Genomic DNA, 72089 nt, shown 5'->3' with positions numbered 1-72089 from the left:
CGCGTAAGGACATGGGGAACCTTTTGCGCTGCTGTGCCTGTGAATAAAGTGCCTGCAAATCCAGTATTGGGCCTCTGTGTGGTGGTTTATGGATTATGTGACGGGCTGCTCCGTGCCCGTTGTGAGAGGCCGCTCTGTAGGGTCGGAGGCTCCATGCTCGGAGGCTGTTTGTTGAATTCTATTTGGAGCATGACCCACTCGCCATTCCAAGCCTAAGCAGGAGCGCTACTATAGTGAAAAGGAGTTGGCTGAGGAGGAGATTCAGAGTGGGATGACCTTTCACTCTGATCGTGCTGGAGCTGGGGCTTTTTCCACGAGGCAGCTATGAAATCTGAGCACAGGCCATCAATCAGCATAACAACATGACGGCGTGAGTAAACTTTAGCCACTTGAATTTTGGGTGCTTGAACTGAACGAGGAAAACGAATTTATCGTAAAAGAACTCGGATTCACTTAGACTCTGGGAAATACATTCTCATTACCAGTGAATTGCACCCTGGGAACTGTATTTTAATGTCAAGTCATGTGATTTCTTAAAGCTTAAAAGGCGCGCACAAACGCACTTGCAATTAATGACCCCCACCTGTGAACAAGGCAGAACGACGCCGAAACGCGTAAGGACATGGGGAACCTTTTGCGCTGCTGTGCCTGTGAATAAAGTGCCTGCAAATCCAGTATTGGGCCTCTGTGTGGTGGTTTATGGATTATGTGACGGGCTGCTCCGTGCCCGTTGTGAGAGGCCGCTCTGTAGGGTCGGAGGCTCCATGCTCGGAGGCTGTTTGTTGAATATATATATATATATATATATATATATATATATATATATATATATATATATATATATATATATATATATATATATATATATATATATATATATATATATAGTAAATACATCATACATATATATTGTTTCCCTGGAACTATCGCAGTACTTTATAGGAATTATTGAGGTTCTCTGTAAATGTTTTTTTTTTAAAAATAGCAAAATATAACACACTTTATCATCTAGTCCCACTTTAATAAAGTGGTAAGAGGTAGGGAACAACATTCAACAATACTACGTACCTATACCTAAGGCCCTAACTAGGAATGCAGCCAAAGTGTGCTGAAAACGACATGGCCGCCTTTTACGTTTTACAAACACAGCCATAAGCCAATCATATACTGCCTTCTGATCTTCATGTATCGTGTATACCGATACACACTTATAACTTTAAAACTGCTTAAACTATTTACAGCTACTGTCAAAAATTACCATTGACATCTTATGATCTATATTTCTGCCACATTTATTCCACATCCATTCACCCACTCTCATGCTACATTTTAAATGTAAACTACCACACTCCACTCTGCGTCATTTCACTCTATGCCACTTCACGCTCAACCACTCAACTGTATGCTATTCCATTCTATGTTATTCCACTCTACATCACTCTACTATATGTCAATGCACTGTACACTACTCCACAGTATGCCATGCCACTCTAGGCCACTTCACTGTATGCCACTCAACTCTTCTACTGCACTCTCTTCCACTCTGTGCTACATCACTCCATGCCACTCCACTGTACACTATTCCATTGTATGGCACTCCACTCTATGCCACTCCAGTCTACGCTAATCCACTTTATGTCACTCCACTCTACGCCACTCTTCTCTATGCCACTCCACTCTACGCCACTCCAGTCTCCACTGATCCACTTTACACCACTCCACTCTACTCCAATCCACTCTATGCTATTCCACTTGATGCCATGCCACTCTATGCCATTCGACTGTAAGCAAGTCTACTCTACCCCACAACACTCTATGGTACTATGTTATTCCACTCTATGCCACTCCAGTCTATGCCATTCCACTGTACGCTATTCCACTATACACCACTTCACTCTACATCACTCCACTGTATGCAGCTCCACTCTATAGCACTCCACACTATGCTATTACACTCTATGCCACTCCACTCTACATCACTCCAGTCTATGACACTCCACTGTATACTATCTCACTGTACGCCACAATGAGTTCCACTGCACTATCTATGCAATTCCACTATATGCCATTCCACTCTATGCCATTCCACCTTATGCTATTCCTCTGTATGCCACTCCACTCTATGCCATTCCACTCTACACCACTCCACTCCAAGCTATGCCGCTCTACATCACTCCACTCTACTCCACTCCAGTCTATGCCACTCTACTCTACATTATCACACTGTACATCACTCCACTCTACCACACTCCACTCTACAACACTCTACTCTATGCTACTCCACTCTGCCCTAATTTACTGTACACCACTCCACTCCACTCTAGTCGATTCCACTCTATGTCACACCACACCACGCCACTCCGCTCTACACCACTACACTCAATGATATTCTGATCTACACCACTCCACTCTATGCTTCTCCATTGTATGGCACTCCAATCTACAGCACTCCACACTACGCCACTAGGCTCTATGCTATTCCACGTCATTGAACTCCACTCTACTTTACACCACTTCACTGTGCTATTCAACTATACGCCATTGCACTATAAGCCACTTCAGTCTTTGTTACTCCAGTCTATGCCATCCCACTGTGCACCACTCCACTCCATGCCACTCCATTCTAAGCTGCTTCACTGTACACACCTCTACTGTATGTCACTCCACACTATTCTATTCCACTCTATCCTGCTCCTGTCTACACCACTCCACTGTTAGTTATTCCACTATACGCAACTTCACTATATGCCACTCCACTCTACGCCACTCCACTGCACACAACTACACTCTGCGACTGGCCACTGTGTCCTCTTCCACTGTACGCAACTCCAGTCTCCCCCACTCCACGTAATGCTATTCCACTGTATGCCACTCCACTGTATACTATTCCATTGTACACCATTCCACTGTATGGCACAGCACTCTACGCTACTCCACTGCTAACCACTACACTGTACCTCACTCCACTCTATGCCACAGTACTCTACGCAATTCCACTCTTGTTCAATCCCCAATCTTTTTTCTGTAATAACTCCAAACTGAACAGATTTAGACCAAATTACAAAAAACACTCTTTCTTGGACCAACATCTAGCTAAATTTGGTTTAATTCTGTTCATCGGTTCAGGCTGTAGTAATTTTCAAAATCCCTATTGGAGATTACAGGGGAAAAACACTTTTTAGGGTCCCCCCTTTTCTTGGTACCCGCTTGATAAATCCTCCCAAAACTTCTGGACAGCAGCTGAAGTGAGTTACAAACTAACTTTAAAAATGTTGTGAAGATTCGTCAAATGGAGTTAAAGTTATTAGAAAAACAATAAACGCTTTTCCTATGGAAACCAGGTCCTAACTATAACTACCTACTCTCTCACACTCTCTCGGTATATCGTCATGAACACAGAGGTGCAGCCTGCCGGTGGAGGTACCCTGCCTCCAAAGAACCTCGCCTTGGTGAGAACTCCCTGCAATATCCACCACATGCCACAAAATTCCCACAAAAAAATGAATAACAAATAAATGCAGTCCACTTTGTAGCAGACAGAGACACCAAGATGTTAATTTCACTTGAGAATGGACTGCCCACACTGCCTGCCACACGTATGTTGTCAAGAAGGAGGTCTATGTCCTCTTCTGAAAGGGAGACATCTGAACATCCATGCACAAAAAAGCTTCATAAAAAGTTGCTTACCCCACTCACTGTACTGATTACAATAAAGTGTAATATTGATATTGATGAAGCAGGTAAACTGCTGAATCCCTTAGTTGACACATACAACTGATTTCAACACCCTTCAGAGAAAAATGACGATGTGCATAATATTGTACTTATTATACGTTGGAGACTCTTGAGAAATAGATCATTAAAAAACGTAGTTACTGCTTTGTAAAAGTGTGCAGAAGAGTGTAGACTAGGCAAAAATGCTCATTTGAATAACATAGGTTCATGTTTCAATATATGTTGATGTTGATAGAGTTTATTAAGACTAGGAGTGGCAAATGCATGAAGATGTCTTGACACTGACATCTAAGCAGGTAGAAGCAATGTGTAATGAAATGCAGTGGGTCTTCGTCGACTATGAAAGAAAACTACTAGGGCTAGCAAGTTTTCGTTTGCTTCCCTGAAAGACACAAAATAGCCACCAGCATTAGATCTTGTCTGAAACTGAAATACCTAGAGAAGGAAGGTACACGGGACAGACACCTAGTCAAAGACCTTAACAGTCTATTTTCTGGAGCAGAGAGTGACCTTTCAAGATAAAGTTGTGTCATAAAGGTTTAAGATGCAGAAAACATGTTACCCTAATAGCTGTATTCAGCCACACAAGGAATCTACAGGTGAATCTGTGGTTCCAACTATGGCACTAAGATTTGATGCACAGTCTGCGGAATCATGCAATGTGAACCGAGTTGCGGGCGCAGAGCAAGAAGAACATTATCTATTTATTCGATAGTTTTAGTTTAAAATCTCCTCTTGTGTCCAAAATTATTTGTTCAATCATCCTCAGACCAACTGTATACTATGCTCAGTAAAGAAAAATGAAACGAATTTGAAGTATCAAAGTTCCATGATACCAATGAATTTCTCTGTCTGCTAAAAATTCAATAATTTGTAACCAAAATGACTACATTTTGGATTAAAAAGCTAAATGTGGTAAAGAATAGCAATGGCACACAGATGAAGCTATTATAACAAGAAAACATCTGCTTTAGTGTTTCTAATTAATCAATGACTGGTTGTAAATGAGTCATCTTGAACTCTTTCATTCATTTACAGCGAAACTTGCAAAAACCAGAAGGGATCCTTAAAAGAAATGCTAATAATATTGAGAAATCTACATGTGGCTCCCAGCAATCGTGAGGAAATCCAGATGTTTTCAGATTTCATTTGAGAAAGAAAGAAGACCAATGATCATTAGACTTTCTGACAAAGCCAAAATAAGAACAACATGTCCAATTGTGAAAGAGATGTTAGAAGGACATAATCCCTCTACTGTGCCACTTCTTCCTCTGAAAACGACTTCTGGTAACAATGGATTTTGCTATGGCTAGTAATATAAAGAAATGGATTATATACAATCTGTAGTATTGCTATAGTGGACCCTGCATGACTGTGCATGGCCTTTTAGAAGTCTGTCCAGAAAGAAAAAAACTTGGCAATGCTCCACGTGACACTGAAGCCACTAAGGACATCTTGATGAGCCTGAATGGCTGAAACCACACAAGCCCTTTGTCCTAGGGCACTGCAAGCGGTGTCTGGCCCTAAAAACACAACAACCCAGGGATTGAACACTGGCTCACTGGAAATAATGCACCAACCAATTCCAGCTTTCATTTTCTAGCTAAATCACTTATTTATCATTGTCAGAGTCTGATTAGATTCCTAATGTGCGCTAGTAAGGTAGCATTATATGCGTGCTAAACAACAAAAGATTCAATTGCTATATTATTGATCTCTACTAAAATGTATTAGCCTCAGTTGATACTGAGCATGGGAATATTTGTGTTTTGTCACTCATTGCAGCCCATAATTAAATGTATGTTTAAAATGTCAGAATAATATGAATATGTGTAAACCGCAAAACTAGTCGATCTGCACACTTTTTCATTATATTAAAGTGCTGGGCATGCACGCTACTGTATTAACAAGATTGGCTGCCAAAATCATATATAAACAGTAGAGGGTGGCGAGATCGTTTTTGATAAGTTAAACATTGAATGACGAAAACTTTGGTGGCTCTGAGAAAATGTTTTCTTATATTACAGTTTGACACAGAATAAACAGAGAAATCAACATTGTGGCATCTTCTCAATAAGAAAACAGGAATTAAATACCTAGATCTGTGCACCGTCAATGGAGCAGTTCAGCTGGAGCTTCACAAAGGCCTGATTGTTTCAGTGAGCCAGAAACATTGAACGTTCAGAGTTTATCTGCTGCCCCTGTCCTATTACCACCAAATTATTAGGGTCACATCAATTGGATTTTTTTTAAGTTCCAAAAGGATTCTTTGACCTTTTTGGAGAAAAGGAAAACCGTCAGATGTATCTCACTCGTCTCTTACTGAGTTATACACTAGTAGGTGAAAGTGGTTGGAATTAAACCAACCTGCCAGATAATCTCCCATCTGCAGGTGACATATACCGAGCCCCTCACCATACCTTAAAGTCAATACAGGCACACTATGGCAGGCATTATACACTGTATGATTATTTATTATACACTATTCACATACATTTCACATGCATTAGGATGATTGTGAACAATATAAATAATTTAGTACTTATTATACACATTAGGGAAATGGTTAGATTAGCCTCAACCACATTTCATCAAATTTCCCTGCAAGTCTAAACTTCTAGATTATGACCAGCTGTGTAACAGCACGTTTGTATTAGCTTGTTAAAATATGCCAAGTCATGTAGAATATTCCCTACACCCTTAGGACTGAATCTGGAGCTTTGTATTTCAGCAACGGACCCATGTGCCTCACCCTGACTTGACACCTACATCATGTTTTATGGAACAAGGGGTACTTATCCTATGCGTTGTTCCTGTTTCATTACACTGGCATTGAACAATGCATCACAATCAAATACACATTCATTCGCTGCACCATTTACGCAGGTTAGCCTGCTTTCTAGGCCCAACACTTTCACTAGGGACTCGAGTATTATAAGTGCACACGTTCACTTAGAGTTACCTGGTTACTAAGTCAATGGACACCACTCTCTTTTTTCTTCCTGGGCAACGGTGGTAAGATCGCCAGTCTTGTTCCTCCCATTGTTATGAACGGCATAAGTTTTGTTTGACCAGACCAAATTCTTCTTCCACTCACAATTGTTTTTGCCACAAACTCTCTGACCATGGCTAGCCAGCCAATAATAGTAGACATTGACTGGACTGTAGCTGCTTGTGTTTCTCTCAAAAGTAATTGATTAAGCTGCAAATCCTGTAACATCTCAAGGTGTGAGTGACATTGAGGACTCTCTCCTCTCAGAAAATCCAACACATACATTTTGATTCTGAACAATATCCAGTATGGTTCAACAAAACATGCTTAGTCATACTAGCCAAAGCTGTCTTTACGTTCTATAAGCCCTTAGCAGTCAAGGCCGTGTAAGCATACTACTGTGTCTCCATATCACCCTGTTTGAACTAGTGCTAAAGGGAGGCTTTCCTTTCCCAGAGCTGCTATGCTCTTATCATCTACCCTCATGTGTTTTTGTACCTATTGAATGGCCAATGTTTTAACTCTACATTGTACCCCTGCACCCAAAAGGAGGCATCAGAAACAGTCAGTATTGAGACTGAAGCATTTGCTTTTTGCAATACTAAAATTCAACTATTTGTGGAGTTGAATCATTATGGTCTTCACACCACTGAAGTATTATTATTTTGTGCCTTCTGCAGATTGTGCCAATCACTTCTTATTAAAGCCACTCTGATCATCATGTAATGGTCTCACTGATGAGGTGTGTGCAATTGCTTGTTGATATCGAAGGAATGTCCAAACTTTTCTGGTTCACAGCCTATTTCACCCAATGCACTTGTAGTGTTTTAGTACTTTGTATGCTTGCTTTGAAACAGGTAAAACTATAATCATTGTATTGCCTTCTGCTCTGGGTCTCCCTTTGATGATTGATGGTGTCAGAACTTTTTCTATTAGAATGAAATACTCATCTGCTGCAGAGTATAAATGTGATTTGTATGCAATCCATGTTGGCTGGCCTTCATTCGGTATTATGTATGAGAACCCAGCCTGACTAGGAAATATTTGTATTACTAAGTTGTATTTGCTGTCTCGTGTTTCTAAATGTGCAGTTGCAATCCAGTGTTTCTTTATGTCCTTCAGGATTTGAGCGTGTTCTTCCTTCCAGTCCTGCGTCCTAAATATAGCAGTGATCAACCAGTGCAATGGTTTTACCTTCTGTGCATAATGTGGAATATATGTTAAATACAACTCAACAATCCCAAAACTATTCTAATTTCTCCGGGATCTCTGGAGTGATTCCTTTCCCCTTACCACACAATTATTTTCTGGAAAAAAACACAAATAAATAGCACATGTTTGATTTTCTGAAATTCAGGCTGTAACTATCTTCCACAATTATTGCAAGTTTTCTATGTGCTGAATTCATCACATATAATGTATATATAATCTACATAAGAGACTATGTTGAAATATTCTTGTAATAACCCAATATTTGGATAGAAAAGACCCACAGGAGATCTTGGGAATGTGTACTGTGTTATCTTTAATGTGAACAACATTATGTAATATGATTTGGGAGCTATGTTTTGTGTAATGGACCCATTCACTATATCAATTGTGACTTTATATTTTTCATCTGTGAGTTGTGTCATTACATCAGTACTATGTGCAGTCTGAATGGCATAACGTCTACAGTGCTGATTCACATTTTAGTTGCCCATTACCAGTCTAAAAAATACAAATACAAGGGATCATAATGGAAGGATATTTCAATTCATGCATAAGTGGTTTAGATCTTGCTTTGTTTCTGGTTTCATTAGCTACAGCTACAGTTTCAGAACCGGAGATGCATCTTGCAAGGAAGTTACAAGTGGATTTACTTATCTGAACCCGCTTATTTCATTTACAGATCTAGAGCCATTTACAATGCCCACCTCATAAATAGTGGCCCCTTCAGTGGCTGAGGAACTAGCAAAGAGAAGTCTTCATTATAACGTCCTTTCTGATTTGAGCATATTTTAGAAGCTGGGTCGGTGACGGGTCAGTCTCCCTCACCAAGTATAATGTTAGGGGAATCAGTCAATTGCTTCCAGGAAACCATTAAGATCCTCCTTTCAAAGTTTTCTTCAATTTGAATTCAGGTTTTTCAGACTAAATCTAGTTTGTCTAAATTTCCAGCTAGTAGTTCTACCAGGAAATACTCATTAGTCTCCTCTGTGATGAGGTGGGTTATGGTGATTTTTGCTGCGCTGTTCAGAATGGACACAGACCATTCCCCGATTCTCCTTTTCCAGTGCCTTTTTTTTCCACATACCTTCTTCTTTTGAAAGTGATGCTTTTGTCCTGATCTGTTAGACCTGGCACCTTGGCGTGAGTCTCCCTTCCTCTTTTTGCCGCTGTGCCTTATGTGTTTTATGGTGTTGGCCGCTCAGCGCGCTGTGCCACTGCCAACCAGTGTCGCAGTGCGAGTGCTCCCTATGTAAATTGTATATGTTGGTTGGATTCCATGATTGGATTGTTTGATTTACTATCAGACCCCAGTAAAGTGCGCCAGGAGCGCCAGGGCATGTAAATGCAAACACCGCTGGTGGGCTTGCAGCACGGGTTGTGCCACCCACAGAAGCGGCCGGTAAAATACGTCTAGGTCTGCCATCGCAGAACCTGCGTGCAGTCTGGTACTGACATGCTGACTGGCAAGTGCCCACACTTGCCGGTCCCTAAGAACCTTCCCTTAGCTGCATGTTAGTCACCCCTCTGGTAGGCCCACGGGCAGGGTGCATTGTAAGCCTAAGGTAGGACAAGCCTGGATGCGTGGCATGTCCTAGTAGTGAATGACCGCCATCTTGTTGTTCACTACTGCAAGGCTACCCTGTTCTCATAGGCCAGTATGGGCGGCTTGGATTGTTACACCCTATGATCCTAACCGACCCAGGGAACATGGTAGAAGATTGAGTTTAGTATGCCTGAACTCGGAATAATAAGGTACATCCTTTCGCAAGGGTTATTTTAATATTCCGGGTTTGCAAATGCCGCTTTTAGAAAGCTGGCCTTTGCTTGCCTAAACATTTCAGCCGCCTCTGCGTGATGTGTATCTGATGTCTGGCTGGTGTGAGTGACAGGGCTGGGGGAACCCAGATGGGCAGGGCTAGGTAGCCTGGTGGTGAATAGGACGATCAACAGGTAGATGGGTGGGAGGAGTGCTCCTAGGCTCTGAATAGGACAGTGCTCTGCCACCTCAATATCGGCTCCGCCCCCTGTGGAGCGTCTGAGGACTCTGCCCTGCACTCTGAAAGAAGAAGCCTGCATCGCGTAAACAAAGTGCTCAGAAACCGGACTGAACTAGGCAAGGGCCCCCCTGGCCTGGGAGAACAAAAGATTTGCTGTATAAATGGAGGAGCCCTGCTCCTAAGAAACTAGATCCGCTTTTGACCAAGAAGAATCTCTGCCTGAGGAGGAGGCACCGGGAAAGCTGTAGGAGGAAGACTGTCCCTATCCTGGGGGATTGGCCTGCAGTGGTGACCTTGCTGCCAAAGGGGAGAAGAGAAACTGTTGCTGAAGACTTTGCTTTATTTTTACTTTCAAGACTTGTGCTTTTCCAAAACGATCTCCAAGGGCTTGGAACTGAGCTTGCCCCCTGAACTGAGCCCCAGGACCATTGGGCTCTACCTGATCTTCACTCGCCTGCCGCTGGACTGTGGTGTCCTTTCCCTCGCCGGAGCTGTGACCCTCGTGCCCCAGTCCCTCCTTGAGCCGTGACCAGGTCTGCTTAGCCGCCCCCGCCTTGGGAAGAGCCTCGCTCGATCGGAGCCGCTCCCCCTACGCTGTGCTGGGCTGCCCCTGTCACCACGCTCGCTGGAGGCTCGCTGTGCACCTTCACCCTCCCGCCGGAATCGGCGTTTGTGAGCATCTCCAAGCCTCGGACGGCCCGGACGTAATCTGCGTGCCCGGCTGCCCCGCTTTGTTCACCCGCCACCTGCAAACACCCACTCTTGTCGTGAGCCTGAAGATCAGACCCCCATCGTGAAGTGTGGGAGCCTCGGACACCGCCTCGCCCTTCTGTCGAAGAGCCGCTGAAATCCCGCACCCACCTTCGCGTCAAGAAACAAGGTACTGTACTTACGAACTCGACCGCGAGCTCGCATCGGATCCAGGGTCCGCAACGTTCTGATTTCCCTGTCATCTGCCGCGTGCTTCCCGGGCGCAGCCTCAGCACGAAGTGCGCTGAGGCCTACAGTTACCTTGTGCCCGCCTAAAGAACTTTCCGTAACAAAGAGAACTTTACCGTATTCCTAAGAATTGTGGCCCCATCAGTTCAACGTCACTGGGCCTTGTATTTGAATCTGCTGAATCTACATAAAAGCTTATTATTATATACTTCCTGATTGGTGTCTGTTTGTGGTGCATGCAAGGAGTTTACTGTATGTGTAATTGCATTTGCTTAACCGTGTACGCCTGAGACTTAGCCTAGACTGCTCGCGCCACGCACCTAGAGGGTGAGCAGGGGTTATTCTGGGGAGTCATCCTTCGCCCTGACAAGAAGTAAAGGGTCCCTGCTTGCTGTGGGTTCACACCTGCGTCAACCAGAGCCCCCTCATTTCTAACATTGGTGGCAGCGGTGAGTGAATCACTGATCACCACGTAGTGAGAGCAGACCAATAACACAGCCACAAGACTAGCAGTTGTTTTTGTTTTGCCAAGAATCTCCGTTGTTAGAGCCATGCCTGGTTCACTTCCCGCCGGAAGGGCAGCTTCTATAATCTCTGGATTTGAGGACATAGATTGGGAAGAAGGCGCACTTGAGGGCTATACAAATGAAGAATTGAAAGGTTTTTGCTCCAAGTTCAGAATTGCCCAAACTGGATTGAAAAACAAGACCCAACGAGTGAAGGCGCTGAGGGCCTGGTATGAGTCAAAGGCACCAGAGAATCAGGTGGAAATGGTTCCACCAGAAAGTGTCCATGAGTTTGGCAGAGGCCTGTCGCCAGAAGAGTTGGCAGACAGGGCAGCAACCCGGGCACACGAAGTGGAGATGGCAAAACTTCATGGGCAAATGGATATGGCAAAACAAAGATTAGCCATGGAAGAAAAGAGACTACAATTAGAGCATGACATGAAGCTGAGGGAGCTGGAGCTGAAAGCAAAAAGTTTGGAGCTTAATCCCTCTGGTGGCAGCACACCGCCAGTACCGGCGGAACCAAGAGTTTATATTCCCAAGGATGTAGTGAAGGAGTTCTTCAAGAATGACGACATCGGGCAGTGGTTCAGAGCCTACGAGGTAGCCATGTCTTCCCACCGGGTCCCTGAGAAAGATTGGGGAGCGGGGTTGTGGGGACGGTGCCTGAGTGAAGGGCGGGACACACTGTTAGATTTACCTGCTGATGTTCATAATTCTTACGCCCATATGAAGGAAGCATTGATGACTAGGTATGGGTTGACCCCTGAGTTCTATAGACAGAGGTTCAGGGGTTGCACTAAGATTCCCAATAGTACGTATGTGGAGTATGTGACTTTCTTTTGCAGAGCGCTGGATGGTTGGGTAAAGGGTAGTAAGGTAAATGATTATCAAGGGCTTCTTGATTTAATGGCATGGGAGCACTTGTCCAGTAATTGTTTTCCTGAGCTACGCCAGCACCTGATAGATAGTAGGCTGACTAACCCGAGGAAGCTTGCTGAGGAGGCGGACCGCTGGGTCAGTACCAGGGTCCACAAGGGTATCGTGGGAGATTCCGCCAAAGGTGGGCAGGGTCCCCAGCAGAAGAGTGGGGGGGACAGGGGTAAACAGAAGCAGTTCCAAAAAGGGCCCCAAAATAGTCCCCAAGGGAACCAAGGGAAGGGTTCTCAGCCTCCCCCACCCCAGAAACCGACCGGGGCCCCGACAGGTCCTCCTGTTCAGAAGGGGCCCGTCAGATGTTACAGGTGTAACAATTTGGGGCATTTTGCCTCTGATGTGAAGTGTCCATTGTTTGGTAAACCAGCACCCACTGGTGCTCCACCCCGGCAGGTGACTAGTGTAGCCTTGGGGGAGGAGAGGGATGTCCAAGGTGGGTGGGGTCCCGCAGAGATGTCCCTTGTCTCGCTAGGAGACCGTGAAGTGGTCCTTCCAACCCAGCTGCCTGAGAACACTAAGAAGTACAGGCAGTGGGTGACCATAAATGGCCATAGAGTGGAAGCTCTTAGAGATACAGGAGCCAGTGTGACAGCAGGTGTCACCTTGTGTCTCAAGAGCAGGTGGTCCCCAATGCATTCTACCTCGTTGTTGCCGCTGACAACACAGAGAGACACTGCAAGGTGGCTCAGGTTCCCTTTGAGTGGGGGGGGTCTCTGGTACTCTTCAGGTAGCTGTGAGGCCCGCCATGCCTGTAGACTGTTTGTTAGGGAACGATTTGGAGAGCTCACCGTGGGCTAAGGTGGTGCGGAGTGCTCACCTGGAGATGTTGGGTATGCCGGATTGGGCGTGTGTCACCACACGGTCCATGGCAGCCAGTAGAGGGACTCAAGAGGTCCTGGAGCCTGAGAGGGAGGCCCAGGAACCGGCCTCAGAGAGAAGGAGCAAGGGGTGCGGGAAGCCGGCCCCTGAAGTTCCCACGGTCCAGGAGGAAGCAGACCTTGAGGGGGATGACCTGGAGCCTACAGGGGAGCAGATCGCTGAACTGGGAGACCTGCCGGAGCTGACCCATTGGCAGCAGGAAGGGGGTCCCACCAGGGAGGACTTTTGCAAGGCACAGAAGGAGTGCCCTTCTCTCGTGGGTATGCGGCAGCAGGCTGCAGACCAGGCCGCAGGTGATCAGTCAGGATCACATTTCGTTTACTGGGAGAACGACCTCCTATATACAGAGCCTAAGGTTGCTGAGCCTGGGTCAGCCCGTGCGCTGGTGGTACCCCAGGACTTCAGAGCCTTCCTACTGGGGCTGGCTCACGATGTGCCATTGGCAGGGCATTTGGGGCAGGACAAGACCTTTGAAAGGCTTGTCACCCACTTTTATTGGCCTCAAATGCGCAGGAGTTCAGATACTCACTGCAGGACATGCCAGACTTGCCAGGCAAGTGGAAAGAGTGGAAGGAAGCAGAAGGCTCCACTCCAGCCATTCCCTGTGGTCGGTACCCCATTCAAGCGACTGGGGATTGACATTGTAGGGCCACTGGACCCCAGGACAGCGATGGGCAATAGGTTCATCTTGGTCCTGGTGGACCATGCCACCCGGTACCCGGAAGCCATTCCTCTGAGGACAGTGACGGCCCCCGTGGTGGGACGTGCACTGATGGGAATTTTCTCCCGAGTGGGATTCCCTCTAGAGGTGGTGTCTGACCGAGGTACCAATTTCATGTCCAAGTACATGAAATCTCTTTGGCAAGAGTGTGGTGTAACCTACAAGTTCACCACACCTTACCACCCCCAAGGAAACGGGTTGGTTGAGAGATTCAACCGAACCCTAAAAGGCATGATAATGGGCCTAGAAGGACCCATGAGGCGTAAGTGGGACGTCCTCTTACCATGCCTTCTCTTCGCTTACCGTGAGGTGCCGCAGAAGTCTCTGGGGTTCAGTCCCTTTGAGCTTCTGTATGGTCACCCAGTCAGAGGACCTCTAAGTCTGGTCAAGGAAGGCTGGGAGCAATCTCCCAGGAAACTTCCCCAGAATGTATATAGTTACATGCTGGCCTTCAGGAATCAGACTAGGCGATTCAGGCAACTTGCTGAGGCAAATCTGGAAGCCAGCCAGGAGGAGATTAAGCGGTGGTACGACCAGAATGCCACTCTGGTAGAGCTTCAGCCTGGACAAAAAGTATGGGTCTTGGCCCCCGTGGAGCCGTGTGCGCCCCAGGATAAGTGGACCGGTCCCTTTGAGGTGGTGGAGCGCAAGAGTCCTGTTACCTACGTGGTGGACCTGAAGTCTCCTAGGAACCCCTTAAGGGTCCTACATGTCAACCGCCTCTAGCCCCACTTGGAGAGGTCCCAAGTGGGCATGCTCTTGGCAACAGATGCTGGGATGGAAGAGGAGACAGAACCTCTTCCTGACCTCCTGTCTGCCAAGGAGCAAGATGGGTCAGTGGATGGTGTCATCCTCTCTTCCGCCCTGACCCCTGAGCAACAGAATGATTGTCGCCAGTTGCTGGGACAATTTTCTGATCTGTTTTCCCTGGTCCCCGGTGTCACTGATTGGTGCGTCCATGATGTGGACACTGGGGATAGTCCACCTGTGCGGCACAAGGCCTACAGGGTGACTGACAGGGTGAGGACATGCATCAAGGAGGAGGTCTCCAAGATGTTTGCACTCGGGGTAATTGAGTCTTCTAGCAGTCCTTGGGCCAGCCCCGTGGTCTTGGTCCCAAAGGCTGCAGCGCCGGGAGCCACACCCGAACTCCGGTTCTGTGTGGACTACAGAGGACTCAATTCAGTCACTAGGACTGATGCACACCCCATCCCCAGAGCAGATGAGCTCATCGATCGGCTAGGGACTGCCAACTACCTCAGCACGTTTGATTTAACGTTTGGGTATTGGCAGATCGCCTTGACCGAGGGGGCCAAAGAGAGGTCAGCATTTTCCACCCCAGATGTGCACTAACAGTTCCGGGTTATGCCATTTGGGATGAAGAATGCCCCTGCCACCTTCCAGAGATTGGTCAACCAGGTGTTGGCTGGGCTGGATTCGTTCAGTGAGCCTACCTGGATGACATCGCGGTGTTCAGCTCCACTTGGGAAGAACACCTGCGACACCTCTGGGAAGTGTTGATGGCGCTGCGCAAGGCAGGCCTCACGATCAAGGCGAGTAAGTGCCAGATCGGGCAGGGTTGCGTGGTGTACTTGGGACACCAAGTTGGGAGTGGCCAGGTGGCACCCCTTCAGCCCAAGATAGAAACCATCCTGAATTGGGAGGCGCCCAAAACCCAGACGGAGGTGAGAGCCTTCCTAGGTCTCACTGGGTACTACAGGAGGTTTGTCAAGGGGTATGGCAACATGGTTGCCCCCTTGACAGCGCTGACTTCGAAGAAGCAGCCCAGGAAAGTGATTTGGACTGACACCTGTCAGAAAGCTTTTGAGGCCTTGAAAACTGCTATGTGCACGGCGCCCGTGCTCTTGGCTCCCAACTTCTCCAAAGAGTTTATCGTTCAGACAGACGCTTCAGAGCATGGTGTGGGGGCTGTTCTTTCACAGATTAATGAGGAGGGCCTAGATCAACCCGTAGCCTTTCTTAGCAGGAGGTTACTTCCACGGGAACAGAGGTGGAGTGCTATTGAGCGTGAGGCATTTGCTGTGGTCTGGGCGCTGAAGAAGCTAAGACCCTACCTGTTTGGGTTTCACTTCCCGGTTCAGACGGACCACAGGCCCCTCAGATGGTTGATGCATATGAGGGGTGAGAATCCAAAGCTGTTGAGGTGGTCCATTTCCCTACAGGGTATGGATTTCACGGTGGAACATCGCCCTGGTATAGATCACGCCAATGCTGACGGTCTGTCCAGATTTTTCCGCCTTAGTGAGGAGGAACTCCCTGGGGTAGGGTAGTTCTCCCCACTTTTCAGCTGGAGGGGACACGTGTTAGACCTGGCACCTTGGCGTGAGTCTCCCTTCCTCTTTTTGTCGCTGTGCCTCATGTGTTTTATGGTGTTGGCCGCTCAGCGCGCTGTGCCACTGCCAACCAGTGTCGCAGTGCGAGTGCTCCCTATGTAAATTGTATATGTTGGTTGGATTCCATGATTGGATTGTTTGATTTACTATCAGACCCCAGTAAAGTGCGCCAGGAGCGCCAGGGCATGTAAATGCAAACACCGCTGGTGGACTTGCAGCACGGGTTGTGCCACCCACAGAAGCGGCCGGTAAAATACGTCTAGGTCTGCCATCGCAGAACCTGCGTGCAGTCTGGTACTGACATGCTGACTGGCAAGTGCCCACACTTGCCGGTCCCTAAGAACCTTCCCTTAGCTGCATGTTAGTCACCCCTCTGGTAGGCCTACGGGCAGGGTGCGTTGTAAGCCTAAGGTAGGACAAGCCTGGATGCGTGGCATGTCCTAGTAGTGAATGACCGCCATCTTGTTGTTCACTACTGCAAGGCTACCCTGTTCTCATAGGCCAGTATGGGCGGCTTGGATTGTTACACCCTATGATCCTAACTGACCCAGGGAACATGGTAGAAGATCGAGTTTAGTATGCCTGAACTCGGAATAATAAGGTGCATCCTTTCGCAAGGGTTATTTTAATATTCCGGGTTTGCAAATGCCGCTTTTAGAAAGCTGGCCTTTGCTTGCCTAAACATTTCAGCCGCCTCTGCGTGATGTGTATCTGATGTCTGGCTGGTGTGAGTGACAGGGCTGGGGGAACCCAGATGGGCAGGGCTAGGTAGCCTGGTGGTGAATAGGACGATCGACAGGTAGATGGGTGGGAGGAGTGCTCCTAGGCTCTGAATAGGACAGTGCTCTGCCACCTCAATGCCGGCTCTGCCCCCTGTGGAGCGTCTGAGGACTCTGCCCTGCACTCTGAAAGAAGAAGCCTGCATCGCGTAAACAAAGTGCTCAGAAACCGGACAGAACTAGGCAAGGGCCACCCTGGCCTGGGAGAACAAAAGATTTGCTGTATAAATGGAGGAGCCCTGCTCCTAAGAAACTAGATCCGCTTTTGACCAAGAAGAATCTCTGCCTGAGGAGGAGGCACCGGGAAAGCTGAAGGAGGAAGACTGTCCCTATCCTGGGGGATTGGCCTGCAGTGGTGACCTTGCTGCCAAAGGGGAGAAGAGAAACTGTTGCTGAAGACTTTGCTTTATTTTTACTTTCAAGACTTGTGCTTTTCCAAAACGATCTCCAAGGGCTTGGAACTGAGCTTGCCCCCTGTACTGAGCCCCAGGACCATTGGGCTCTACCTGATCTTCACTCGCCTGCCGCTGGACTGTGGTGTCCTTTCCCTCGCCGGAGCTGTGACCCTCGTGCCCCAGTCCCTCCTTGAGCCGTGACCAGGTCTGCTTAGCCGCCCCCGCCTTGGGAAGAGCCTCGCTCGATCAGAGCCGCTCCCCCTATGCTGTGCTGGGCTGCCCCTGTCACCTCGCTCGCTGGAGGCTCGCTGTGCACCTTCACCCTCCCGCCGGAATCGGCGTTTGTGAGCATCTCCAAGCCTCGGACGGCCCGGACGTAATCTGCGTGCCCGGCTGCCCCGCTTTGTTCACCCGCCACCTGCAAACACCCACTCTTGTCGTGAGCCTGAAGATCAGACCCCCATCGTGAAGTGTGGGAGCCTCGGACACCGCCTCGCCTTCTGTCGAAGAGCCGCTGAAATCCCGCACCCACCTTCGCGTCAAGAAACAAGGTACTGTACTTACGAACTCGACCGCGAGCTCGCATCGGATCCAGGGTCCGCAACGTTCTGATTTCCCTGTCATCTGCCGCGTGCTTCCCGGGCGCAGCCTCAGCACGAAGTGCGCCGAGGCCTACTGTTACCTTGTGCCCGCCTAAAGAACTTTCCGTAACAAAGAGAACTTTACCGTATTCCTAAGAATTGTGGCCCCATCAGTTCAACGTTACTGGGCCTTGTATTTGAATCTGCTGAATCTACATAAAAGCTTATTTTTATATACTTCCTGATTGGTGTCCGTTTGTGGTGCATGCAAGGGGTTTACTGTATGTGTAATTGCATTTGCTTAACCGTGTACGCCTGAGACTTAGCCTAGACTGCTTGCGCCACGCACCTAGAGGGTGAGCAGGGGTTATTCTGGGGAGTCATCCTTCGCCCTGACAAGAAGTAAAGGGTCCCTGCTTGCTGTGGGTTCACACCTGCGTCAACCAGAGCCCCCTCATTTCTAACATGATCCCTTGCTGTCCTCTCTCCCCTGCTGATAGGATTGTAACTCGTCAGGTTCTTGTGAAGAATGGGCATCCCTGTGTGGATCTGATCTCTTATCTCCACGATCCTGTGGAGGGTAAAAAAACGCTCATCTGGAGATTTAAATCACCGTGGAGTCCTTATTTCTGTTCTATTCCACCCTTGCTCTTCATTTTTACAATTAGTATTAGAATAACTTTAACTTTTTCCTCAATTAGCCTTGGTTATTTGAACATATTATCTGTTATTTGTCCAGATGAGTTTAATGAGAATGAAATGCTTACAGCTGATCGATCTTTCTAGCTACTAAGGACAGAATTTAATTTTGTTCAGTAGACTAATGTCCCATAATTGCATTTGTAGCGAATGAGTTAATGGCAGTGACTTGTGCATGTAAAGATGTGTCCGCAGTGCCAAGGTGATGCAATACAAACTGTCTCCACTGTTTGTATTTTGCTCCCATCTTCATCAACATTTCCCTAGTTTCTCTTATGCATAGGCAACTTTCCCTTATGGATGTCGGAGAGTTTCCATTTTTGGTTTCTTTCTTATTGTTTCATTGTACCAATAGTGAATATTATTCTATAAGTTACTATTGGTATTAAAAAAGGCTGATCCTGGCTATGAGCGAGGGGTTAGCAGCAGCAACCTCAGGAAATGCGTCTGTATGATGGAGGCACCTGTGCCAGACATGAGACAGGTCCTCCAGAACTGATGAAGACCCAGCCCAGGTCTCATGGGTCTGACATGCCTAGATGCCATCTCTTTGGTGACATGCTATTGTGTCATCCATACAGATAACTCTGGGCACTTTGAGTTTATATCCAGCAGTATCTGAGGCTATCAATCACCCTATCATCTCACCCTCTTCCGTCTTTTCACAGGATACGATGGGGTCAGGAGCCTCACTGACTCCACTCTTCACAAATGTTGGGAGAGGGTGGAGTAGGAAATCAAGGTTCTGCAAGCCAGAGCAGTGCAGGTTTCAGCTTTCAGTTTCATGCTTCAGTGCCTGAGACAGGAGGAAGAAGTGTGATTATACATGGGCCCATGCACCAGCATGGGCCCTTGGAGCTGAATCGGTAGAGCAGTGCAGACAGCTGAAGTGAAAATAATCTGTTAAATTATGCCTTCATGTGTGTAGGTGAGAGAGAGAGAGTATATGTGTGAGTCTATGTAGAAGTGAGTGTGAGCGAAAGTTAGCAAGAGTGAGAAAAGGGAGAATCAGTGATAATGAGTGAGACTGAGTGAGAACGAGTGTGTGAGTGACATAGAGGGAGTGAGAGTAGGAGTGAGTGTGAGTGAGTGAGTGAGTTGGTGAGAGAGTGAGGGAGTGCAGAAAGGCAGGCACTAGGCAGTGTCCTGGGTGTGACTTTTACAGAATGTGGAATCTTTGAATCGTGTTGTAGACTCCCCAATTAGGGTATCCTAAAATCCTGTAGTAGATCCTCGAATCCTTCTGTAGCCTGCCACTCAGATGAGTCATATGGTCATATCTTTTTGAGTGCCCACACAGGGACAGAATTGGCTACGCTGGTGATGGGGGGTAACAACTGGGCAGCACATATGACAGCCACAATCCTAGGTGGCATGACTTCTGCTACGCCAGTGCAGATGACATCCTGAGTGGCAATGCCCAGAGCAAGGAGTGGAAGGGGTGGCCAAAACCCTCCTTCCTTGACCAGGAAAGCGATTCCCTCACAGGCAGGCTAAGAGAAGCCATAGACCTGCGCGGAGGGAGAGAGTTAGGAACAAGGGCAAAGGGTCCTCCTGGTTCAACGAGGACCTGAGGGGAAAGAAACAAATATTGCGCCAATATGAGAGGGTCTGGCGCAAATTGTATGACCCAGTGGCTCTCGCTGAGTACAAAGCCGTGTTTGCTACATATAAAAAAGCCATTATGACCAGGAAGGCTGAATACTATTGGTCCAGGATCTTGGATGCTGATAATAATCAGAAAGAAACCTTCCGAATTATAAAAGAACTTAGGCAGAAATAGGAACAGAAATCCACTGCTAGCCTGGAAGATTGTAATAAGTTCCAGTCCTTCTTCCTCCATAAAGTCAGGACATCCTAATGGGCATACATAATATGCCCGTTAACCAGTGCCCCCTTGCTGTGGACCCAGCATCTTATGCCCACGGCAAGCTCCTCACCATCTTTCCAAGGCTTGACCTTGACTCTCTAATCCTTCTAATGGGCCATGTCAAGTCTGGCTCGCCAGCGGACCCTGCCCACCAAGGGTGTTTCGAATGGCTGTACCCGGGGTGGAGAGAGAGGTCCTCAACCTGCTCAATCGGTCACTGGAAATGGGTTATGTCCTTGCCAACTTCAAAGAAGCCAGGGTTAACCCCCTACTGAAAAAACTAGGGGCAGATGTAGCCAACTTTAAGAATTACAGGCCCATCTCCCAACTTCCCTTCTTGGCAAAAGTAGTGAAACAGCATGTCTTGAAAACTCTATCAAACTTCATCGAGGAACAACAGCTGCTCCAGGTGCGACAGGCAGGTTTTAGGGCCAACCACAGCACAGAGCTGGTAATGCTGGCAGTGATGGATGAACTCAGACTCATGGCCGACAGCAAGAAGCCATGCACCCTGGTCCTATTAGACCTATCCGCGGCATTCGAGACGGTCAATCATGACCAACTATTGTCGCGGATTTCAGAGCTGGGTATCCATGGGCTGGCACATCAATGGATCTCGTCCTCCCTGTCAGGCCGGTCCCAAAGGGTCCAGATGTCTGAACGGGTATCCAACATCTGCGCATTAACGCGTGGAGTCCCCCAGGGTTCAGCGCTGTCCCTCTTCTCTTTAATATCTAGCTCCAGCTGCTGGTGTCTGCTCTGGCCCCCATGGAGTGCAAAGTATTCAACTATGCTGATGACACGCAAATAATCATCCAGATTGACAACTACTCTTCGGCCCAGACACGTATGCAAAATATACTTAGGTATAACTGGATGACAGCCAACTCACTTAAAATCAATCCCGACAAGATTGAGGATCTGGCCCTTACCACCGGAATTAACCAGTGGAGCGACCTCTTTTGGCCACGAGAGTTGGGCACCACCCCCACACCAGTCCTGGTCATAAAAAGCCTCAGCATAAAAATAAATAGATGTCAAGCTCTCCATGTCGAACCAGGTGTCCACCATGGTGGGGACCTGTGTGGGCTTACTGAAACAGCTGCAGAGATTGGCTGCCCTCCTCTCATTTACTGCATTACGGAGGGCTGTGTCGACAATGATTGTGTCACGGCAGGACTATGGCAATGCCCTGTACATTGGCCTGCCTGAGAAGTTGCTAACCAAACTGCAAGTTGCCATGAACGATGCAGCTAGGCTTATCTTCAAGCTCCCAAGACGGGCACATGCTACCCTCCTACTGCAACAGCTGCACTGGCTCCCTATCAAACAGAGAGCCAGGTTTAAAGGCCTTTGCATTGCCCACAAAGCCATTCATGGCTAGGCCCCAGTTTACATCAAGGAGCACCTCAAAAAGTATGTGCCAGGACGTACCCTTTGCTTGTCCGAAGCAGGCCTATTGGCCTGCCCGCACTTCAATATGACCTCCAAAGGGGTCGGAGCCTTCTCTGTAGTGGTCCCTCAACTATGGAATGGGTAACCGGTGTCAAGGACCCCTCCCAAGGCTTACCTTCTCCTTGGTGGGGTGTTCCTGCAGAGGCGACAAGAACCACCACCCCGTTTCCCGCCGTGCCCTAGTCGGGGTTGAGCACCGCTTAGGACAAGGGGGTTCCCGGGGTAGAAGCCAGAGAGGCGCGGGTCCGGAGGACGCTGGACACCAGGCTGTGAGGGAAAGAAGGGAACACGATTACGTCCCTGTCCGCTCCTTCTCTTCCCTCCTCTGTGTCGTGCCCACCTACTAACCACTGGGTTACCTGGTGCGATGTTGTGAGACCCTCCTCAAATGTCTGGCTTCCAGTTCGCAGGTCCTGGACTACAATGTTGTGAGACCCTCCTCAAATGTCTGGCTTCCAGTTTGCAGGTCCTGGACCACAGTGGCCGCAATAAGTCTTGTAGCTCACCGATGGTGACAACCCCAAAAACAAAGAAACAAAACCAGCGCTCCTGCGCAAATATTAAAGGTCCCTGGCGTACCTGTCCGGTACTCTCCTGTTCAGGGAAGGTGAGAGGCCAAAATCAAGAGAACAAAACCAGCGCTCCTGCGCAAATAATAAAGGTCCCTGGCATACCTGTCCGGTACTCTCCTGTTCAGGGAAGGTGAGAGGCCAAAATCAAGTGAATAAAACCAGCGCTCCTGCGCAAATAATAATGCGAGGTGAGTATCCCGCTCCACTGCACACTCCTTGGTCTGCAGTGGGATGACTGACTTAAGATGTATCGGAATGGCAGAGACAGACGTCCACCTACCTTCGGTGCGCCCTCTGCTACTGCTGTACCTGCCCCTCTCGAAGTCCGCAGCGGCGTCCTTCTTCGTTGGTAGTTCGGGAGCTCGTGAGCGGCGTCTTCTCCTTCCGCGGCTGAGGCGAGAATTCAAAGCGCTAAGCAGCCGGAGTTCCCGGCTGTTATGCGCGACCAACCGGAAGTGAGGATTTCGGCCTTCCGTTGTGGTCCCGCAAACACTAGACCGCTAACCTCTCCTCCACGGAAGCGGGCGGATCGCGGAATCATGACAACCGGAGAGCCTACGTAGGGAACCTACCCTTCTCCCATTCAGGAAAAATCTTAAGACACTTCTTTTTACAGAAGCTTGGGGCACAACATAGGTCAAGACTAGGAGCGTGTACATGCTGATATTTGACGGGGTTTAGCCTCTCTCTCATAGCGCTAAGAGACCTGTCGGTGCACACACCCAAGTCCCAGTTAACACAACCAAAATGCCCAGTACATAGGTGGAAGGGGTTTCTGCAACATGTCATGACACCCGCAGGTACTTCAGAGGGAGCCAACATCATCCTGAAAAGTTTCAGCACATCCTTAATGTAGGCCTCTATCTGCTGCTGGGTAGACAATAGTCTGGGAGTCTTGGTGCTCTGGGAGCAGTCTTGGAATGGGCTTTGAGTTAGAAGAAGGGAGAAGAGTCAAATTATTTGACAGCTAACTGCACGACCTCTCCTCCAAGTAGGAGTGGTGGAATAGGAACGACCCCCGATTGGCTTTTTGCATTTATGGTGAGACTTGTCTTTTGACTTTGACTGACTGATTTGTGACTTGGAATGGGACTGAGATGTGGATTGGGAGTGACCCCTGATTTGCAGCGGAAGGGGAGGTTCACTGTTTGGAGGGTCACCTGTCCCATTTCTTCTGGTCAGCATCTACAATTTCATCTCCCACTCCCTTCTGGCCTTCAGGTGCATCATGTATGCCTTGTTGCAGGACTTGGAGTTTTGCTTGGACACTAGATACCATATACAGATATCATATGTTTCTGTACCCTACATCTGTTTCCTGGAGTCTAATCATGGCTTAAAGCCAGTGATCTTTCGGCAGATATTTTTCCTAGAACTTTGTTCATAGAAATCAATTTTCAAGTTGGTACAACACTAACAAAAGTTGGGGGTGGAGTTCTGGATCCTGTTGATGAGCACAGAAAGAAAGGAACTGACATCACCCTGCAAGGGTAATGCCTATGAACATCTCTATGTCATCATTTCTGCAGGTACTGTGAGGTCACTGCAGATGGTGCCACCTATCAGCACATGGGAGCAATTGCTGTGAAAAGGTCAGGATCCAGTCTGGGGCCGGAAGAAATTAAAAAGGTGAAGAATATGTGGTTAGAAGTATCACCAGAAGCTAGAGTATACCAAGGTTCCACTATCACTTTCCTCAAATTCGGCATATATCCCAGAACTCTCACCAACCTGAGCTCTAACTTTAAACTTACTGCCTATAACTACATAGCTGACACACAAATCACTCTAAAATATCATGCAAATTAGATTTATGTACTCTGGGCCAGTGAATTCTACCCCTAGATCAATAGATGTAAACAAATGACCTTAATTTTAACACATCAAAAAGGATTCACTAGCCTATGGACACAGCAGTGCAATCTCCCCAGCACCCTTACATACACTGCATTAATCACTGCAGATTATGTAAGTGTGCTGAGTCGTATGCCCTACAGAGCACCCTTGCATATTCTGCAGTGATTACTGCAGAGTATGTAAGGGTGCTGAGGGGTATTCACAGCAGTGGCAAACACCAAATGCACTTACAGTGCCTACCCCTTGGTACCCTTACATACTTTGCAGTAATTACTGCAGAGTATGCAAGGGTGTTGAGTGCTATGCACAGCAGTGTCTACCCCTATGCACCCTTACATACTCTGCAGTAATCAATGCAGTGTATCTCTTAACTGTTAAGTTTCAGACAACAACTGGCCATCAAGTTGGCCACTTAATTTATGCAGGGTGCAAGTTGTTGAGAGTTCGAACAGTGCTCTGGGGAGATGGACAATACTATTTGAGTGTTGTCCGCATATAAGTCTATTGACAACCCATATGCTTGTACAATCTCAGAAACTGGATGCATATAGAGATTGAAGTGGTTAGGGCTCAGTGCTGAGACCTGAAGTTCTCTCCATTACAAGGGGAATACATTTGAATAGCAGGTTTTATTCAGTACTTAAAAGGTCCATCCCTCAAGAAATGATGTGAGTCATTTTGACACACTGGAACATATTTACAAGGGCAATGCGCCACAGGAAAGTAACTTTTAATGACATTCCGGTGGCGCAATGCCCTGCTCCATATATTCAAAGTGGTGCTAAGCCACTTTTGTGGCTTAACACCACTTTATTTATTTATTTATTTGTGTATTTTATAAAGCGCACAGCTGCCCCAACGGGGCGTCCCGGCGCTGAGAACTCTGGGAAAAGGAGAGCAAGGAACGGAGGACCTGTCTAGGAGGAGAAAAGGTGTGTCTTCAGCGATTTACGAAATGCTGATTCTGATTGGCTGGTGCGTTGAGCTAGCGGGAGCTTGTTCCAACGCTGAGAGGCACAAACCTCAAAGGTTTTTCCACCTGCACGAACACGTTTAAATCGTGGAGTGTCAAGGAAAAATAGGGAATTGGAGCGCAATGTCCTGGAGTGGACATACGGTCGCAGGATGTTTTTCAAATGAGCCGATCCGGTGCCTTTTGAAGCTCGGAAGGCCAGCGTCATGGCTTTAAAGACACTTCTTTTAGCAATGGGTAACCAGTGCAGTTTGCGTAAAAGTGGAGAGACATGGTGTCTAGCAGGGATTCTCTCCACAGGCCGAGCGGCGGCATTTTGGACTGTCTGGAGTTTATGACACAGGCCTGCTGTGATACCAAGGTAAAGGGCATTAGCATAATCAAGATGGGAAATTATCAATGCCTGGATCACAGTCTTACGGCAGTCCGCTGGCAAGTAGTTAATAAGGCGTTTAATGGTCCTGATTTTGGCGAAACAGGAGGCTGCTACTGTTTGTACCTGATTGCTAAAACTAAGATGGTTGTCCCAACGTACCCCTAGGTTTTTCACTGAGTCTTTTGGGGTGGGGGCTTGGCTCAGGTCATCTGGCCACCACAGGCTAGATTCCAAAGGAGATGGAGAATTGAAAAACAGGATCTCCGTTTTTCCTGCGTTAAGTCGGAGGGAGTTAGCATCCATCCAACTAGAAATGTCCCTAAGGCAGGATTTCAGCGGATCAAAAGCAGAAGCAGAGGGGGTATCAAAAGTAAAAAGAAGCTGAATATCGTCAGCATAGGAGGTGGATTTAATCCCAGTCTGGGCGATCAGCTTGGCTAAAGGGGTAAAATAAACATTAAAAAGGAGCGGGCTCAGGGAAGAGCCCTGGGGAACTCCCCATTTAAGTGGTCTAGCAGGGGAGGTGTAGGGAGGGGTGAAAACCTGCTGTGTGCGGTCCGAAAGATAGGATGAAAGCCATTTCAGCACAACACCTCCCACACCCAAGTCCTCGAGCCTACTCAGCAAGATCTTATGGGAGACGGTGTCGAATGCTGCTGATAAATCCAACAGCACTAACACCGCCCTCGACCCCTGGTCTAACGTCCACCTCACCGAGTCCGCCATTTCAATAAGGGCAGACTCCGTGCTGTGGCCCGATCTGAAGCCGTGCTGGGAATCATGGAGAAGTCCATTGGATTCAATATAGTTCGCCAACTGAGAATGCACCAGTCTTTCCAGGATCTTTGCTGGTGCAGGCAGGAGGGAAATGGGCCTGTAGTTGCTAGGTTGGTCAGGATCCAAGTTGGGCTTCTTAAGGATGGGGACCAGAGAGGCATGTTTCCATTTGGCAGGAAAACAGCCCAGTCTGAGGGAGCTATTCCAGATATGGTTCAGATAGGGATTAAGTAGAGGGGCAAGTTTTTTGTATTGCTTGGCTGGCCAGGGATCATTAGGCGAGCCTGATTTACATTTGAGTAATTCAGCCATAGATTCGGCTTCCGAGACGACTGCAAATTCGGATAAGATAGACAGAGGTGGCGAGAGAGTAGTGGACTTTTCTTCCCATCCTGCTGTGTTGAGGGTGGGGAAGGAGGAATAGATGATTTCTATTTTATCCTCAAAAAATTGGGAGAGTTTATCACATAGTGATTGTGAGGCAGGCTGAGTTCGAGTCAACGCGTTGGGGTCAGTGAAGGATCTGACTACATTAAAAATCTCCCTAGCGCCATTACTGGCGAGCATAATTCTGGAGGCCAGAAAGTGTCGTTTGTGCTTCTCAATCAGTCTCCTGTATTCTTTGAGGGCTAATTTATAGGAGATTTTACTATCCATAGTATAGTTCTGTCTCCAAAGGCGTTCAAGAGATTTGCAGGAGGCCTTTTTCTGCCTGAGCTCGTCAGAGTACCAGGGTGCCGAAGGTACGGCCCTATAAGTTTTGACGGATTTAAGGGGGGCCAGAGCATCTAAGGCCTGACTGATCCATGTGTCCAGGTGATCAATCTGTAGATCCGGGTCAAGAGACGAGCAGGGTTGAGTATTTTTTAGGTAGTCCAGGAGCGTTTCAGGGGTGATGCGGCTCCAATTTCTTCCAGATGATTTGGGAGTGATAGCGGGTCTAGTGTGACAGGAAATGTCGATCTCAAAAGGGATAAGGAAATGGTCCGACCAAATGACCGGGGTAGGGGGAGTCACCCGAATAGATGGTAAGTTGGAGCAGATCAGATCCAGAGTATGACCCGCTTTATGCGTGGGTAAAGATATTATTTGAGCTAGGTTGCAGGCTGCAAGCGTAGAGATGAAGAACTTACTGTGCGAGCATGACTCGTTATGAACATGAAGATTGAAGTCTCCCAAAGCGGTAAAGTTAGCATACCGTGTGCTAAGCTGAATGACATAGTCAGCTAAAGCTGGTAGGTGAGAGGTATTGGAGTGAGGGGGGCGGTAGAAGAGAATTCCAGAGCAGGAGGAGGAAGGGGAGATTTGAACAATGAAAGGCATGCCTTCTATACATTCGATTTGATTGAATGGAGGGAGGGTAACCGACCATTTGGAATTGTGAATTAAAGCAATCCCACCTCCCGGTATAATATTAGGTCTATTGGCACAAACAATACTGTAGCCCTCAGGTAAGGCCAGGGTGATTGCGGGATTCGTAGTGTCGTTCAACCATGTTTCAGTTAAAAAGAGCAAGTCCCAGTTGTTATCCCGGAGGGACTGCCAGATGTCAATGGCATGTTTGCTCAGTGAACGACAGTTAATCAGCGCAGCTCTGAGGGTCAGGGAGGACTGAAATCCATAAGTGGAGGGAGGGTTCAATGACTGTATTGTGTTGATACTATGGTCTGAAGCAGGAAGGGTGAAGTTACAGACAGGGCAGGAATAAACCTGACTCCGGGCGTCTGAGATAGGAAGCGGGCGGGTCTCACATGGTGGGGGTCTCACAGACATCAACTCAGTCCAGGAGTATGTTGCGGTAATATGGCTAGGGAGGCGGGAAGGGAGACTGGCCCCGGTCGCGTCCTGATCGCGGACGAGCGCAGACGAGCTTGCCTTAAGCGCGCCTTCGGCGCGCCCGCTACGCTCGTCCGCTGCGCTTCCGGTACAAACATATATTTATGGAGATGTGACGGAGGGAGAGGGCGTGGCCTCGGAGTGGGCGTGTCCCAGTCAGGGCGTGGGGAATGACGGTCAAAGAAGGTCGTCAATTTCGCCCTAATCAGCGCTCGTTATGCTGCGCGGAGGGGATCCTGCAGACTGCAGCTGTGTATCAGGCAAAATGAGTAAGTTCTTTTAAAAACTAAATTTTAGCAGTTTGTTAAAAACAGTAACATGCACAATCAATCTAGCTACTCCCGGCTGAGCCTCAGGAGGTTCCGAGAGTTATCTGGGCGCGTACAAGGCAGCGCGTCTTTTATCAACGCTTTGCAGGGGGCGTGGCCTCGGAGTGGGCGTGTCCCAGTCAGGGCGTGGGGAATGACAGTCAAAGAAGGTCGTCAATTTCGCCCTAATCAGCGCTCGTTATGCTGCGCGGAGGGGATCCTGCAGACTGCAGCTGTGTATCAGGCAAAATGAGTAAGTTCTTTTAAAAACTAAATTTTAGCAGTTTGTTAAAAACAGTAACATGCACAATCAATCTAGCTACTCCCGGCTGAGCCTCAGGAGGTTCCGAGAGTTATAAATACTTTGTAAATATGGTACCCTTTCACGCAGGTATCTACGTGAAAGGGGAATGCAATGGGTGTTTCTGTGGACGGTCCACCACAACACCCATTGCTTTTTGATGCTGCCCCAGATTTACAAGGATCGTAAATCTGAGGCTGTGCCAAAAGGTAACACCATGCATGAGCAGGCATTAGAATAGTGAAACGAGGAGAAATACATTTATTTCTCCTCGTTCCTGCTTTTTCTATCTGTGCTGCATTGTGCAGCACTCATAGAAAGAGCAAAACGCCATGAATGACTGTTTACGTGCAGGTAGGTGTACCTTCATGTACATAAACAATCATTAAACAATGACGATTTGCTACTTCTATGTGTGCTGCATTCTTCAGCACACATAGAAATAACAAATCACCATTATTGATTGTTTATGTGCAGGAGGGAACACCTTCCTGCACATAACCAATCATTCCCTGCAATGCAGGCACCCTTGCACTATGGTGCAAGAGTGCCTGCAATGACGCTAGGCAGCTAACTTTAGTGGCAGGTCTAGAGAAAACACAGGGTTTTGCAGTATTGTTGTGAATACAGCGCAGCCCTGCATTTTGGAAATGTCGGGGTGCAATGCTGTCAAATTTGGTGCAGCACTGCCCTCCCACATTTCCTTGACTGTCTTTAATGCCCACGCTCACAATTCTCTGAGTAAGAGCTACATGATCTACAGTATCAAATGCGGCACTGGGATCTAGAAGAATGACTGCTGCCGAGCATCCCTGATCCCAGAGCAACTTAAGTTCTTCTACTACCGCTAGAAGTGCTGTTTCATTAATGTGCTGGGTCTGTTCCCCATTTGAGTGGGATGGAGAATTTTGTTGGAATCTGAGAATAAAGATAGGTGTTGTTTCATATACTTCTCCAAAAACCTACCTACTTCTGGTGGTAGGGAGATGGGCCTGTAATTTCTAAGACATAATGGGTCCAAGCTAGGCTTTTTCAGCAGAGGCTTCACTACTGTGTGTTTCCACGAAGACAGAACTGACCAGCTTCTCAGTGACAAATTAAGTAGTTCCTGCCGGAGTGGGAAAGTGTACTCTGAACGTTGCTCCAAAATATGAAGGGGAGCCAGGTCAAGGGGTGAACCTGACTTGACCAGGCTTAATTGTGCTGGGAAATGACTTGCAGTGATGACAGCGAAGGCTGACAGGTGTGGTCCAGAGCACTCTGACAAAAATTGTGGTTACAGCTTGACCAGGGCTCACACCCAAATCAACCAGCTATCCCATTTCTTACAACCATCAAGTAAGATCGCTTCAATCCAGGTGCCCAAGATCCAGATGCAAATTGAAGCACCTTGTAACCCCCTCAAGTGTGTGAAGCACTAAACAGGAGCTACAGCACAATACAATATAGACACGAATATGCCACCTTACAACGCATTCTTTTTTCCCACAGGCAATTACAACGCGGACGTTACAACGACCGCGTTGTAATAATGCATAACGACTTGCTCTAGGGGAGGCGCTGTATGTTGGAATAGTATAATTTACTATTCCAACTCCAGTATGTGCAACAGTAGGGAAGGTTTTGAAGTTGTAATCCAACACCTTCTGACCCCTCCGCAAGTCGTTGTTCTGACTTGCGGAGCAATAGTAGGTGTTGTTACAACGTGGTCGTTACAACAACCGTGTTGTAATTGCCTGCGGGGAAAAGGATTCGTGGTAAGCAATGTTTACCAATGCAAAGTTGTCAAGGAGAGCAAATGGAACATGGGGCGCTGATAGGAACTGTGCAGCAATTATTAGCCCCAAAGCAGAAATGTATTTTTGAGCGTGATACATTTTCCCTACCCAACCATCCCATCTTCACCCTGCAAAAGGGCTGTATATGTAGCTCCCACCTGCAGTAATGTAGCCTTTACCCCTACTACTACTGATAGATAGATAGATAAGTAAACTTTATTCGATATATAGTTTCAATATCATAAAAGTACATACACTTGAGTATATATAAAATCATTTAAAACAGTAAAATTCATTTAAATCATGAATATGATAAAATTAATAAAAAAAATACGAATACAGGATCAGGACATCAAGGCATATGTCATCTTAAACCTGCATTGATAGCCGCAACCTCAGTGACATTTTCAGATAAGATGAAACAGCTGCTAAGGTTGAAGGTGTTTCCAAGGATATCAATTTTTGGTAAGCCGCCTTACATGACCTTATTCCCCAGGATTTAAGCAGTGGTTTCAGAAAAATAGCTCTTGGGTGTTGGTAAAATCTGCAGAATAAAATGCTGTGAATGTTGGATTGGGTTGAAAGGTCATCACAAGGGCACTTTGGTAAGTCGCTGGACCAGCAGTTTAAAATAGGAAAAGTTAAGAGTCTAAAGAAGGTATTAGTACGAAGACGAGACAGGAGCATGCGCATATACGGAGATGGTTCTAAGAGTAGATAGTGCTGTGTACCACTCAAGGTGGTTGATTTTTGATAATCAGCAACAGAGCTCTTCTGAATTTCTAGAGACCATCGTTTGGAGCTCCAGTAAGTTAAAACAAGATGCTTTAACGTTGGTTTTGGTATATTGGCTAAGGTTGAAGGGTCAGTAAAAAATTCAGAATGCCCTATGTAACTAGACAAATTCTTGACATAGTTCAACCATTTAATGTTCTTAGCATTTTTCAATTTTAGACAATCTTTAATGATTTCCCTGTTAAAAGGTGTCTCTTCGTTGGTCCAGACTTTGTGCCATAACAAGAGGGGCGAGGATCTAATCGTGTCCATGATGTACTTAAGGCCCAGTTCAGTGTGCACCATGTGAGTAGAGGTGCCTGGAGGGACGGCCAGGAGATAGCGTAAAAAGGCGTTCTCCAGACGTTGAATTTGGTCGACGGGTTCAATCCCCCAGATCCCGGATCCATAGGTGCCGGTTGGTATACACTTCACCTGGTAGATCTGCAGTAAAGGACTTATTGGGCTACTACTGAAACCATAAGGTGGCTCACGTACCTCACCTTATGGATGTTCCTTCCCTGGCTGTAGAGCTCAGCATTAAGAAATACATTTCTTAGGAGCTCAAATACATTATTTGACGTGCTTTTGAGTACAACTGTCACTCTTCACAAATTGTACGGTGAAAGGTGTGTGTAATTGACGTCCATCATTTCTGGCAATTTTCAAAGAGATGTTTCAATGGTTTGTGACTGCGATTGTATTTTCCAACCATTGACTGGATATCAACACCTTCACGGGGTTTTATCTATTTGCTAATCAAAAGCTGGCATGAGGGACGGTCCTCTTTGTGAATGTGGTCTGTGGGTATGAGGGGAGCAGACAGCGATCCAGAGGAATGCTGCATGCTCACTTCAAGGACATTCGCATCATACCAGTTTTATTTATTGCAGCCTCTGTTCCTTTAGGAGACAGGAGTATCAGTAAATGAAATAACGTTTTGTGAATTTCAATGCAGGAGGAATGTAGGTCAGATATGCCTGCCAGGCCTCCACCCCTGAATTCCCAGCTCTTTATGTAGGATTCTCAAAATAAATTCTGTCGGATTGATATTATCATATCAGGATTCTGTGAATTCTACCAAATGGTAATGTGTGGCATTGTCAGGGATTTGGCCATCCATCACAACAAGAAAACAGTCTCAGTTCAAAAGTAGTTGCCTCTGCTTTTTGATCTGAACATTATACATCAGATCGTTTCTTGCTTGATTTCACAAATATGTATTAATTTGTGACTTGCATAGCCCATGCCAGTGCAGAGTTTACAGTTGTTCAGACCTGGAAATAACAAGTGTTCTTTAGTCATCTCAAAGATACTCATTTCATTAGTTTCAGAAGGATGAAATAGACAATGCTACCACTAGGACTCGAGTGTGTGCCCCACATGTTACAAAAAGATCCGTGTAGAAGTGAAGAAACAGTATTGGCCCATATAACGCCCTCCCCCCAAACATGCACATTATGTACATTAGGGTGAACGATAAAGCGAAACTAATGACAGGAAGCTAATGATTTTGATTAGTTTCGCTTTAAATGGTGCTGCATGTTATTACTGGCACTTCTAAGAAAATAAGAGAAATGCAACGAACCCAATGTCATATACATGTGTTGCTTTGAATGCCAAACCCCTTCCTTCATATCCTGGTATCTCCCTTAAATACATGTTGAAAGAAGTTTGCATTCTTTGCCCTGCCTTGGGTCTAGCTAAATCATCTAAAGTAATTCCTGGTGTTTAATGTTTGGCTGGGTGGGGTCTAAGAGCAGCAGCTTCACACCCATCTCCAAGTCAATGTAAGTGGTCGAGGTGAATATTCTTTATCATGAAGGTGGGGGTTAGGGGCATTAGAAGCAATGCAAAATGGCTACTGAGGATGAGCAGGATACATTTAATGAGACTGGCCTGATGACCAGCAGCATCAGACCCGAATAGTCAACACCAGCAGATGGGTGGTAGGAGGTGCTGACGACCTTACAGACAGATGGGCTTTGTGCACATAATTCAGCTTTTTCCTCCCCTGATGAGAAAGAGAGGACGTGGTGTCAAATGAGAATACTAAGCTAAAATCACATTATTTCACAGAACAGAAACCACACAGGTGGTGTTAGGAGACACAGCTCTGTCAGCAATACAGGGCATGTTAGATGTGGATGCATGCCAGCATGCATTATCAGTGATTTGAAGTTCCAGCATGTACTGGTCATTTGTCATTTTTGGAGAGAGTTAAATCTCCATTTGTTGTTTGTCTATAGCCAGTGAACATGCTGTATCTCATTATGAAGTGTAAGAGGTGCCCTCACATTTTGTCCACAAGGTATCTATAGGTATTTTCAAAATAGCCAACGGGGTGGGAGACCTATTTTCTATACAATGAAGGGAAGAATTTCTATTTTTATTTCAATATCTCCCTTATTTTTGGGCTGCTGTCTGGGGAGTTCCTTTGATGAATCTGAGCCACAAAGATGAGCTCTTCAGTGCTATAAGAAAGTGGGTTATTGTTTGAGGTGGTTGGAACCCCCACTCAAATAATAAACACACAATGCTTGTCAGGGTGAACCACAGCCTAGTCTTGGCTTAGCTTCAGACTTGCAAAAAAAGTCTGAAAAGTTCTTGACAAAGATAGAGTCTTCAGCAGGGCATAGCAGCAGGCTGTGTCCAAGGAAGGGTTGTCGCTGTCAGGGAGCATTTGGACAAAGTTGAAGTGAGAATTTCTACTTTTGGACTCATGGCCCAGGATACTGGCAGAAGGCAAAATTGGTTATGACAAGAGAAAGCCAACTTTCTAAAAGTAGCACTTTCAGAATTTTAACTTAAGATACAACTTTACCATTAAAGAGGACTTTAAATCTCAATTGCTTTGGTTTGACCCACTTTAATTTCTTGGGGTTTTGCCTCCGTCACACACAAGGAACCTGGCACTAGGGTTTCGTAACCGCATACTTCATGGAGCCTTGACAGGCGAAGGGAAGAATTTTCCACATCTAGATATGAGGGTAGTATATGGAATCGCCCCACTTCAGATTCTGGCACCCGGTATAAATATTGGACCTCTATAGCCCCTTGAGTGCCATCCTGGACCTGTGGACATTACAAGAGGTAAGGGTGCCTTGTACCCCAGATGACTGCCCCTCTGCCTGAGGCCTGCCTTATCCCACAGAGGACTGCCCTGCTTCTTGAGGGCTGCTTTGTTCCACAGAGTAGTGCCCCACTGCTTGAGGCTTGCTTTGTTCCCCAGTGGATTGCCCTGCTGCTTAAGTCCTGCTTTGTCCCTCCAGAGGATGGTCTTGCAGCTTGCGGCCCGCTCTGATCTCTGAGAAGGAAGACTAGACCTCATCCCACTCTACATGAGTGACTCCAAGGGTCAGTTGTCTGACCTCCTGATCTGTGCTATAGGGACACAACAAACTCCAGAAGCCTCCCCACAACCGGCAAGATGACCTGCTGCAATTGGACCTGCAATTGGACCTGCCTGAACCTGCAATTGGACCGGCCTGAGACCTGGTGGCCTCTGCTAGAGTGATTCCCTGATCGCCAACACTTACCACACCAGGTCCTGGATCCTGGGCTAGCATCTGAGTGCATTCTACTTCAAGTAAAAGATAAATCCAGAAACTTTGGGCTCTTCATGAAAGGACCCGTTCACAGTGAGACTCTGCCCCCTGCGAAAACTGCCAATGTGAAGCTCTGGTGTAACTGACTCTTTGCGCTACCACGCCTGCCAGCAACGAACGGAAGTGCGAGATCTGTAATTCATGCTATAGTAACAACAGCCTGTGGTGACCGCCACCATAAAGCCCCAGCAACAACCATCCACCACGCACGACCGGATCATATTGCTACAGTGATGACTGTCTGTGATGCCAAGACTTCTCTTCGCCCTATAGCGGCAACCATCCATGACACTCTCCCTTCTGCTTGCAGTCTCCTCTACAGCAAATGGAACTTTTTGCCCCGTACTTTGAGAAGGTAACTTTCTCAGCAGGACTAACCTGTTCCCTGTATCCAGCATGAACTCCATTTCTGTCAGCCTGTACTTGTGACATCTCCCCAGAGTGCACGAACAGATGATCAGAAGTGCCACTTTGTGCTTTGAAGAGCTATACGTACTTAAAGCTTCAAAATTGAATGTCTCCAGTTCTACTGATTGGATTTTTGTTGTTCTGGTATCATGTTTCTCTATTATTCTAAATTGGTTTAGGATTTTTCTTGAGGTGTGTTTTCAATGTATTACTCTTTGTGTGCTACATACGTATTTTACACTTCCCCTCTAAGTTAAACCTGACTTCTTTGTGCAATATTTTTTTTAGAACTGTTGTTAGCCGAGACCTTTCATCTTCAACATAAATATTCACATGGAGGGGCACTCGGCAAGTCATCCTCATATATTTGTTTGTTCATACCATAGCATACACCATGCAGCAATGGGTCAGCCCACTTTAACTGTTGATCCCACTCTGCATGAGTGACATTATTTTCCCTTTTGCTGTTTCCTTCTTCATCCAGAAGGGAGAACCACTGACAGGAAAAGAGTACAGAACCCATCACACCACACTGTAAATTGGCTTCTTCATACCACGGTATCTTCCATAGATACATACTGATAGTAGTTTGCATTTTTGTGATGCTAAATTTCTATTCGGAGCAACTCAGGGCGTCTCTCAACGCAGGGCATCTCTGCGCTTCAGTGTTGGACAGGGGTAAGGTCTGACGACACCACCTTCACATTTATCACTATGTCACTTTATTTGGCCCAGGTCAATATTGTCGATCAAGCAGGTGGACCCTTAGCATGGGTCAATGACACTGGAAGAAATGCAAAATGAGGATTGAGCATGAGTAGTATGAGAAATCTGGGTATTATTTGAGGTGGGTGAGTACCGACCTCAAGTAATAACCACAACCCGTGCCAGGGTGAACCACTAAAGTCACTAAATAAACCAGAGCTCAACACCCTGGTAGCTATGTCAGACAGCAGACAGGTTTAACCTTGAGGCATATGTAACAAATCCTACCACTGCCACCAATGTAAGAAAATGTACGTATATTTTAATATAATGAAACCAAAGCAAGAAAAATCCAATAAAGGAAACAAAGGATATTATTTTTAAAATTTGAAATGTGGAAAGATCCAAACATCATTAAAGGTTTCTGAGTTGCAGGTTTCAGAACATGATAGGAGGAGTACACTTTGACACCAGCCAAATGTTTAGGACCATGGGGACAGCGCATGGGGGTCAAGACTCACTCCATCAGAGGTGAGCAGCAGGGTCCAGGGCAGGTCCAGTTTAGAACAGTTCAGCTGATCTGTTGCAGGAAAGGATTCTTGTGGCTTGTTGTTTCCTTGTAGATTGAACAGGAAGTTAGTCTTATGACATATGGATTACATGTCTTTGCCCTATGGTCAAGAGGGAGAACAGGTCCGGCCATCTAGACTCTTCTCAGGTCACTGACAACAGATCCAGTCCCCTTGTGTTCTTTCACAAGTCCAGAAAGTGTTTTGAGGAAGGAACTTGGATGCCGAATCTATGTCTCACAGAAGCCTGTGAGTGGGAGAAACATCTGCCCATTCTCTAACTAATGCCGTAAAAGTTTCTAGGGGTAGTCCTACCCAGTTTTACAGTATTTCTTTTGTAGTCTATTGCAAACAATTTCAAGGTGCTCCTCTGTACCTAAAACCAAGATGGCAGAACCTTTCTCCCACTGAGCAGAGCTTGACGTGTTCTCAGGGAAATCAGCATTCCCTCCTTTGAGGTCACTACATACCAGTTATGGAGGGAGCTCTTCTCCCGAGTATTAATGCCTGCCTGATTAGGAGAACAAAGGAAGGCCTTTCCCAGGTTTCAGCAAACATTTGCTTGTGGCATGGAAGGCCTCTTTGAGGATAATCTTGTTCCTGGGCACAGCCACACCAAAGGCCTTTGCTGTGCTCTCAGAGCAGTTTTCATCTGGCAGGTGACAGTTGGAGTTCATGCAAATGTTTCTCCAGAACCTTTAGGCAGAGAAAAGGTAACTTTCTAAAATTTAATTTTTCCAAAATGTGTATCAACAAGCCAACTTCACCAATGAATGGGGCTTTTGATAAATATTTCAAATAGTCATAGAATGAATGTGGTAGCTGTTTTATAGCCTGAGATACAATTATTAAATTTAACAATGCAATGTTATCCTATGTAAGATGTAAATGTAAATGTAAATGTAAATGTAAATGTAAATGTAAATGTAAATGTTACATTTACATCCTATGTAAGAGTCAGCCTTGCTACAGTGAACAAAGCTTTTGTGGTTTTCTTTTCTTTAAGGACATGTGGAACAGTAAAATTGTACATGTCCTACTTTTAGAGGAAGGGTTTGACCTATGAGAACAAGTTATTTTGACAAGTCAAATTTGAAGTTTAGTATTGCATAGCCATGCTACAAATTGTAGGCCTCTGGTCAAGTTTGCATTGTCACTATAGTGGATGGCACAAAGGGTGTTGCAGTGCCCTTGCGACATTTCACTTACAGGTTCTGTGTACACTTTTGTACCATATACTGGGGTCTTTTAGGTAGTCAAATATGTCAACCAGGGGTGTATCAATTGCATCAAGCTGAAAGGAGAAGCATAGGTGCATTATAACTTGTTAGCAGTGGTACGATTCACAGACAGACAGCATATCTTTAATGAGACTGGCTGATGATCCGCATTCCCAGCCTAAAAAAGTCAATAACAGCAGATGGCCTAAAAAGATCCATCTTGATTCAGTGGCCAAAAACTCCAAGATTACATGAGTACAATTCACATGTGGGACTTGCCTTTGGTGTACCTCACCCATAGCTGTCTGATTTACCTTTAGGGCAATTAGTACCATTTTCCTTGACCAAGTTAGTATGGTATTCTATTTTCTGGGTCTGAAGAAATGGAAATTACCCTAGAAAGGCAGATAGGTGCGAAACATGTAGACCATTTTTATTTGTTCAAAGAACAACTAGTGTTGAATAAGTCACTTTATTTTTAGTTCAAGCCTGGGCAGCACACATGTGCTGTCTGCAAGACCTGCTGTAATCAATAAAATGACTTTTCCTACACCTACTGCTTACCATTGGTTGTCTCCAGTGTTGCTCTTCTTTGCTGCTACCTAACTCGTTCGAGCAGCCGATACGTACTCTCGTTTAAGGCTGTGGAGCTCCGGTCAAGTACAGTTTTCTTATGCTTTCAGGGCTTATCTGTTATTTGGGAGAACTCTTTTTCTTCTACTGCCCTTCCATGAACTACAAGCCCTGTTCATGTGTTCGGTGCCATGCGTTTTCAGCTTCAGCAGCCATCTTTTTTTTAAAAACATAGTTTCCTATTGTAGTTTATAAAATGTGTACCGTGGCTCTGTGTTCAGGGATGCGGTCTTTTTAAACCATACTGCTTATGTTTTAGAAGGATATAAGCAATGGACATTTAAACTGGTCGCTTCCAGGGTCATGTCCCTAACTTGGCAGGCAAAAACACTTATTGAGTTCCGAATAATAGGTGGCCTATTACAATGTCGGGGAGACTTGCCTCCTCCCGACACCATCGCAGAACTGGGACCAACCGACCTCCAGTCGGCGGTCCTGACCTCCTGATTAAGATGTGACTAAATATTGTTTGGTCGTGTTACGACATTTCCCTATGGGAGCATGTATAACAGCAGTAAACCAGCCGTAGTACATACTCCCAAAGAGAAATGGGAGGTGGTGTTAATCCGTGCACCTCCTGGCAGGCACCTCAAGGTACCTGCCACGGAGTTCAGGGATGAACAGGGGGGCACCATAGGTGCCCCCTCTCGACCCGAACCGGAGGCCGCACACACAAGGGGGCCTGCTAGGGGCCCCCAAACACACTCTGCGACAGGGTGTCTATGTCAGAAAGGCCGGTATGGAAACCCTGTCGGAAACCGTGCATCGTAATCCCAAGGGCGGGAAAACGCATTGTGATGCGGCAGTCGGAAAGTAAACCAAGATGTGGCCTGGAAAGGCTCTGACCGTCAGTCAGATCCTTTCTGGGCCGCATCATAATCAGCCCCTAGGTGTAAAAGCATTAAAGTAACCATGTTGTTTCTGCTTACATTTCACATGCTTTACTCAATCTTGCATTCCCTATAAGTGCTTGCTTTTTTAAGGATGTTGTTGCTTTTTTTCCATGCAGAGTATTTCTCTTATCTCCCTTCCCTCATAACCTATTTCCCATTTTCTGGTTCTCCAGTGCTGCAAGGTCATAAGAATGGCAATAGCAAATATGATCACTCTAAAAAACAAAATTAAAAGCATTGGCATTTTCGATGCTAAGAGCTCTAACTTTCTTAAATGCCAGACCGATTGCATTGCAAATATTGTTAACCTAGTCGTCGAACACTATAGCATAAATAAAATAGTAGGCTCCTTGCTTTCTACAGGCAATATAAACCTATTTCCATGGCATTCACTGTCTCCTTTATTGCACTAACACTGAGCATATAAAAGATCTCCACCAAGAGGGGCAAGCTAGGTATTGCACTGCCCTCCTAGCAAGGAGCATAGCCCAATGATGAAGCAGACCACCTAGCATGCACCTAGGTGGGTGAGGGCTCTTGCATCCTGATATATAAATATGCCCTGCATCAACAACAAGGTCCTGAATGGAATGCTTGAATTAATCTCAGCCACAAGCAATCACTCGGCCCCATCCCAATCCATCACTTTTCACCCACCATGCCACCTCAGTTTGGACTCAGCCATATGCAAATCAGTCTTGATCCTGCTCCAGTGCGAGCAGTCAAGCCGGAACTGCCAAACCAGGTCCTCCCTGAACCAGAATACAAGCAACATCGGACCGATTTTGCCAGCTATAACTTGATTCCAATGGCATAACTAGGGCAAAACCATTCCTGGGTTGCTTGTGTTCTAGTTCAGGGAGGTCCTCGCTTGGCAGTTTGTGCTAGACTGTTACTATTGGAGCAGAGACAAGACTGATTTGCATATAGCTGCGTCCAAATTGAGGTAGCATGGGGTACATAATAACAGTGGATTGGGCTGTGGCCCAAGCGATTACCAGTGGCTTAGATTAATTGAAGATTTGCATTCATCATTGTGTTGTATACTTATTATATAAAGATCTCCAGCACCATTCAAAGCAAGGTACAAATTAATTTGACAACATTTCTCAACCTCAATGACGCAGTGGAAATCCTCAGAACGTCACACATTTGGATACAGGATTATGTGTGTGGAATGACGTGTAATTGACCGGATTCACTTCCTGTTTCCTTTCTTTCTGAAAAATTGTCAGCTCCTCAAGCCTGTGTGCAAAAACGACCCCCTCCTATCCTCCGTCATCACTCAGAACCTAAACCGGTTGCCGAAGACTGCTCAAGAAGGCCGCTGTGATAGTCCTCTGAGTCATCACTAAGGAGGTCATTGCGATGGCAGACGGACTTCAGTCCGTCCACCATCGTGTTGGGGAGTGGGACCGCCTGCCTACAAGGCAGCTGTCCCAGAGGGGGTATTACGATGCGACCACCACCATGGCAGTCGCATCTGCTATACTTAACATTGTGGTGGGTGCTGTAAGCTGCAGCATCCGCCACAATGATAAAAATGCACTGTTTACATTTATCCGCACTACATGGCAGGCATCACGTAGTGCCTGCCAAATAGTGCAGTGAAATGTAGGGGCACCATAGGTGCCCCCCAAGTGCAAAAATGAACTGCCCCCGGTCAAATCCATCCACTCCAGCCTTTCTGAAAGGCTGGGTGGATCCAGCATCATAATCCTACCAGCAGTGCCTGCTAGGCGCCGCCGGCATGCATTGGGTGCTGAGGGCCTCTGCCGCCCCAGCGGGTTCAACGAGCACATCGGATTGCTGGCAGTCAGAGTTCCTGATTCTGGTGGTCTGAGTTCCATAGCCACAAGATCGCAGTGAGTTCACCACGATTGTAATCAGCCCCTATTTTAATTACACTGTTCAGATGTGTAATAGATAAAAAATTGACTTTGTGTATGCTATGAGCTGCCATATTGGAATATCTTCCCGGCACCATGGGTGCTTGGAAACCCCACTTTATTGTACAGAGCAGAGAATTTAAAAAGACACAAAATTAGAATAGTACATCTAAAAGTTTGAAAAGGTATTCAACAATTTTCTTTGAAACCAAAACCTATAACAGTAACACATTATGCTAAATTCCTGTCTATGTTTTTAATAACCCTAGGCGTAGTGTGCATAGCGGGGCTATTGTGAATTAAAAACGTTGGTTATCAGGTTAGGCTTTGGCTGCAGATTTGCATTCCACAAGCTTAACTGGGTTTCATGTTATCCAAGTTGTGTATTATATTTGTGCACGACTTCTAGTCCTTTTTCAGTTTCCATGTTTCATATAATTTTTTTAAATTTTTCAAACAATACACTTAGTAGTACATGTGACAGATTTCCATAACTGAGGTATGTCAATCATGATTTATGATCACATCATATCAGCATTTTATTTTACTATAATGTTGACAGGGCTGTCTCACCATGTGACTTCATGTGTAAGTAAACCATCATAAAGCCAAACATAGTTGTTGGTAAATATTTAGACATTTCAAAAACATTCTAATCACTCTGGTGTGGGAGCAAAACCGAACTTCAAAATTTGGACACCTCAAAATTTAGACAGTCAAAAATGTTACCTTATATGGTTCTTGCACAGTGTATATTGCATGTTAATGCACCTCATAAACATACATTAGCAGAATAACACAGTTCAAATAAATAATGGGCCCACCTAATAACTGAGTTCTAGACCAGATAAAAGGTTCTGTGTTTTTAAGTATGTCTTTGTTAACGTTTTAATCAATTATTCAACCATACAAGTAATTAGGATGGTGTCAGCAGATCTCTCCTACAAACGTATATCAGGATAGAGTACAATATATTCCACTTCCAAGGAAAAGAAATGACATCAGCATAGGAGTGGGACAGGGGATGGAAAAATAGATACAGACTCAATAGAGACAATAATATTATATATCTACTAACTATGGGGGGGTGGGGAGAGAGGGACCCAGTTTGTGGCCTGGAAAAGAATAGGGGTGGGCGGAATTTGCGAAAGTGACTTTCGCAAATTATCGCGAAAATGTTAAAAATCTCTGCAAACACGCAGAAATATCGCGAAGATGCAGAAGTTTTTTTCCCGCCCGTTCGCGGTATTTTCTGCGTGGTCGCGGCTCGCCAACTTACCCATGTGGTTGCTCGTGGGCGCGGCCATCTTGTTTTCACTCTTCTCGCGGTGCATGATCGCAAGAAGAAAGACGTGATCGCGCGACCAATGACAGTACTGCGGGCGCGAACTGTCGCGAGACAGCGCAAATGGCTACCAACAATCCAACATCTCGTGGAAAACGCGACCGGATCGGGAAAACTTGTCGGCGAACGCGGGGATTCAGGTAAGGCGATCGCACGCGCGCGAGAATGTATTATTTTACAGCGCGAGCAAGAAACAAATTATTGCTCAGCTGTGGAATGCGGAAATTTTGACATTTTCGCGCTCTCCGCGGAACGCGAAAATGTCAAATTATCGCAATTTCCGTGAGCGGAACGGAAATTTAGCCCAGGCCTAGAAAAGAAGCAACCACCAATGACACCTCCCCCTTCCAGCCAAACCCATGGTACAGCCCACAGTATTGGTAATACAGACATGGCCATGGGCCGCAATGGGGTGTGACGCCCGCATCCATAATCACAATCTGGAGGGAGAGGTGGAGTGCCGCAAACCCACCAAGGAGAAGCGATGGTCTGCATCAGAGTCAGCTGACCACACGCAATCAATCATTTAGAACAAATAAAAGTTAAAGCGTTTTTTTACAAAATTGAAAAATAAGTGGTTCAGAGTAAATGCCATAAATGCTTTCAGATACAAACTTATACAGACTATGCAAAATCAGAAATCATTCTAAGTCTCAAATGAACAGCAAAATAAAAAATGAAATCGAAAAGCATTCCTAGTACAACAGTAGAGTCTTATGGCTCACCTCCAAAATCAATGATTCTTATACACAATTCCTGCATAATGAATGAGGAAAACTGCAAAATCATCATTTGTGTGAGCTAAAGTATAATTTCTTTAGCAAATCAGAACCCAAGGAAAATGACAAGCCATTACCTCAACACGTAAGCACCATTCAATTTCTTAAAAACGTATTCCGCACCCCTTATGCTAATACCATTCGGAAAGGTTCTAACACATATGAAACGCTTAAACAATTATCTTTTCAGCAAATTAATGGACTAGTATTCACAATAAAAGTCAGCAGAATAGACCTTGATAAACTTTCAAGTCATATAGAACAGAATAAAGTTCATCTAAAGCAACGTAATTATACCAGTGGTTATAAACCACTACACATCAACTTTACCATACTCGGTGGAATATGTGGGAAGAAGATGCACACAGGGGGAGAAGCAGGAGTGAGTGATAGAGATGTCATCCATCTTGGCTAAGATGGCATCTCGCAAGAAAATTTGGCCTAACTAAAGAACATTATTAAACACATTTCTACACATCAAATAACATTTGTTTCAACTGTAATCATGTTAATTCAGCCTATACATAGAAGCAATAGTGAAAAGGCATAATAATCATCTTTGGAAATGCTCTAAATATAAACCCTGAAAAATATATTCACTAAAACAACTGACAAAACTTTGTTAATGAAGTACTCATTCTGTTTGCATTACTTTTTCATTCTTTCTGGAATTCTCTTCTACCATCTTTCACTGGTTGAAATCACAGTTCTTAATATTCTCTGTCTCCGAGGTTTCATTTCCTTTTTAATTATGCCTTCTTATCTTTAGTTTTGGAACTTTCAATTACACATCCAGAAAATGTTAACAAAATATTGAAGCGTATGAGAGCTATTAGTGAGATTCAACATGAGTTAATAATATTCCTGTTATCAGGAATTAAAGTACAGCACCTTTTAACCTTTAGTACTCAGGAACACTGCCTTACTTTAAAAGAAGTATATCTAATGCAAAGTGATTTGGCATAACCATAGCCCTAATGGTCATTAGTTCTAAATGTATTTGAGTTAGTACTCCCACTTTACTCAAAGCAAGAAGGTAGTCCAATGTTTAATTTTCATATCATTCATTGCCACACTATGCTACTTTTCATGTAGGAGTTTCAAGGTTTGATCTAGGTGTACTCTCTCTTGCCAATCCGTGATCATTGTACTATGTTCCAAAAGCTTTTTTGTGCTGCCTTCTTTGTCAGTCATGTGTGTCAGAGTGAGTGTGTGTTCGGTGTGTGTGTTCCGGTTATATTGGCTAAAATTCAGAGTTTGAAGTGAGCGGGAACTCTGGGGGATGATGTTTCAAAGCTCGTTTAGTTTTGCAAATAGAGTTTCCATACATTCGTTAAAAATCAACAGTTAAAGAATGGTTAATGAGCTGCATGAGGGTAAAGGGAAGGAGGGGGATCACCGGCATTGTGAAGCCAGGAAGAGGAATAGAAAATTAAGAAGTATTACGCCTTGAAGCAGGGTGCTTGCTTCCTGAAACGAATGTAAATGTTGTTGATAAGGGTTTTTTTTAAATTTATACCGGTTTATGTAGCATGAACCCTGTTTGCGCCCCCTTTTTGACTTCTGTGCCATTGTTTTCCCCCCGATATTATCTTCGGTGCCACTGTTTTCTCCCCTGTTTCGCCCCCTTTTTGACTTCTGTGCCATTGTTTTCCCCCTCTTCTGTGTGCTGATATTATCTTCTGTGCCACTGTTTTCTCCCCTGTTTGCGCCCCCTTTTTGACTTCTGTGCCATTGCTTTCCCCCCTCTTCTGTGCCCCGATATTATCTTCTGTGCCACTGTTTTCTCCCGTTTGCGCCCCCTTTTTGACTTCTGTGCCATTGTTTCCCCCCTCTTCTGTGCCCCGATATTATCTTCTGTGCCACTGTTTTCTCCCCTGTTTGCACCACATTTTTTACTTCTGTGCCATTGTTTTCCCCCCTCTTCTGTGCCCTGATATTATCTTCTGCGCCCCCTTTTTGACTTCTGTGCCATTGTTTTCCCCCCTTTTCTGTGCCCCCATTTTGACTTCTGTACCCTCGTCTCCCCGCCGCTGTGCACCCTGCGGCCCGCCCCCCTGACTACCCACTGCCCATTCGCTGATCCCGACTCCCACCTCCCAGCTGCTCCTCCCTCCCACCTCCCCATATATGCCGGATGCTGCGCAGCCGTGCCGATGGCATGCCGAAGGCGCGTCTAAGGCAAGCCTGTCTGCGCCCGTCCGCGCCTGGACCGCGCCCAGCGCCAGGAACCCTGGCCCCCGCACACACCACGACGCCCGCCTCCGCAACGACTCCAGCACCCTCCATGCACTCAACGCTGGGCGATCACACACCTGCTGCCTGGCCGTCCCGAAGTGCACCCAAGGACCCTTCTCCTGCCGGAACTGCAGCATCACCAGCATCCGGCCCGCCTACCCGCCCAACATGGAAAGAAACTTCCTCAGATGTATCCTGCTCAACACCGCTCCGCCCGCAAAACACGCCATCGAACTCTGGGACCTACTCGACTCCACCTCCCCAGACGTCGCCTTCCTGACGGAGACCTGGCTGACCCCCTCCTCGGCACCCGACATCGCCATAGCCATCCCGGAAGGCTACAAGATCACCCGCAAGGACCACACCAACGGAACAGGAGGAGGAATCGCCATCGTCCACAGGAACACTCTCAAAATCTCGACACACGCTGACGACACCCTCAGCACCGCCGAACACCTGCACTTCCAGATCCACACCGACCCCAACACCACCCTCAGAGGCACCCTCGTCTACAGACCCCCCCGGACCCCGACCTCAGTTCAGGGACTCCATCACCGACCTCGTCGGCACACACACCCTCGCCTCCACGGACTACATCCTCCTTGGGGACCTGAACTTTCACCTCGAGAACAACAACGACCCCAACTCCTCCACCCTGATCGACAACCTCGGCAACCTCGGACTCAGACAACTCATCGCAGCACCCACACACTCTGCCGGCCACACACTTGACCCCATCTTCTCAGCAAGCAGCCACTTCTTCTTTGACCGCACCGCCGAACTCTACTGGACTGACCACCGCTGCATCCACTCCACCTTCCAGAAACCCACCACACACCACCACACCTAGCAGATACCTCGCCGCAGCTGGGGCAAGATCACCGAGGACCAGCTAACTGCTGCCCTCGCCCAGAGCCCACCCACAGACCGAACCGACCCCGACACCACAGCCCGCAACCTTAAACAATGGATCAACGACTGCACCAACACCCTCGCCCCGCTTAAGAAACACCCCAACACCCACACCAGCAAGAGAGTCAGCTGGTTCACCAAAGACCTCCAGGCCTCCAAGTGAACCTGCCGAAAACTAGAAAAAAACTGGACACACGAAAGAACACCGGAAAGCTACACAGCCCACAGGAAAGCCATCCGCCTACATCACCAACTCATCAGATCCGCCAAAAGGTCCTCCTTCAGAAACCGCCTCAACAACAACACACACAACAGCAAAGAGCTCTTCAGCATTGTGAAGGAACTCTCCAACCCCAACTCCATCACCAACGACATTCCACCATCACAAGAACTGTGCGACTCGCTGGCCACCTTCTTCCACCGCAAGATCGCAGACATCCATGACAGCTTCAACGCCGTCATCACCCCAACAACAGCCGACACCCCCGCTCCCACGACCACCACCCACACCAACCGCCTGCTCGCTTGGACCAACACCAACGACGACAACACCATCAAGATCATGAACACTGTCCACTCCGGATCCCAGGAAGACCCCTGCCCACACCACATTTTCAACAAAGCCAGTAGGACCATCACACCTCAACTTCGGAAAACCATCAACATCTCCTTCGAACCAGCGACCTTCCCGGAGAGCTGGAAGCATGCAGAGATCAACGCCTTACTAAAGAAACCCAAGGCGGACCCAAAGGACCTCAAGAAATTCCGACCCATCTCCCTGCTCCCGTTCCCGGTGAAGGTTATCGAAAAGGCCGTTAACAAACAACTGGCCAGCTTCCTCGAAGAGAACAACATCCTGGACCCATCCCAGTCAGGGTTCCGCAGCAACCACAGCACCGAAACTGCCCTCATCGCCGCCACCGGCGACATCAGGATCATGCTCGACAACAGAGAAACCGCGGCCCTGATCCTCCTGGACATGTCAGCCGCCTTTGACACAGTCTGCCACTGCACACTAAGAGAATGCCTCCACGACGCCGGAATCCAAGAGAAGGCCCTGGACTGGACCACCTCCTTCCTCTCCAGAAGAACCCAGAGCATCCGCCTGCCCCCCTTTCGCTCCAAAGCCACCGAGATCATCTGCGGCGTACCTCAAGGCTCATCTCTCAGCCCAAAGTTATTCAACGTCTACATGGCACCACTCGCCCACAACGCCCGACTGCATGACCTAAACATCATCTCCTACACCGATAATACCCAGCTGATCCTCTCGCTCACCAAGGACCCCCACACCACCAACACCAACCTCCATGAAGGAATGAAGGCCGTCGCTGACTGAATGAGGAACAGCCGACTGAAGCTGAACTCGGACAAGACGGAGGTCCTCATCCTCGGCTCCACCCCCTCTGCCTGGGACGACTCCTGGTGGCCGATGGCACTAGGAACACCCCCTACACCCACCAACCACGCACGAAACCTAGGGATCATCCTCGACTCCACACTCTCCATGACAAAGCAGGTCAACGCCGTCTCCTCCTCCTGCTTCAACACCCTCCGCATGCTTCGCAGGATTTTCAAGTGGATCCCCACCGAAACTAGAAGGACTGTCACCCAGGCCCTCGTCAGCAGCAGACTAGACTACAGCAACACACTCTACCCAGGAGCCCCAGCCAAACTCCTGAAACGGCTCCAACGCATCCAGAACACCTCCGCTTGCCTGATCCTGGACATCCCCCGCTGCAGCCACATCACACCCCACCTGAAAGACCTACACTGGCTCCCCATCAACAAGAAGATCACCTTCAAGCTCCTCACCCACGCACACAAGGCACTCCACGACACCGGACCAGTGTACCTCAACAGGCGACTCAGCCTCTACACCCCCGCCTGCCAGCTCCGCTGACCATGCCCTCGCCACCATCCTCCGCATCCGAAGAGTGACTGCTGGCGGCAGATCATTCTCCCACCTCACCGCCAAGACATGGAACACCCTCCCCATCCGCCTACAGCAGACCGAAGACCTTCTATCCTTCAGGAGACTCCTCAAAACCTGGCTCTTCTAACAGTAGCAGCATCCCCCCCCCCAGCGCCTTGAGACCCTCACGGGTATGTAGTGCACTTTACAAATGCTATGATTGATTGAAAACGACGTGTGATGGTATCAGAGCGCTTTACAAATGATTGGAAGGAAGGGACAAGAAGAGCAAACAACAACATAATCAAGAGAGGTACAGAATATAGTAGCTCACAACTTGAGGAAAAGTACCTTCACAGGACCAAGCCGAAAGGTTATCAGGCACAATCAAACAGGCAAATAATAGTTATGGTTTTAGACAATGTATCATATTATGTGAAATAGAGCAGAAAGGTGTGCATAAGTAGTACATTATCTTCTTTTTTGAATGATACAGTTGAGGGGATCTGTGTGATTTCCGGTGTCAAGGAGTTCCAAATTCTCGGGACAATACCAGAGAAGGCTCTGTTGGAAGATTATTTTAATAACATTTCTGAGGCTTCAGTAATAAGGAACTCTTGCTTTAAGAGGATGTGCAGTTACCAGATAACTCTAGTGTTATGCCAAGTACCTTGGGGTTTTGAAGTATAAGGCTTTATGGGCCACGCAGACAATTTGCAACTAAATCCTTGCCTCATATGGGAGCCAGTTTGGGAATTTCATATCCTGGGTGATGTGTTTGTTTCTTTTTGATCCTGTTATGAGCCCTGCAGCAGAGTTAAGAGGGGCCCTTTGACGAGCCAATCAGGTAAGACCTCATAGGGTTGCACTTCCATAGTCCAGCCTGAGAATAACTAGGGCATGAATGGCTACCTTGAAGTCATCAGGGGGGAGGAAGGGTTTTATTTTCCTTAAGATGTTCATTAGGTAGTTCGCTCCGTTGGTGGCAGTACTGATGTGCTCCTGCATGTTCAGGTTCTTGTCAAGTATTATTCCCAATGATCTTGTGGAGTTTATATTGCATGGCAAGCAGGTAAGGACAGTAAGTTTCTTCATCAATAATTAAATCTTGGGTGAATGTTTGAATGAGACAACTAAGAGGGATTCTATTTTGAGTGCATTTAGTTTGAGACGGTTGTGGGTCAGCCAGTGAGGAAAACGGCTGAATCTGATTACCGCAGGCCGTGAGGGAAACAGCCCGACTACAAGCCCCAGCAGCCCCTGCGCCCTCCCGCCCCTGACACCGTAATCACGCCTGGAGGCGCTATAACATCTCCACTGCCCCCCCGCAGCGCGGGACAGCTAGAGCACCGGGGCACTGTTATTGCAGCCGCCTCTCCTGCCGTGAGGGGAACGGCTGAATCTGATTACCGCAGGCCGTGAGGGGAACGGCCCGTCTCCAAGCCCCAGCAGGCCTTGCATCCTTGCGCCCTCCCGCCGTAATTGCGCCTGGAGGCTCGATAAAATCTCCACTGGCCTCACGCAGCACGGGACAGCCATAGCACCGGGGCACTGTTATTGCAGCTGTGCTGCTGCCGTGAGGGGAATGGCTGAATCTGATTACCGCAGGCCGTGAGGGGAATGGCCCAACTACAAATCCCAGCAGCCATTGCGCCCTCGCACCCCTGACGCCATAATCGCGCTGCCTTCCTGCAGAGCGGGTGGCGCGCGGGCGTGCCCGGGCCAAGGGCAGGCCTGTCCTTGCCCGTCATTGCCAGAAAGAGGCAGAGCAGGAGCATTCTTCTTACTGCCAGGGCCCAGGCTTCTGTCCTGCACCAGGAGCTTATTGAGAGGTACAGTGAGATCCATCTTTGGCTGCCCTATCATTTTTAGCTGGTACCTGGACCCCATTTTGGCTTGTAAAACTTGTATGTACTGCGGCCATGCATAATTGAAAACATTATTTTACCCAACTTGGATTGATTGGACTTCCAGGGACTTGCTATATATTATTTAGGATATTAGGATATTGCATGTTGCACTTTACTATTAGTAGTCTGTTCAAATGCCCTTTGCCGTTTTGCTGCTAAAAACATAAAAGCACGCTGCACTTTCTCCAGACAGCCTTAATACTCTGCACTTTACGGTTCGTGTTGCACCTTGTTTTGTAAGTGGGGAAGTACTCGAAAAGTACATTACACTTCCTATCTGTTAATTACTGGAAATCCTTGGACATAGCACGCAGCACTTTACCTCCTGGGGCCTGTTAACACAATTGAAAGCATGCTGCATTTCACTCTTTGAGTGGAGAAGTAAGTGTACCTAACCCCTGAGAATTCTCGAACCCTGTTAATACGAATTAATTTTTTAGATCATTAAACATGGGGAAAGGGAAGCAAGCAGCAAGCCATGTATCCAAATCATCAAGTAACCATAGAAAAGTTAGCATGACCTTGCTCAACTATTTTAACAGGGGCAGTTGGTGATATTGACAGACAGATAACCTCGGTAGAAGAAACACTAAATATGGACTCAATGGACTCTTTGGGCACTAAATCGAAGGATAAAGCTACTATGCCAGTGAAATAGATATTGTGGGTAGAACATCTATTGAGCAGACAAAAAACGGCTGTATTCAGACTATTTATGATGATCTTTCCACTGGCGATTTTGACTTTGATACTGACCACCTACCACCTTCTGGAAAATCTTTCAAATCACCAAGTTTAGAAATACTCGACTCTTCACCAAATGAAACACATACACCTCAACCCACCCCCAGATTAACTAAGACTCACACAAGAAAATTACAGGGAAAATAACAGGGTCCTAAAAATAAAACTCAGATGAAATTAGGTACCATTAATGCACCACGTGCAAGAAATAAATGCAATGTACCCCTAGCTGAGTCTGCAAATGTGTCCATGGCTATAAAAGAATTAACTGAGTTTGTCACACAGCCTATTAATACTCTTACTGGTAGACTGGACAAAATTGAAGCAGGAATAGAGAAAGTTCTTTCTACCCAGAACATGGTCACTCAAGATGGGAGTATGCAACTTAAGAAGACATCTAGTACTTTTCCACAGTCTGAGAGTGTAAACTCGAAAGCAACTCCCCTAATAGTAAAGGGACATCCAGGGGTAAGAGAAAAGGGCGAGAGGCCTGGATTTTATCCCAACATAACTGTAAACACGAAAAATACCACCCTAAATAAGAGCGACGTGCGCAGTTAAAATGATGCAGGAAAGATGGGTAACCTGTGGGTGAAAGACGGGTGGGTGAAAAAAACATAAGAGTGAACCCAATATACAGCAATACCTCAGAGGACGAATGCAGTCCACAGACCGTTAACCTGCCGCCGGCCGCTACCTCATATACTCAATCAATCAATCAATTATAGGCATTTATAAAGCGCACTACTCACCCGGAGGGTCTCAAGGCGCTAGGGGGGGGGGGGGGTCCGCTACTGCTCGAACAACCAGGTCTTGAGCTTCTTCCTGAAGGAGAGGTGGTCTTGGGTCAGGCGTAGTTCGGTGGGGAGGGCGTTCCAAGTCTTGGCGGCCAGGTGGGAGAAGGATCTACCTCCTGTTGTCGCTCTGTGGATGCGGGGGACGGCTGCGAGGGCGAGACTGGTCGAGCGGAGGTGGCGTTTGGGAGCGTAGAAGTTGAGGCGGCTGTTGAGGTAGGTCGGGCCTTGGTTGTGTAGGGCTTTGTGTGCGTGGGTGAGGAGCCGGAAGGTGATTCTTTTGTTGATCGGGAGCCAGTGCAGGTCTCTCAGGTGTCTGGAGATGTGAGTTCGTCTAGGGACGTCGAGGATGAGTCTCGCCGAGGCGTTCTGGATCCGCTGGAGTCTCTTCTGGAGCTTGGCGGTGGTACCGGCGTAGAGGGCGTTGCCGTAGTCCAGTCGACTGGTGACGAGGGCCTGGGTGACTGTTTTCCTGGTCTCGGTGGGGATCCACCGGAAGATCTTACGTAGCATGCGCAGGATGTTGAAACAGGACGAGGAGACGGCGTTGACTTGTCTGGTCATGGAGAGGGAGGAGTCCAGGATGAAGCCCAGGTTGCGTGCGTGGTCTGTCGGTTTGGGTGCGTTGCCCAGGGCGGGGGGCCACCAGGAGTCGTCCCAGGCGGAGGGTGAGGAGCCCAGGATGAGGACTTCCGTCTTGTCTGTGTTCAGTTTCAGGCGGCTGGTCGTCATCCACTCGGCCACGTTTTTCATCCCTTCGTGTAGGTTGGCTCTGGCGGTGGCGGGGTCGTTGGTCAGGGAGAGGATCAGCTGGGTGTCATCGGCGTAGGAGATGATGTTAAGGTTGTGTTGGCGTGCGATGGCCGCAAGGGGGCTCATGTAGACATTGAAGAGGGTGGGGCTGAGCGAGGAGCCCTGAGGGACGCCGCAGGTGACTTCCGTGGCTTCTGATCTGAACGGGGGCAGGCGGACTCTCTGTGTCCTTCCGGTGAGGAAGGAGATGATCCATTCCAGTGCCTTCTCCTTGATCCCGACGTTGCTGAGGCGCTGCACTAGGGTGCGGTGGCAGACAGTGTCGAATGCCGCGGAGAGGTCCAGGAGGATGAGGGCCGCTGTTTCTCCGTTGTCCAGCAGGGTTCGGATGTCGTCTGTGGCAGCGATGAGGGCGGTCTCGGTGCTGTGGTTGGCCCGGAAGCCTGACTGGGAAGGGTCGAGGGAACCAGTCGTCTCGAGGAAGGCTGCCAGTTGCTTGTTGATGGTCTTCTCGATGACTTTGGCTCGAAACGGGAGGAGCGAGATGGGGCGGTAGTTCTTGAGTTCGGTGGGGTCCACCGTTGGTTTCTTTAGTAGAGCGCTGAGTTCGGCGTGCTTCCAGCTCTCGGGGAAGGTGGCGGTGTTGAGGGAGGTGTTGATGATGTCCCGCAGGTGGGGTGCGATGACAGCGTCGGCCTTGTTGAAGATGTGGTGAGGGCAGGGGTCGGTTGGGGAACCGGAGTGGATGGAGTTCATCGTGCTGATGGTGTCTTCGAGGTTGATCGGTGTCCAGGCGTTGAGGGTGGTGGTGGGGGGCGTTGGTTTGGTCGTGGGGAGCGTTGGTTGTGTTCTGAAGCTGTTGTGTATGTCAGCAATCTTGTTGTGGAAGTAGGAGGCGAGGGAGTTGCAGAGGTCTTGCGATGGGGTGATGTCGTTGGTTCCGGCGTTTGGGTTGGAGAGCTCTCTGACGATGTTGAAGAGTTCCTTGCTGTTGTGTGCGTTGTTGTCCAACCGGTCCTTGAATGCTGTTTTCTTGGTGGCGTGGATCAGTTGATGGTGCCTTCGGGTGGCGAGCTTGAGGGTAGTCATGTTGTCCGGCGTTGGGTCTCTTCTCCATGCTTTCTCGAGGGCTCGGCAGTTCTTCTTGGAGCTCTTGAGTTCGTCGGTGAACCAAGGGGCCTTCTTGCTTCCGGGTCTGCTGGGTGGGGTCCTCAGAAGGGCGAGCTCGTCCGCGCAGGTGGAGATCCATTTCGTGAGGTTGTCAGCGGCTTGGCTGGGGTTCGGTGAGCTGGCGGGAGGGTGCTGGCTCAGGGATGTGGTGAGTTGTTCGGCTGTGATCTTGTTCCAGCTTCTTCGTGCGGCCTGTTGCTGGTGGTGGTGGACTGTGGTTCTTTTGAAGGTGAAGTGGATGCAGCTGTGGTCCGTCCAGTGGAGTCCAGTGGCGTGGCTGAAGGAGATGTCTTTGCTGGACGAGAAGATGGCGTCGAGTGTGTGTCCGGCGAGGTGGGTGGGGGTGGTCACCAGCTGCTTGAGTCCGAGGGTGGCGAGGTTGTCAAGCAGGGTGGTGGTGTTGCGGTCGTTGTTGTTCTCCAGGTGGAAGTTGATGTCCCCGAGGAGGATGTAGTCGGCCGAGGGGAGGGCGTGCGGGCTGATGAAGTCGGCGATGTCTTCGCTGAATTGAGTGCGTGGTCCCGGGGGTCGGTAGATCAGGGTGCCTCTGAGGGTGGTCTTGGGGTCGGTGTGGATCTGGAAGTGCAGGTGTTCGGCGGATGTCAGGGTGTTGTCGGCGTTGGTCGAGATACGGATGGTGTCTCTGTGGATGATGGCGATGCCTCCTCCAGTCTGGTTGTCGCGGTCTCTCCGAATGATCTTGTAGCCCTCTGGGACGGCGATGGCGATGTCGGGCACTGAGGAGTCGTTCATCCAGGTTTCTGTCTGTGGACGGAGCGGGTGTTGAGCAGGATGCACTTGAGGTGGTTGCTGCTGGTGTTCGGCTTGGCGGGTGCTGATGCGGGGCAGGTCCGGATGCAGGTGAACTTGCAGGTGAGGCAGCTGAAGGGTCCGTGGGTGCGTCTCGGGGTGGCTCGGTAGCACCCGGGGGTTCGGCCGGTGTTGAGTGCGTTGAGGGTGGCGGCATCGTAAGTCCGGCGGGTGGGCTGGGGTCTGCGGGGTCCTGGCACTGGGCGCGGTCCAGGCGCGGACGGGCGCAGACGGGCTTACCTTTGGCGCGCCTTCGGCGCTCATTCGGTGCTCCCGCTGCGCGCGTCCGCTGCGCGGTCACTCTGGGGGCGTCATAAGAGGGGAGCCGGGAGGGAGGGTCTGCGGGGAGGCGGGGAGCGCGGGAACCAATCGGCGGGCGGGGGGGCGGGGTCTCGTGGGCAGCGGCGGGAACCAGGGGGCTCGGTGGCGGCGCTTGGCGGCCCTGTGGCGGCTGGGGCGGCGCTCGGCGGCCCTGTGGTGGCTCAGTCGGCAGGCGGCAGTGGGAGGTCCAGCAGGTAAGGAGCAGGCAGGAGGTGTGGGAGCGACCAGGCCGAGGGCACAGTGGTCACACCTGGGACGGGGGAGAGGGTCCCCTTAAGAGGGGAGCCGGGAGGGAGGGTCTGCGGGGAGGCGGGGAGCGCGGGAACCAATCGGCGGGCGGGGGGGCGGGGTCTCGTGGGCAGCGGCGGGAACCAGGGGGCTCGGTGGCGGTGCTTGGCGGCCCTGTGGCGGCTGGGGCGGCGCTCGGCGGCCCTGTGGTGGCTCAGGCGGCAGGCGGCAGCAGGAGGTCCAGCAGGTAAGGAGCAGGCAGGAGGTGTGGGAGCAACCAGGCCGAGGGCACAGTGGTCACACCTGGGACGGGGGAGAGGGTCCCCTTGAGAGGGGAGCCGGGAGGGAGGGTCTGCGGGGAGGCGGGGAGCGCGGGAACCAATCGGCGGGCGGGGGGGCGGGGTCTCGTGGGCAGCGGCGGGAACCAGGGGGCTCGGTGGCGGCGCTTGGCGGCCCTGTGGCGGCTGGGGCGGCGCTCGGCGGCCCTGTGGTGGCTCAGGCGGCAGGCGGCAGCGGGAGGTCCAGCAGGTAAGGAGCAGGCGGGAGGTGTGGGAGCGACCAGGCCGAGGGCACAGTGGTCACATATACTGTTATTCTATCCAATGTTCCCCCTTCTTCACCAGCTGAAAAGGAAGCTTGGGCTGCCTTAAGAAACAAAACTATTTATTGGCTTGGAAATAGAACAGGCCTGACCAGGGCCCTTTTTTTTAGAGAATTCAAGATGGTGAGGAGAATTGGTTGGGTGGGAAACAGTAACAAATTCTTCAAAGGTGACTGTGTTGTTCTCTCACTAGGATCTCCATCACTGGTAAGGGAAGTCTTATTAAGAACACAGGATCCCGATCTTAGTCATACTAATGTACATGTTCTCCCTTTGGGCTTTTTTTTATCAACCTATGTGCCCAAAAAGACAAAACAATTATCACCCACTTAGACAGTTTAAAGACAGTTCCCTTTTTAACCTGGAGACATCAAACAGATTTGGGCCTCTACTGACCCTAGATGAAAATGATTGACTACCCACTAGACTAAACCTAGCAGGGATTGACAATATCTTCTGGATTGAACCCTCATGTGTATCATTTTTTAATACTCCACCTAGGGCCGACATAATCGATTGGTTGGGACAGTAATCCGAAAGGCGAAGAAATATCTGGGTTAGTTTATACTAGTAGGGATTATACTGAAATGGGCAGTGTTGGGGTCTCTAACCCAGTCTCGCAAAGTGGGCCTGAACAAATATATCAGCTTGATCCTGTCCCTGAAACAACTCACCCCAAAACAAATAGTTTTAACGTTCTTTTCTGGAACGTAGCGGGCCTCAAGAACAAAGTGAAAGACATAGAATGATTTTATAAATTATTTTGACATTCTGTGTGTACAAGAGACCTGGGTACAAATAAATGGCTTTAGGACATTGCATACACCAGCAATTCGCTGATCGAGTGGAAGACCTTAGGGTGGAATCTGTGTAACAGGTTCAAATTTGATTGGAACCTCAAAGATTGTGATGATTAGTTCTGAAATGTACTATCAGATTGTATTGATTCATATGGATGTTAAATGCATATTGGCCATAATTAATTTCTATAATAATGTTGAAAAAGGGCAATTGGGCGATATAATAAAGAGGCTTAGCCGGGACATTAGCAATCTAAAATCAAAAGGAGAGATCGAAATAATTCCTATCTGGGGCGGAGATTTTAATATTGGTCTATGTCCCCTAGCCGGGTTAGGAAAATGTGGTTTAGCAACGGAGGAGGATGACCTGGCGATCCACTTTTCCCACTCAGATAGAGGCGAGATGTTTAATAAGATCTTATTCCTGCATGATTTTAGTTTTGCAAACTGTTTATGCTCGCCCAGGGTGGATTTCGGACACACCTTTATAGGCAGAGGTGCTGAATCCACAATAGACTTCATAATCGTGCCAAACCGATATGCAAGATATGTTACCGGATATAACATCAATCAAGATGTGATGAGTGATCACCTGCCTTTAAGTGTAAACATAACCACCCCAACCATTGCAGTAAGGAAATATTGCAATCAAGTGGAATGGGTACAAAATAGGTATACATAACTCTGGTCTAGCCTGGACCCGTTGGAGCTGAGCAAACAAATTGTCACTAAGGAGTATGACTCAATTTTAACGTGCTTAAACGACCATCGCATGATAACGTCCTGATTGCTTTTTCCCATATTACTAAGGTTGTTAAAAACATGCTGCAAGTAGAAAGTAAAGGTACACACAATTGCAGAAAGGGATGGGTTGATAAAAACTGCACAAAAACCTCCACTAATCTAAAGGAATCCCTACATAAGACAGTAAGAGATAAGGAGGAAATTAGGATATGTAGGAAGCTGTATAATGAAGCTAGAAAAACTAGGAAAAGTGTAATGAAAAAGAAGGCTTGGGAGAACCTTAAAGAAGCTTCAATGAGTAAAGACAGCTCCCTATTCTGGCAGGCCGTGAACGCGCCTTTCTTTACCACTAAGCCCGATGCCCTCTCTAAAGAGGTAGCAATAGAGGAAAAAACTTGGGTGGATTTCTTTTCAAATGTTTATACCCTACAGAGTACCACAGAGAGGGAAACTGACTGTAGGCGAGAGCTCGAGGGGGACCACCAGGGTTTTCTATCTATTGACCTTCATATCACTCTGGAAGATGTAGCTACGGCTATAAATGCAAGCAAGAGTGGTAAGGCCCCAGGCCCGGATAGGGTGCCAATTGAATTATTTAAATTAACTCTGCAGCTGTGGGCCCCAATGGCTTTAAAGCATGCTGTGCAAAGGGATTTATAGATACATGGTCCGAATCGATAATTGTCCCAATTTTTAAGAAGGGGCTCCGGAAAATCCCGCCTGCTACCGACCGATATCCTTATTAGATTCCCTTATGAAGGTAGCAGGAAGGATTGTTCTAGACCGGCTGCAAACATGGGCAGAAGATAATAATATTTTAAGCGATGTACAGTACTGTATTAGATATGGTTTAGGAATCAACGAGCAGGCTCTTAATATTAGTATTTTAATTGGAAAGTATACGCAGGCTAAATCAGGGAAACTTTATTTGGCATTTGTCGAACTTACAGCCGCATTTTACTGTGTTATACAGAGCAAATTGCGGCGAATTCTCAGTGATCTTAAGGTCGACCAAATACTAATCCAGTTTTTAAGACAGCTATATTCTGGTGCAACAGCCAAAGTCCATTACGGACTCAAGGGAGAGTGTATCGCACAGTTCAAAGTGGAGAGGGAAGTGAGGCAAGGATGCGTCTTGGCACCACTCCTGTTCACTTTCTATACCAACGCGCTGGAACAGGAGTTGGTGTCAAATGCTAGGGACATGTAAATAAGCGTCCAATAGTCTCCCTTCTCTATGCGGACGATAAGGTACTTATGGCACGGACTCAGGTTGGCTTACAAAGGGCTCTCACTTTTTATACTAGTTTTATGGACAACCTGGTTTTAAAAATGAATGCAAAGAAAAGCTTTATTATGACCTGTGGGAGAGAGAAACAAAAATATAGAAGTTTTCAAGCTGGGGGTAGCAAGGTAGAACTCATTAATTCTGTTACATATCTGGGTGTCTTATTTAACCATACTGGGTCTTGGTCCCAGGCAATTAAGACTAGGATCCTTCTGTTTATGAAGTCCACTGCGGCCCTAAATAATTTCACTAAAAAAGTAAGCTTAAGGCCCCCTGAAATTCTCCTGAATATTTACCATGCTAAATGCGTGAGCATAGCAACATTAAGGGCGGTTATTTGGGGATTTCATGACTGTACACCAATTCAATATGTTGAAAACTACTTTTTAAGATTTATTTTGGCAGTTCATGCCAGCACCCCAGTTTTTAATTGCCACAGCAAGCTAGGAGTACAATACATTTCAGACCAAATTAAACTTTTAGACCCCTGATGTAAAATATATGGGAGGTGTTGAATTTGAGATGGATTATTTTTAGTACAGATGCCAAATATTTTTACTCCAACATACTAGAAATAGAGTCAGTACAATGGATTGATTAATGAAATTGTATATATATATATGTATATATATAATTCAGTGAAAAAACCATAGGTTTCACACATTTTATAGTTAGCTGGACATTTTACTGATAAAAAACCAATGAAATTCCCCCGTTATAGTTAGTGCAGGCAACTATAACTCACGCGACCGCAATCCTCTGCTGATGCTAATACTGTATTTAGACACTTATTTGCCCATGTCTTCTTCCATTAAATTTTAGCTATACATATATTACAAATATTTTTTTTCATAAAGACACATATGTCTTCAGCAGAGGATTTCGGTCGCGTGAGTTATAGTTGCCTGCACTAACTATAACGGGGGAATTTCATTGGTTTTTTATCAGTAAAATGTCCAGCTAACTATAAGATGTGTGAAACCTATGGTTTTTTCACTGAATTTGCAAGGTTTTTTAAATGCTAATTCCTAACTATAACGTGTGTGAAACCTATGGTTTTTTCAGTGAATTTGTACGTTTTTTTAAATGCTAAGTTACTTTACGCCATTCGTGGCGTGCGCGCCCACTTAACGCAGTTCATTCCGTGCGCACACGGTGCGCTTCGCGCACCGTGCGCGCACAGTGAGCACGCGGTGCGCTTTGCGCACCGCACACCCACTTTACGCAGTTAGTGCCGTGCACGCACGGTGGGCACGCGGTGCACTACGCGCACCGCGTGCCCACGTTACGCTAGATGGGCCATGTACGCACGATGCGCTTCGCGCACCGTGCGCACATGGAGGACATATGATGCGCTTCGTTGTGAATGGTAATATTTTAATTTTTCATACATGTCATATGCCATGCACAAAAGGTGCTCTTCGGGCACCATTTGCACATGGGGTGGGGAGAGTATGGATATTTTTTTTTTTATAATAATTTTTACCGTACGCGTACGGTAAGCGTAATCGGCGAAATTATCAAAAAAATTAAAATTCCGTTTTTGGCCTTGGGGGATCTTTGGGGACTCCCTCAACATGGCTAGGTGCTTAGGAGCTGTCTAAACAGCCCCTTTACATGTTTTTGGCCTTTGTTTTTTAACCCCCTCTCAGAGTGCGAGAGAGAAAATGGCTGCCGCCACTTCCTGGTTTCGACCGATTCGAATGTTTACTAAGATCTAACAGCCAATCAGATTCGCGCTCGCGCACGGCACCGTACGCGTACGGTAAGCTTACCGTAAGCACACCGTAAGCGCACCGTAAGCTGCCACAGATATATATATTGATTTAAATGCTATTTTCTCAGGAACTACTGAACAGATTTACACCAGACCTACAAAAGGCACTTCCTTGACCTGAGGACTACCTCTCTGCCAAATTTCAAGTAACTCTTTTCAGCCGTTCGGGCTGTAGCTGTGTCTAAAGGTCCTATGGAAAAATGCATGGGAAAAACGCATTTTGGGACCCCCCTTTTTTCTCAGCCCCCGCTTGACGAATCCCCCCGAGACTTTCAGGGTAGGAGCGGAGCGTAGCGCCCCACCTATTTTCCTATGGAAACAGGGTCCTAACTATAACTACCTACTGGCGACCGCCAGTAGGTAATATATATATATATATATATTCACAGAAAAAACCATAGGTTTCAGGCACGTTATAGTTAGGAATTAGCATTTAAAAAACCTCAGAAATTCACTGAAAAAACCATAGGTTTCAGGGGTGTTATAGTTAGCTGGACTTTTCACTTGTACAAAACCATTGAAATTCCCCCGTTATAGTTAGTTCAGCTAACTATAACTCGCGCGCCCGCAATGCACTGCTGATGACATCACATATTACATCACTCATGACATGGTCAGTGACATCACTCATGACATCACTGATGACATCTCAAATGACATCACTGATGACATCATCCAGTGAATGTGTGTTTTTCGGAAAATTAAATATGTTTTATATATGTATATCTCAAGGTCGATGGAAGAATAAATGGGTATATAAGTGTCTAAATGGATGATTTGTTTTTGGAAAATTGATTGTGTAACTGACTTATTAAGTGTATCATAGTGAATACATGGCTTAGTGAGTAATGTTTAAATATGTAAATATCTGTATCAGTCTCTCACTTTGTGTATAAGTGGCTGCATGGGTTGGTGAGTAGCTACATGGGTGTCTATATAGGTTATTAGTTGGTTTTTTGAGTATCAGTCTGAGTGTCTGCATGGTTCGGTGGGAAGGTATTACGTAGTGCATAGGTGCATGAATGAGTGACTCACTCTTTGTATGTGTTGAAGACAGCATGTGTACAGGACTGTATGGGTGGATGAGTGTGTGTATGGGTGTGTTAGTGAGTGAATGACTGTCTCAATAGTGTATTTATGAGTAACTACATATGTTTTAAACTAGTATATGTGACTATTGGTGTATATAAGTGAGTATATGTGAGAGTGAGAGATTGAAAGAGTTCCTGTATGAATAAGTATATGTTTCTATAAGTGATTGTTTAAAAGACTAAGTATGTGTAAGTTTCCGTAGAAGTAAGTGTGGTGGTGTGTGTATAACTGTATATGCAAATAAATGTATGTTTGATTCTTTATTAGCATGAGTGACTATGTGTGTGAGTAACTCTATGGATGAGTGGCATTGTGTAACAGGATGTATAGGTGTATGAGTACATATGATGAGTGAATACATGTATGAGTGACTGTATAGGACTGTTGGTGAATGAGTGGATGTGTATGTGGATCTTAGAATTACTAAAGAGGTTGTTGTAACTGGTATTGGTATGTCCATTGTTTTGAAAAGTTTAGTCTCTATTTTTGAATGTGTGTATCAAAGGTTATATTAGGGTGAGAGGAGGTCTGCCACTCTATCACAAGGATGATGTCATCGATGATGTTATCAGTGATGTCATTTGAGATGTCATCAGTGATGTCATGAGTGATGTCACTGACCATGTCATGAGTGATGTAATATGTGACGTCATCAGCAGTGCATTGCGGGCGCGCAAGTTATAGTTAGCTGAACTAACTATAACGGGGAATTTCAATGGTTTTGTACAAGTGAAAAGTCCAGCTAACTATAACACCCCTGAAACCTATGTTTTTTTCAGTGAATTTCAGAGGTTTTTTAAATGCTAATTCCTAACTATAACGTGCCTGAAACCTATGGTTTTTTCTGTGAATTTCAAAGGTTTTTTAAATGCTAATTTCTAACTATGCCAACAGAGATAGGACATGTGAAGAAAGAAGAAAAAATGCACAGAAAGAAAAAAAAGAAGTGCAGAAAGAAGCAACAGAAGTCCTCAAAGACGAAGAAAAGTGCAGGAAGAAGGATAACGTGCAGAAAGAACAAAAAGAAGAGCAGAAAGAAGCCTTGTTGCAAAATCATCCTGTACCCTCAACTTTTTCAGACGGATACTGGTGGTAACTGAGTCTGACTAACCAGTCCTAGAGCCAGTGCTATGTTAAAAGACACTTAGAATACAGTGAAAACACCTACATACACTAGGGAACATTATGCGTTGGGGTCCCCCTGTGATTAGCATGACCTCCTCTGTAAGCCCCTAGTATATAATAGGGCAGGGGGATTAAAACTATCTCTTAAAACAGGCCACAGGGCGTTTTTGCACACGTTAACTCAGGCCCGTCCCCTCCCTTCACGACTGTGTAAACACGCCCTGTGTCCGTTTTTAGTTGGGAGATTAAGTTCATTTGAATCCTGAGGGTCCCTAGGGTCCAACTAGCCCACTAGGTACCTCCAGTAAGTGCCACAGAGCTGCGTTGCAGAGAGGTGTAAAAAGTGGCACGGCCTGGACCACCTCTCTGCAATGCAGCTCAGTGGCGCTTACTGGAAGCACTTGGTGGGCTAGTTAGCCCCCAGGGGCCCTCAGTATTGAAGGAAAATTATATCCCAATTTAAGACGTGCCATAGTGCGTGTTTGCACACGTCACCTCAGGCCCCGTCCCCTCCCTTCACCACTGTGTAAACGCGCCCTGTGGCTGTTCTAAGTTGAGAGATTAAGTCCCCTTGAATCCTAAGGGTCCCTAGGGTCAAACTAGACCACTAGGTACCTCCAGTAAGCACCACAGAGCTGTGTTGCAGAGAGGTGTAAAAAGGGGCTTGGCCTCAGAACACCTGTCTGCAGCGCAGCTCCCTGGTGCATACTGGAGATGCCTGTTGGGCTAGTTGGCCCTCAGGGACCCTCAGAATTGAAGAGGAATTAATTCCCCAACTTACAACTCGCCAGGGGGCGCGTTTGCAGAGTGCTGCAAGGAGGGGGCGTGGCCTCCGGCATGATGCCAGTCTTTTATTTATTTTAATTTTTTAAGAAGGGGGCTGTGTGGTTCCCCTTCTTATTCTAATTTATTGGCCCTGATGACCCCATGCCCCAGGGCCTGTCTCCTAATTATATTTTTTTGACCCCAATCCCCAGGGCCGGCCACTGTTTTTTATTATTTTTAAAAAAGATATATTTATAGACTCACCTAGGACATGCTGGACAAACCGTACGTACCTATCACCATGACGATTTGCGTGATATTCATTAAAAGGTGACTATGCATACAATGAATCCACGTGGAATGTATTTACACCACTAGTGAAGCTCTGACATGTCTGATGCCCTACCGTGCCTAATCCCGGTAGACACCCTTGTCGTTTATTTATACAAACATGGGTAGCTATTGACGGGCACATTTAATACACATGCACACCAAGCCATTCAAAGGGGATTCGACAAAAATTCGACCAAAACTATGCAAGAAACCCCCCCTCACGGTTAATAAAACACACATCCACTGCCGAATGTGTAATACTTTTTATTTTACTCTCTGGAAAGGGGACGAACATCACTTGAGAGTCACAGCGCGCTCCTGGCAGAGCCCAATGCTGTGCTACACCCACCATTGCCTGCTGAGTGCCACACACCTCTGTGTTGTATTCCACTAGCTAATGCATATGCTATGACACTCTCTAGCCCATGTGCACAGTAACACCACCCCGTGAATATGTCATGCCACACTTGTCTTCGCACGGGTTATATTGCCCCATCTAACGTGCCTTCCTCGATGCCTATGTTATAACGCACAGTGCTATGCCATACATATTACAATCTGGGATCCATATCTTTGTCACAGTGCATATGCAATGTTACACTCCCCAGCACATATTTTATATATCAACTTTAGAGACTAGTTAGGTTACACAACACTGCCCTGTGCATATTACACTCCAAGGCGCATATCGCATAGCACGCGCTAGTGCCTGTGCTATCTCGCGCTCTCCAATGAATCTGTCATTGCGCACAATGTATTGCATATTATATTTCACGCCCGGTTCATCTTATATCACACTTTTTGGTGCATAGTTTATACCATACACTATATCTAGTTTTCATTTTCAATCGTGCTCTCAGGACTATGTTCTATATAACACTGTGTTCACCTACCCTTTTCACGGGCATTACATTTTGCGATAGGGGGTGGAGGGTCAGGGGGTGTTTCTGCCAAGTGTGCCCGGAGTCACAGTCACAAACGTCCTCTTCTTCCTGAATAAAAGTGAGATTATGCTGCATACTTGTTCATATTTTAAGTAGTTCGCACAGACACACGTTTTAAAAACAATCAAGTTCCTAATACCCGCCTTCTCTGAACAGTTAGCTTGCTGCCCCATCCCCCTCCTCCCTATCCTCTGTTGTGTGAATCCAGGGACTAGCCTCCTCCCTCCTGCCATGCATGGTCTGATGTGCTGCCACTGCCCTCAATTTAGTATGATGTACCAGTCCACTCCTCCTGCCCTCCATTGCCCAATTTGATGCCCCATCATTGACCTCCTGCTTAAACTCTGTGCTTAGCTTGCTGCCCCTATTCTCCTTCCCCCTGCCCTCCGATGTCTTTGTGTATGCCCCTGCTCCATCCTTTTTGCCCACCATGTTCCATGGACCTGCCACTCCTATCTACTCTGAGTGTTCTGTTGAGCTGCAACTCCCCTCCCACCTGCCTAGCATTGTCAGATGCCTGTAACCTGTCCCTGCCACCTCCACCCTGCCTGTCCACATGCCATGCCCCTATCCTCTTCCTCCTGTCCTACATGCTCCATTGTACTGCCACACCCTTCTGCCCTCCCTGGTCTGTTGTGCTGCAACTGCTCCTCCTGCCTGCCCCGTGCGGTCTGTTGTGAGGCCCCTTCCCTTGAACTTTCTTGTCTGTGCACAGGTCCTGACCCTCCCTTCTATCCTCCATCGTCCTTTGTGCATGCCCCTGCACCCTCCTTCTTGCCCATCATAGCCATTGTGTTACCACTAACCCTCCCACTTGCCATGCATGGTCTTGCTTCTAGTGCCCATCCTGCCTGACCTCCATGGCTATCTTGCTGCTCCTGCCCTGCCCCCTTGCCCCCAGCCCTCTGTTTACATGTGCAGACCCCTACTCCCTCCCTCCTGGCTTGTCTGTTCCATTGTAATGCCCCTGATCCATCCCTCCTGCCCTTTATGGTCGGTTATGCTGCAGCTTTCTCTCCTGTCTGTCCATTATGGTCCTGCCTCTTGCCCCTCTGTTCTCTGTTGTCCATGTGCATGGTCCTGTCCCCTCCCTCTTGCTTTCTATGGATTGTTGTGCTGCACTCCCGTCCCGCATGCCCTGTGTGGTGTATTGTGCTGCTGCAAACCCTGATGCCTGCCCTGCAGGGTCAGTTTGGTGCACCTCTCCATGTCCCTCCTGTCCTCTGTTATCCAAGTCCATGTCCCTACCCCATGTCCTTCCATGATCCAATGTACCATACTTGCGAACATGTTGAACTTGCTAAGAGGGAGATTTTGAAAAAAAACTGGGGTATTGATTTTCCCCTTTGAGTTACATTGAAAAAGAGGAGATTGTAGACAGGAGACAGATAAAATAAAGCCCATTTGAGCTTAAAAACATTGGACGTTTCCTGGCTGAATTGGGTCTGTTGGCATGTATGGTTGTACTACAATTGCCTCTTCCTTCTGCCCACAATGGTCTATTACATTGCCACAGCCTCTCTTGCAAGTCCTGTATTGTTGGTTTGTTGCCCCTGCCCCCCTTTCCACTGCCCTCCATAGTCTGTTGTGCTGCCACGGCCCTTCCTGCCTGCTCAGTGTGGTTAAATTGTTGCCTTTGCACCCTCCTACCTGCCTTCAATTTTCAGAGTCCGTGCCCCTGGCCTCTGCCTCTCAACAGTATCCTAATGAACAACTAGATTGCTAACATTCTATATTTATTACAAAAGTGTGGAACGCCTGACGTCATCTTGATGTAATCAAAACTGTAATACCGAGAGCATTTCCTTTAGAAATTACATATATGAGAGGGTCTTATTGGCATCAAAATTATGGTTAGTGCTCTAAAAGACTAAAATAAGGACATATTTTCTGAGTTTTCAAATAGCGAGAAAGCACTTTTAAATTATTTGTTACCTTTATGTTTTTTTATCCAGTTGACCACTTGATTAAATGTTGCACTTAGGGGAGAGGATGTGGTGTTACTTCCAGAACTGCAGACTTTGCAACTGGGGAACCAGGTTGGAGTTTCTGCTTCAGCTCGACATTCTGTGATTCTGGTCAAATCACTTAGTCTCCCCATGTCTACAACCAAAATGAATTTGTTCTTGTGTGATGTAACCAATGCTCATGTAAAGCACTCCAATACCTGACAAGTCTGCACTATATAACACTGCAAAAACACAAAATAATAAGTGTTTTGCACACTTCTGTCATCGGGCTATATTTGGGCTACATCTGGGTGATGTTGGGCTACATTTGGGCTCTTTGGTCTCCGGTGGCCATCTTGGGAGATTCATTTGTTATGAAGTTTCCTAATTTCCTCATGTACTGCAGTCTCCTCAGTAGGAAATGCTTTCAGTTTTTTACTTTGATTCCATCATGAAGGTATTCAGATATGTCACACATTTGCCATAAATTCTGAATGTTAGCACTCTAGTTGCTCATTAGATCACTGTAGTAAAACTACTGTTCACCATGGAAGTCTGCTCCTGGTATTAAAAGTGCATGTTTCAGTCTGCATGTCAGAATTTTTTAATGAAATAGAAGAGGATTTGAGAATTCACTCAAAATGTGCCCTCATTTTCTTTCTTCAGCATTAATCATAATTTCTATGGCAAAATGAACCCCCTCATTGTGTTCCTTTTTAAATTAAATGTTTTAAGTGTTACCAGTTTATTCCAATCAAGATGGCTTCAGGTGTGCCATACTTTTGCCATAATGAAGACAGTAAGCGCTCTAGTTGTTTTTAAGAACACTCTGGGACATTCTGTCATTGGGCTATACTTGGGCTACATCTGGGTGATATTTGGGCTACATTTGGGCTCTTTTGTCTCTGGTGGCCATCTTGGCAGACTTATTTGTTATGAAGTTTCCTAATTTCCTCATTTACTGCAGTCTCCTCAGTAGGAAATACTTTCAGTTTTTCTACTTTGATTCCAAAGGCATTCAGATGTGTCACACATTTGCCATAAATTCAGAATGTTAGCACTCTTTTTGCTCATTAGATCACTGTAGTAAAGCTACTGCTCACCAGGGAAAACTGCTGCTGGTATTGAAAGTGCATGTTTCAGTCTGCATGTCAGAATTTTTTAATGAAATAGAAGAGGATTTGAGAAGTCACTCAAAATGTGCCCTAATTTTTCTTTCTGCAGCACTAATCATACTTTTATGGAAAAATGAACCCCCTCATTTTGTTCCTTTTTAAATTAAATGTTTTAAGAGTTACCACTTTAATCCAAGCAAGATGTTAGCGCTCTAGTTGTTCTTTGGAACACTCTGGGAAGCTGCAGTAGAACACAAAGGAATCAACTGACAGTCTCTGCCCTTGTTGGATGTACATGTTTTACTGAGAATGTCAGACTTCATTCTCACATGACTGAGAAAGATAATGTGAATTTACAGAAAATAAGCTCTCAGTTTAGCTTATAGATCACCTTCCAAACCTCTGTGGGAAAAGCATGAGAAAATATTTTTCTCTCAATCATGATATCCCAGCAGAAGGCTTTTTCACATGGTGAAATCACCTTAGAACATACCACAATTCCTAAAATGAGTATGGTACCATCAACAAATGATTTATAATGTAACTAAAGTCTTAAAACCTTCTATTAACTACAATGCTTTTTAATGAGGTGCTATCATGTATATTGGTCCCAAGATGGCTGCCAACACTTCTTGGATGAAGTTCTGACAGCCAATCAGATCTCAGGATGAGATGTGTGGTTAGGCTCCGCCCACATATATATATGATTTTACTTTTTGATTTTCTCAGGAACTACTGAACAGATTGACACCAGACCTACAAAAGGCACATCCCTGACCTGAGGACTACCTCTCTGCCAAATTTCAAGTAATTCTGTTCAGCCGTTCGGGCTGTACCTTGGACTAAAGGTCCCTATGGAAAATTGCATGGGGAAAACGCGTTTTGGGACCCCCCTTTTTTCTCAGCCCCCGCTTGACGAATCCCCCCGGGACTTTCAGGGTAGGAGCGGAGCGGAGCGCCCCACCTATTTTGAAAGTTTTGCGAGGATTCGTCAACCGGCGCCAAAGTTATTCCAAATAGAATGTTGCGGATTTCCTATGGAAACACGGTCCTAACTATAACTATCTACTGGCGACCGCCAGTAGATAATATATATATATATATATATATATATATATATATATATATATATATATATATATATATATATATATATATATTGCATAAGCGACTCCTGGACATGAAATATAGAGTCACGGACCCAAAGTTTCGTGGCTGGAACTTATTTTATTGATAAGCCATATGACGCGTTTCGGGTATACAGCGTACCCTTGATCACCGCCAGTAGATAATATATATATATATATATATATATATATATATATATATATATATATATATTTACGCCTACCTGACTATTTTTAGATGTGTGACGACATGTTATTAAATTGTCTGCTTTTATTATTTTACATGACTGATATCGAATAAAGCTCATTTGATTTGATTTATGTGCAGAAAGGGAACCCTTCCTTCACATAAACGATCATCCCTGTGATGCAGGCATCCTTGCACCATGGTGTAAGGGTGCCTGCATTGGTGCATGGCAGCAGTTTGTGCGCCAGTGCAGGGGGAAGCACAGAGATGCAACATATTGTGGTAAATATGTTGCATCCCTGTGCTTCCAAACTAAAGCAGCACGGCGCAGCAAAATGACTTGCTGCACCACGCTGGGTTAGTTTATTGTAAATCTGCCCTACAATTCATGGATGGAATGCAGAACAAATCAAAACATTCACCCCCAGTCAAGAGATCTGCGTTAAATCCGTCATTCTTTTGCTCACCATGCCACCCCAGTTTAGACCTGGCCATATGCAAATCAGTCTTGACCCTGTGCATCATAGGAACAGTCCAGCCCGAACTGCCAAGCCAGGTCATCCCTGGACTGAAAGGAAACATCCTAGGACAAATTTCGGGGGTTCACCTCTCATCAGCCAGGATAGCTTGAATCCAGTGGCACGGTGTGCCAGCGACCCACGTCTGGGCATACCCGGTGCACTTAGGGCAAGGAAGCAAAATACACACAATTGATGGACAGAATGCAGAACAAATCAAAACATTCACCCCCAGTCAAGAGAACAGGGTTAAATCCATCATTCTTTTCTCACCATGCCACCCCAGTTTAGACCTGGTCATATGCAAATCAGTCTTGACCCAGTGCCTCATGGGAACAGTCCAGCCCGAACTGCCAAGCCAGGTTCGCCGTGGACAGGAAACAAGCATCTTAGGACCGGTTGCAGGGTTTCACCCCTCATTAGCCAGGATAGCTTGAACAGTGGCACAGTGAGCCCGGGACCCACGTCTGGGCATACCCGGCGCACTTAGGGCAAGGAAGCAAAAGACACACAATTGATGGACGGAATGCAAAGCAAATCAAAACATGTATCCCCGGTCAAGAGTTCTGGGTTAAAGTCGTCATTCTTTTGCTCACCATGTCACCCCAGTTTAGACCTGGCCATATGCAAATCAGTCTTGACCTTGTGCCTCCTGGGAACAGTCCAGCCCAAACAGCCAAGCCAGGTCCTCCCTGGACCGGAAACAAGCATTCTAGAACCGGTTTCGGGGTTTTTCCCCTCATCAGGCAGGATAGCTTGAATCCAGTGGCACAGTGAGCTTGGGACCCACGTCTGGGCATACCCTGAGCACTTAGGGCAAGGAAGCAAAAGACACACAACTGATGGATAGAATGCAGAACAAATCAAAACGTTCACCCCTGTCAAGAGAACAGGGTTAAATCCATCATTCTTTTGCTCACAATGCCACCCCAGTTTATACCTCGCTACATGCAAATCAGGCTTGACCCTGTGCCTCATGGGAACAGTCCAGCCCAACCTGCATAGTGAGGCAATAAGTATTTTGATCCAAAGTGGAAGTATAGACAATTTGATATCACTTTAGATATTCAATAGCACCAGGTCACTGAGGTGGTTTGAGGGTTTTAGAGCTGTTAGAATGTCGCTTTTATCAAAGCTTTTGAATGTTTTCCAATAAGGCGTTGTTTTGGGGGTAAGCCCTGGGAGACATGGGGACTCGGCTCTCCAGGGTGGAGGGAGGATGATATGAGGTATGACAGGAAGGTGCTCCATTGCTGTCCACTAATAATTGTAATCATACCTGTCTGACCCAGGAAGAAGGAGGCGAATTCCTTGTAGTTTGGTAGCCAATTGAACCCAATTGTATATTTGGTTATTTTATTGTAGCTTGACAAGTTCAAACAGTATTTAGGAGGATTTCTGGCTTGATCTAGTTGGGTTCTAAAGAATTTTGCTTTTGAACCTCTGATGGATTTGTTATAGATGTTCCTCAGTTTCAGCGTTTCAGGTGTTTGAGGGAGAGAGAAAAACTTCAAGATCATTCAGCTAGTCCCAGATTATGTCTTTCTGCATTTAGGCTACCATTGAACCATGGTGTGGAGTCTTTGGTGGACATTCCTTTTTATTGTAAGGACGCAATTGAGTCTAGAATGTCCATCATGGAATTGTTGTAGTGCTCTGTAAGGACTCTGACATATAACATGTCCATCAGAGGGAGCAGGATGTTATTGCTGAGGGATGTCAGATCATTCAGGTTTATGTTGCACATGCTCCTTTTCCATTTTTTGGGTTTCTTTAGTTGAGCCTTTTGTGTTCTCACAGCATATGTGGTGAGGAAGGTGATGTGTTGGTGGTCTGTCCAGTCACAAGGGACAATAGAATCAAGTTGGATGAATTCACCCTTCACAATGGTTAGGTCCAGGGTTGCACCCTTGTTGTGTGTAGGGTTGTTACAGATTTGGGTCAAATCGAGGTCAGCTAGGAAGGTTTTAAGGTTGTTCACTGCAGGGAGATTCAGGTCATTCCAGTGTAGGTTGAAAACTACAAGGGACATCTGGGTGCATTGATATCCAGCATTGGTTGGGATTATTTCCAAATTTGTTCAATGAATGAGAGGATGTCTCCTGGTGGATGGTAGTGAAGTTTGCAGAGTAGTCTGTAGTTACTTGCAATATCAGTGTATAGGTCTTTGCAAGATGATTGAGGAACGGTTTGTGATTGTTTCACAAAAAGGTTTTTACGATAAATATAGGCGATACCACCACCTGTTCTGTTAGCTCTATCTAATCTAGTTATATCA

Source organism: Triturus cristatus, chromosome 12 (assembly GCF_964204655.1).
Source record: "Triturus cristatus chromosome 12, aTriCri1.1, whole genome shotgun sequence".
NCBI classification, from domain to species: Eukaryota; Metazoa; Chordata; class Amphibia; order Caudata; family Salamandridae; genus Triturus; species Triturus cristatus.
The sequence above is the reverse complement of the archived record's forward strand: the minus strand, read 5'-3'. Positions refer to the sequence as shown.